At 38.2% G+C, this 66,009-nt stretch overlaps 1 protein-coding gene across 1 annotated transcript; it reads right to left on the bottom strand.

Annotated features, from left to right (window-relative positions):
* Window positions 1–45,035: 45,035 nt before the first annotated feature.
* On the bottom strand, window positions 45,036–46,830 carry LOC102416935 (uncharacterized protein C3orf18-like). Its single transcript, XM_023751021.1, has 2 exons — window positions 46,814–46,830; window positions 45,036–45,450 (listed from the first exon to the last, which is right to left on the bottom strand). The coding sequence occupies exons 1-2, from the start codon at window positions 46,828–46,830 to the stop codon at window positions 45,126–45,128; spliced, it is 342 nt and encodes a 113-aa protein (XP_023606789.1). The 3' UTR covers window positions 45,036–45,125.
* Between the last annotated feature and the right edge of the window lie 19,179 nt (window positions 46,831–66,009).

Below are 66,009 nucleotides of genomic sequence, written 5' to 3'. Positions count from 1 at the left end.
CACCTCCCCGAGTGCACAAATTTTTGTGCACCGGCCTCTAGTTTAATGAATAAGTACATAAACATGTTTAATGGTAACAAAAGTAAAAGGGGAGGAAATGATAATGGTATATCAGTTATTCAACCTTTTCATATGATTGTGAGTCATAAATGAGATCACCAATAAAATGTGCTGATCTCAGAGTCTGGCACATAGAAAGTGCTTGATTTCCACACAATACAATTTACAGATGATGTATTATAGAGCTGTGCACTTGGAAATATGTAATTTTATTAACCAATGTCACCCCGATAAACTCAATAATTTTTTAAGTAAAAACAATGAAGTTCCTACTTTGCTCTTGAACTATACTAAATAACTACCTAAATTGCTTAGAGACAAAATAATTTCACAACTTTTAAGTGACATAATTCCTATATATTTCCAATAAAATTATTACTAATTGCTTGAACTGAATGCTGTCAATGTATTTCCCTCCCCGGTTCCTATGTGGATGGCAAAAGTAAACTCCTTTTCTTTCACATTCAAACACACACACTCTTTTAGATGCATCATCAGTAAAGTTTTGGGGGTAGATAATGGCCTCAAAATTTGTACCTTCCGTCTAAGTAGCAAAATGTGTGTCATTTTCAGTAGCAAACGTCCAATTATAAGCCTTGTTTTAAATACAGTTCTAAACTTCTCTCAACTTCTTCAGCTGGAAGACCAAACCTAAAAGTCCTTGTGTCTGGACATGAAGTTCCTCCCTTTAGCTTATTGGAGTAGAGGTTGTATTAATTAAATCAGGCAATGCATTTTGTTTGTTTATTTCTAAATAAAACTCTGAAGATTTCTGTTGCTGAAAGAAACTCTGTTTTGGAATTATTATTCTCAGTGCTTAAATCTCATGCCAAAACTTATGAAGATTGCTGTTGCTGAAAGAAACTCTATTTTGAAATTATTATTCTCAGTGCTTAGAAAGATATATTCATTTTCTCAGCTACCATTGGTTAAGCATTATCTAAATATGATCAAATATTTTCAATCAGTTAGAGCATTCAAAAATAAAATATTAAACACGGTAGATAAAATTGAAATATGTTCCATGGTTTCTATGAAATTACATTCTTATAGGTAATTTGTATGTTTTTATTTCCTTTAATATGGCTGTCAAGTTTAGTGCATTCAACTAGACCATGTCATTCATGGCTAGGTGAGTTCAATTTCCTCTGTTACATAATCACTTAAAATCCCCATCGAGCCTGCCTGCCATTGATCACAAAAACTGAGCAAGAACTTACGGATGGTTTAGTGTGAATTCATTAGTCTATTTTTTTTAAATGACATAAAGCACTACTGAGTAAAGCACAATAAAATCATTTTATGTGTTAATACAGTGAAATGTTATTATATTATCACTTTTACAGCTAAATATGAAAATAAAATTAAATGTTAAAAATAAGATAAAAATAACTTGTATGCATGCATATAAGCCTAACCAATGGACACAGACACCAGGGGGGTGAGGGCATGAGTGGGGGGGAGGGGTTGGGGGGGCAATGGGGGGATAAGGACACATATGTAATACTTAATCAATAAAGAAAAAATAAAAAAAATAAGATAAAAATAAAGGTATAATAAATAAAGTAATCCTTCCTTTTTTTGTCCTGGGACAGTGATGGTGAATCATTTCCCATCTGTGAGAAAGTGCTAGTGATCTGTAATACCCATGTTCTCCTTTTCTTCTTGGGCACAGAGAAGTCAATTCTGGATAATGAATTATGAGCTAAAATGATGACTATTTTCAGGCTTGTCCCATTAAATCTCCACTGAATAGAGAGGATAATAAGGACCTAGAGGAGAGGAAACCTACAAAATGGAAGGCCTGGATCCCTGAATAACTACATGGATCACAATTCCTCCTTCCCACCCCCCAAGCCCACCCCTCATACCAACCTACATTGAACTGTGAGTGACAAATAAGCTTTTGTTGCCTAATGCCACTGATAGTTTGGAGTTGTTTGTTATAAAAGTTAGCTTACCCTGACCAATCCAATACTCAATTTTCTATAGGAAATAATATCACTGAGTTCTCAATCAGAATCCGTGGGTGTTAGAGGTTCTAGATCCATGGATTCTGGATAAAATAAATAGTGGTGGGACCTACTAGTACAAAATGTTTACTATAGAAAGATCAATTATACCACAGAGGGACCAATTTCATGAAATTGCATAAGAAGTGTTGACTTTATGTTTCTATAGAATGGAAGGTCTAGTTTCAGGTGTTCTAAATAGAAAAACAAACTCTGCCCAAAAGGAATGCTGATTTCCATCACTATGTTGATGTTTTGTAGCACATGCTCTTCACAGACTGCAATACTCAGGAAATGTTCTCTGGGGAAAAGCTGATCTTACAGGGAGCTAGTAATTGGTAAAAATTGCTCAAACCTGAAATACTGGGGTAACAAAGGCAGAGAACAGCGGCACCACACGGTGTCCATCAGCAACCTGAAGCAGATGCTAGCAAAACATTTCTGAGAACTTAAGACTCTACTACTTTCAGACTAAATTTTAAGGAAAAGCAAAAGCAAAGATATATATATATATGCAAATATTCTTCCTCAGATTAGACCTCATAGAAAAACAGTAGAGGGATTCCAAAATGTGGGTGGAGTAAGTGGAAGCTTCATTGACACACTTCCAGGGCCAAACTGGAGTTACAACTAAAATACAGAAAAAACATCCTGAAAAACAGTAATAGAGTACACATAGCTAAGAATATGAACTGGGACAAATTCTTCTCTCAGCCACATGAGTTATAGGCTTTCAACACTTCCTTGGAGAAGAGAAGACAGAATCCATATGTTTTACTGGCAACGTTGTATGTGCACAATGATGCATAAAATATTCTCATTAATAAGTGAAGCTTCAGTCATTTTCAGTAAACAGCTTTGGGTTTTTGGTTTGCTTAGGGGTTTTATTGTTTTTTATTTTATTTTTCCACTTCCATTTACCTCCTCTATGACATCTTCCAAGCAAATCACATGGGTATGTCTAATTTCAACTGGGAAATGTACTATGTCCCTAAAAGACAGGGAGCTAGTTATACTGGTGATCTGACATAGTAACATCACATTATTTTAGCAACTGTTTTGAAGTATAAATTCTAACTCAGTCATATTTTCTCAGAAAGAGTGTAAACAGCACACTGCAAGTCTGAAATCCTCTTATTTAGTCTGTTTTGTTGTTCACACCTACAGAGCTACAGGGTGATTGTATTGGATTGATGTACTTTTTATTGCTCTTTCACTGGATTTAAATAACTTCTTTATTCAGTTAACCATTTACACTTATGCAATCTCCAGTAGAATAGCAATATTTGTGGTTTGAGTTATTTAAACAATGTGTGAGAGAAATGTAAACAACAAGCAAGCCATCAAAAATCGTCAGAAGAAAATCTAAGTCTGTACTAATGGAATAACTTCATTCTTAATTATGCAGAGCTCAAATTGTCTAGTTAAGGGTATAGAGTACATTCCTCCCAACCCTTGGTAACCACAAACCTCTCCCCACACTTGTTTCCTGCCTGGGGTTCCTTGCCTCTTCTATTCTCCTTTGATGAAGTTCTGTAACTGATAAAACTCACCTATTATTAAAAAGTGCCACTGCAGAAAATTATAGAACATGTTATTCATATAAATGTGTGCAAATCAAAAATATAGAAGGTAATTGTATTTTCACAGTATTTTAAGGCTGGAAACTGGAAATAAGGTTAGACAAATAGTATTTCATATGTGATCATGATGTAAAAGATTTATGTAGCATGCTCAGTGATTCCCTATACAATCCCCAAGGATGTAATGCTATCATAATGTTGTAAATAAGTAAGTCACTCAAAATTAAACAGCCAGCAAGAAGTAAAGTCTGCATTTAAACTTAGCCCAACCTTAAACTTTCCCATATTTTTCTCTAATGTTTTTTTTACAGGTAGTATAATAAATCTGTGCTTTCTTACTAACATATTCTATGTTAAATGATTTGGGATAAGCATTTTTTAAAATTTTACTAATGAAACATACATATTAACTTTATGAGTTAGTAATATATAATCACTATGGAAAATTTAGAAGACACAGAATATTATACAATGTAAAAAATAATTCAGCAGAAAATCACTGTGAAAATTTGGTGTACAGCATTTAATGAATATTCTAAAAAATAAAATAGGGATATTTTTTCTATATTCTAAAATATAATTTTAATAACTACATAATTTTCCATTTTAGGAATGTGTCATAGTAATTTTAACAGCCTCCCCCTTATTTTATTTTATTTTATTTTATTTTATTTTATTTTATTTTATTTTTTGCACATAAAGATTGTTTCTAAAGGTTGGCTATTTAAAATGCTATAGTGAGCCTTGGGCTGGCTCAGTTGGTTTGAGTGTCATCCCATACACCAAAAGGTTGCAGGTTCGATTCCCAGTCAAGGCACATACCTAGGTTGTAGGTAACCCATCATGTTTCTCTCTCAAATTGATGTTTCTCTCTCTCTCTCTCTCTCTCTCTCTCTCTCTCTCTCTCTCTCTCTCTCCCTCCTTCCCGCACCCTCTCTGAAATCAATAAACCTATCTTCTGGTGATATTTTATTTTATTTATTTATTTTTTTATCTGTTATCCATTTTTTTATTTATTTTTATGTTTTTAATTGTTTTATTGCTTAAAGTATTACAAAGAGTATTACATATGTCTCCTTTTTTTCCCGCCCTTGACAATCCCCTGGCCTCCCCTACCCCCCAGTGTCTTATGTCCACTGGTTATGCTTATATGCATGCATACAAGTCCTTCAGTTGACCTCTTACCACCCCTCTCCAGCCCCCCAACCCTCCCCGGCCTTCCCACTGTAGTTTGACAGTCTGTTCGAGTTTGCTCTGCCTCTGTATCTATTTTTGTTCATCAGTTTATAATGGTCTTTATTATCCATAAATGAGTGAGATCATGTGGTATTTTTCCTTCATTAACTGGCTTATTTCACTTAGCATAATGCTCTCCAGTTCCATCCATGCTGTTGCAAATGGTAAGAATTCCTTCTTTTTTACAGCAGCATAGTATTCCATCGTGTAGATGTACCACAGTTTTCTAATCCATTCATCTACTGATGGGCACTTAGGCTGTTTCCAGATCTTAGCTATGGTGAATTGTGCTGCTATGAACATAGGGGTGCATATATCCTTTCTGATTGGTGTTTCTGGTTTCTTGGGATATATTCCTAGAAGTGGGATCATGGGGTCAAATGGGAGTTCCATTTTTAGTTTTTTGAGGAAACTCCATACTGTCTTCCATAGTGGCTGCACCAGTCTGCATTCCCAATCTGGTGATATTTTAAAATGTTTTTAATAAATTAAAAAAATAAAACTGCTATAGTGATATCTTGGTATATACTTTTATGCCCATCTCTATTTTTTTAATATAAACTTTCAAAAAAGAACATATGTAATCTTAGACTTTGCATACATAATCCCAAAAGGTGTAACAGAAAAGTTTACTAAATAGTGCCTGTTTATCAATAGTTTTTTTTAATATAAGGAATAATTTATACACCCCAGAACAGAAAATATTATCTTGTTTTGATTTGCAACTCTTTGATTATTAGTAAGTTAAAAATTTTTTTAGCCTATTGGTATTTCCTTGCATACGAGTTGTTTTCCCTATCCTGTGCCCATTTTTCTACTAAGGAGGAACTCTCCCCAGAAGCTTCTATAATAGCATTCTATTCGGACCTGTTATTTTCTCTCAGCGCACCAGTTTTGCCTTTTGATTAAGATTTAGAAAATCGCACCTTGTTGAAGTAGCTCTTCTAGTCTCCCAGTATTATAGAATTCTAGTATAAAATATTTGGATTCAGACATCCTGGGTTTGATTCCAAGCTCAAATACTAGGCAGGATATGGGACCTTGAGTAAGTCACTTTATTCCCCAAGGCTTAATTTCTTTTCTTTTCTTTTTTCTTTCTTTCTTTTTTTTTTTGTAAAACGTGCGTAATAATTTTGCCTATGACATTGGTATACATAGGACCTGATATAGTAAGTACTTGGTAAACTTTATTATTGTTTGTATTGGTGTTAGTCTTATTATTATTAAATGATTGCACCGAGCATTAAGAAAGCAAAATGATCTGTTAACTAATCTTCATCAGGGATCTTCTTTCACTTTTATGAATCTTTTGTGCTTTGTTACTCTGCCTTTTTTTAGATATACATTTTATTGATTTTACAGAGAGGAAGGGAGAGGGATAGAGAGTTAGAAATATCAATCAGCTGCCTCCTGCACACCCCACCCCTGGGGATTGAGCCTGCAGCCAAGGTTCATGCCCTTGACCAGAATCAAACCCTGGACCCTTCAGTCCACAGGCCATCTCTCTATCCACTTAGACAAACCAGTAGGGCTTTCCTCTGCTTTTTATAGGTAGCGCCTAACCTCAAAGGAGGGAGTCTAATGAAATAAATAAATAATGGAGTAGGTATTTTTAAAAGAGTAAGGCCTCATATCATGTCTCAGCTAACCGAGTAGGGCAACCATTCTTGTGCTGTATTTTTGACTGGTGTACAGCTGAAACATCTCACTCCCCAGCAAAAGTTTCTGATTTCTAAAGGAAACTCAGAGACACATGGAGAAATATCAATTTGACAAACTTAGGGATCCAAAACAAACACACGAACAAAAAATAATCAAACAAACCCAAGATGCCCAGAACTAAAATTTCCAGACGAAAATGCACTTAATTTATTTTACTTGATAAGAATGTTGTTCCATAGGACACATTTGTAATACCTTAGCCAATAAAGAAATTAAAGATAAAAAAGAATGTTGTTTCATACAAAACATATATTATCCTAAATTATCTATCTGTAGATCTATCTATTGATTGATTGATTGATTCTTTCCCTCACTAACTCTAGATAGATATAGATTAAAACATATATTTAAGTATATCTCCCTGTTTTCAATTATTAAGCAGGTTGATATCAATTTATAACAATTTTAGGGACCTACTTGTAACAATTTTCATTTGAAAGAAATAAATCCTTCCCTAGCTGTTTTGGCTCAGTGATAGAGCATTGGCCTGTGGATTGAAGGATCCCCAGTTGGATTCCAGTCAAAGGCACATGCTCGGGTTATGGGTTTGATTCCCAGTGTGGGGTGTGCAGGAGGCAGCTGATCAATGATTCTCTCTCATCATTGATGTTTCTATCTCTCTCCCTCTCCCTCTCCCTTCCTCTCTGAAATATATATATTGAGTGGCCAGATTATGTAGGCAAATTAGCTATAATTTCATGCTGAAGTTGCTAGAGGGCCAGACCATTATAGGGAAGCAGGTTATTTACCATGACAGTAGAAGTGATTTTTTTCTGAAGATATGGGTAAACAACGTGATTTAACAGCCTTTGAACTTGGGATGATTGTTGGCGCGCGGAGCCATGGAGTATCAGCAAAACAGCAGAAGGCCTGTTTGAACACCTTTGCTGTCTGCAGTTACCAAGATAAAATGTCTCCAATTCGCACAGGAACACAAGGATTGGACTGTCGAGCATTGGAAAAAAGTCATGTGGTCCGATGAATCACATTTCCAGTTGCATCATGCAGTTGGCAGAGTGAGAATTTGGCAGAAACAGCATGAAAGCATGCACTCCACATGCATGAGTACAACCCTTCAAGCTGGTGGAGGCAGTGTTATAGTTTGGGGCATGTTTTCCTGGCATGATTTGGGCCCTTTAATTCATGTGGAACAACGGCTGAATAGCACAACATACCTAAGTATTGTTGCTGATCAAGTTCATCCTATCATGTTGATGGCATATCCCAATGGAGATGGCTTCTTCCAACAAGACAACGTGCCATGCCACGGTGCTCATATTGTGCAGGAGTGGTTTCAAGAACATAAGGGAAACTTTACCTTGCTTAGGTGGCCTCCACAATCACCAAATCTCAATCCAATTGAGCATTTGTGGGACGAAGTTAAAAGAGCCATGAGGCAGCTGATTCCACAATCATCAAATCTCACAGAAATGGACAGTGCTATTCATCAGGCATGGTGTAGATTCCTCACATCACCTTTCAGCATCTCTTGGAGTCAATGCCAAGAAGAATCACCACAGTATTGAAGGCAAAAGGTGGCCCAACGAAGTACTGATGGGGTGGTCATAATAATCTGGCCACTCAGTGTGAGTGTGTGTGTGTGTGTGTGTGTGTGTATTTTTTTTAAAAAATTGAGAAAGAAATACTGACTATGATCACAACACCCATTGTAATGGACCACAGGTAGATTTTATGTGCTAACCAAAACGGACTAGAAAGAGTCACTGTGTAGTTCTAGTAGAACAAGCCAAATGTTTGAAGGGTAATGAAGTCATGATGACAGTCACTATCATTCATCTTCCATGGATTTTAAATCTTTGCTGAGAAAGCATGTACCAGTAAGAGGAAATTATTGGCTATTTAGTTAATTGAAGTCAAATTCAATGGATTCTGCTATTAACCAAAATTGAAATGATTTCTTAAGTTGTTTCCCCAAGATGAACAAAGTATAAATCAAATATATGTTTGTGAAGCTTAGGTAGCTCAAATTAATATTCCTAATAACCATTTTATCCTAGTTTTTAAAATTCTACCTAAGTCTGTGGGACAAAATGGTAGCCAATAGGAGATTTTTATCCTTCAGGGTTTTACAATATAATGAAAGTATTTTTTAAAAAGTGAAAGCTCAAATGAACAAAATATTTAAAAACCAACTGTTATCAGTGCTTGAAAGGAAACCAACAAAGGGCTGAACAGAGAATCTACAGGCAGCCTTCCTAGATAAGATGCTAGATGGAGCTGAGGGAAGGCCAGTGAGACCTGGACAGTGACCCAGCAGGGGACAGGAGCCTCACATAGGGCCAGAGAGGCAAACAAACCACATCTTACATGGCCTTAGGGTAGAAAGGAGTTGGATTAATGTGAACCATAGTGGAAAGTTCTTGAAGGGCTTTAATCAGGGGAATGCATCATGCAAGGATATTTCAAAGAACACATGGTGTTATCAGTAGGAAGCCTTCCCTGAGGGAAAAGAGATTTCCTGAATAGAAAAGTATGAAGTATAGCACTTTCTTAGCTAACTTCTGAACTATGAAAAATCTGAACTGGATATTAAATACATCTATGAGTTATATACATTAAACCAAATTATACTCAGTGTTGTTGTTTTTTGTGGGGTTTTTTTATGGGCAAATGATAGGTGTCCAAAATGCAGATGAAGAAGTGAAGAGATTGCAGAGAATGGATAGCCAAGGGCAAAACTAAGGAAATTTGTGATGCTGTACAGCTGGAGAGCCCTAAAGTTAAAACAAGGGCAAAACTAAGGAAATTTGTGATGCTGTACAGCTGGAGAGCCCTAAAGTTAAAACAAGAATCCTATCTAATAAAGAGGGGATAAGCTAATTGACTGCCCTGCCCTCAAAGATGCCAGTGCCCACAGCCAATAAGGAGGGAATAAGCTAATTGACTGCCCCACCCTCAAAGATGGTGGCACCCACAGCCATAAGATGGCAGCGCCCAGTCCCCTCAGCCCTGCTGGGGTGGCAGGCCGGCCTTGCTGAGCACCTGCCTCCAGAGTCCTTCAGTCCCCTCAGCCCCCCAGCTGCCCAGGGCCGGCCCAAGGTGCAGGCAAGCCTCGGATGGCATCTCCCCAGCCACCCAGGGCCACCCGAGGCTCAGGTAACCAGGGCCGACCGAGGCTTGTGCTGCCAGCAGTGGCAGCAGCAGAGGTGTGATGGGGTGTCGCCTTCCCCTGATCACTGGGTCGGCTCCCGCCTCTGAGGGCTCCCAGACTGTGAGAGGGGGCAGGCCGGGCTGAGGGACCCCCCCTCCAGTGCATGAATTTTCATGCACCGGGCCTCTAGTATAAAGAATAAAGATAAAATGAAATGAAAATGATAGTTGGAGTTACCTGAAAGCTACAGGAATGTTGAAAGTGCATTTTGATTGGCCTCACTTCAAAAATGAAAGGCTAAGAATCTGGAATAGGTAAGGTTATAAGAATACATTGGTGACAAATAAACCACAGAGGAGAAATTCCTCTTCAAAACAAAAAAAAATGATGATGCCACCTAAACGTTTTTTATTACTACTTTGCCTCTAAATGAGTCTGGGGGAAGAAATATGCAGGTTTTTCTTGTAGTGAAGCATGGTGATTTGATTCCCTGAAGTATAAATCCACTTGTTTTCACAGAGAACCACTCTCAGGTGATCACTACAGTGCACAAGCTTACTCAGGGTCCTTCAGGGTTCGTCTGTGCTTCAGCATAAGAGGCAGAAAATGACTTCTTTATTCTTGAATTAAGAGAAAATAAAATAGAAACAGATAATGAAGAAAATGATAGCTCACTTGGTTATAACTATTTTTTAAGGAACTAGAAAATGAGACTGAGTAGTGGCACTTTGGGATTTGTTTCCAGTTCATTTTTAATGCTTAAATTTTTATTATAGAAAATTTCAAACATATAGAAAGTAAACAGAATGATATAACAAGCTCTATATACATTACCCAATCAATTGTCAATATTCTGTCATTCTTTTGTCATCTAGACCTTCACTCACTTTTTAAACCATCTTGAAACTATTGCTTTTTGTAATTTGAGGGTTTAAACTTTTTTATGTTTGTGCAACATTAATTCTTAATAAGGGGATACTATTATCTAGGCAGTGTTATCTAACATTAGTTTATTTACGGCTAATATTAACTTGAAGATTTGATAGCAATAGAGGTAAAACAGAAAAAGCCTTTCTTCTCTTGCTTGTGTTTTATTCTGATTAAACTTGAAAATTGAATGGTTTGAATCTTTAAGAAGGGTCCTGGAATGGGAAGGTTTGAGGATTGGGCTGCTTCTGCTGTTATTGTGACTTTAACTGCTCTGTGACTTAGTTTTCTCATTTGTAACTTGAGACGACTGAATGCCATACTCCCTGAAGCAGGTCCTTCTTCCCAAGTGGCTTATACTTCTATGTACTTCACTACCCAGTGCCTGTCCTACCCTTCAAGGCAAGGCACAGTTCATAATTCCCATCTTGCTGTTAGACCCAATTTAATTCAATGCACCCAAAACTTTATGAGGGCTGATTATTTGCCAGACACTGTTCTAGGATACAGAAGTGAACAAAACTGACCCAAATCCCTGCCTTATTAAGTGAGGTATCACACATTCGAATGGTGAATCCCTGCCTTATTAAGTGAGGTATCACACATTCAAATGAGGTGTCACACAATAAAAATGATAATTCAAATATGTAATAGTAAGCATTATGTTAGGTGATAAGTGCTAAAGAAAAAAAATCAAAGCAAGAAAGAGGAATATTCACTGTGTGTGTGATGTGTGGATGATGAGGGATAAAAGTTAGGTGGGATGGTCAGAAAGGGCCTCCGTTTAGAAGGTAAATTTGGAACCAAGATCTGAAAAGAATAAGGAAGCTGGTGATGTCCATATCTCGGAGAAGAGCATTGTGGGCAGAGGGAACCTTAATTACAAAGATCTCATGATGGATTCTGACTGCTGTTTAAGGATGGTGAGGAGGCAGGTGTGGCCAGAACCCAGTGAACAAAGAAGGGGTAAACTGTTGGGAATGGCCAGCACATTGTGAAGGGCCTCGTAAATCTTGTATGACACTGGATTTTACTCTGAGTGAAATGGGAAATCTTTGAGGTTAAAAGAGCTGGTAGGATCTGATTTATGTTTTAACAAGGTCAGCACTCTGGCTAAGAAGAGAGCAGAAATGAGGAGACCAATTAGGCTACTGCCATTATCCAGATTAGACATTAGGGAACTTGCTGGTAGTGTGAGTAGTGAGAAAAGGGTTAGATTCTGGATCTGTTTTGAAGGTATGAATGATAGGATTTGCTGACAGGTTTGCTGGTCTCCTGAGGGCATGAGGGCTCAGGGTGTAATAGCGCTTAACTACCACCTCTAATACACGTGCAATCCATAAATGTCCAGTAGACCCCTCACTCAGCCCCTCTCCACCTGCCTCACTGTCTGCCTGCTTCACCATTTCTCTGTCTCACATTCTCAATGTGTAGTTGTCTAGGGTATGAAGCATCATCAAGGGAAGTGTCCACGCATAATTTTCAGAGAGTGACAAAGAAACTCCCTTCATCCTTGTCCTTCAATGTTACACTATTGTGGGACCCTTCAGGTTTTCTCTGAAACTGCATAGCATTTCAAAGTTGACATAGAGCATAAGGAAGATCTTGCCCGACGTTTTGTTTTATAGGTATGGACCCTTAGATAAAATAAGTTAGATGACTCACCTACAGGACAGGAAAGAGGAGAAATAAATAGCATGGAGTTCTCAAATACAAGGAGTAAACATATGGCAATTATGTGAGTAAATGACATAGTTTTAAATCCCAAAAAAGAAAACAAATAACAGAGTACAAAAAAAAATGCTGTATACGTACCCAGAGAGGACAAGTGAGTGGGATCAAAGGCAGTATTTTTGACATGATAGCAAAATAGTCAACTCATTATGCAAAGCTTTTGTTAACAGTTTTTGGATTCAACAGTTTTTAAGTTAATAGTTTTTAAATACTGATCTTCAATTTCTTCTCATTAATACCTCAGGATTTTTTAAATTTGTGGAAATTAAAGTAGAACACTTACACAACTTTGTACTGTTAGTCTGAACAACCAGTGAAAATGGTTTCTAAAATAAAAGTATTCAATCTCTATTTTGTTTGCAAAATCAAACCTGTATTCCTCATTTACTTTTCAATAAACTAACTTGCAACAGAACAAAATTCAAAGCATTGCTCTTATTTAGATTTTTATATCATTTGAAAATATTTTAATTAGTGTCAATTTGTGTTCATTTTTCAAAGTTAAATAATAGCTTCAAAATTATGTTGTAAAAAAAGTTCTACAGTGATAGCTTTATTATTTCTTTGGTTAATTTCAATTTTTGTGAACATTTTACATTAATGAACATATACATATAAATGTAAGCAAAGGCTTAAATATATTTTCCCTCATAAATCTATAACAATAAAAGCATAATATGCAAATCGACTGAACTGAACAGCAGAACGACTGTCCAAACAACCTTTCGGACGACCACACTATGACACACACTGGTGCCAGGCCAGGCAAGGCAGGTGCTATTGAGATTGGTCGGGGGGCCCCCACCATTGCCCCACAATCGCCCCCAAAGGGAGGCCCAGGTCAGCCAAGTGATCACACCCCACACCTGTCACCCGCAGAAGGAGGCGACCGGTGGTGGGGGTGGGGCCAGCTGCCAGTAGCTGAGGGAAGGAAAGCCCCAAAAGGCCCTGATCACTGGCCAGGCCTAGGGACACTACCCGAGGGGTTTGGATTGCAAGAGGGTACAGGCCGAGCTGAGTGACACCCCCTGTGCTTGAGTTTTGTGCACCGGGCCTCTAGTTTATATATAAGTATGAAGAAAAGACCTGTTTATCTTAACTCAGGCACCATTCATGCCTAACTAGAACCTTTAGAATGATGCAAGAAAATAGTTCTAAGCTATTGCATTAATGGTAAGGGAAAATACAGAAAAAAAATACCCAACTTAGTTTACACTTAATCTTAACCTTTCTGGGTTTTAGTTTTTTAATCTGAAAAACTGAGTTATTATACTTGCCTTAGCTATCTTATTGAATGGTTATAATGATCAAATAAGATAATGCCTTTGAAAGTCCCTGATACATTATGACAATGCTGGTAGTATGAGCTTTCAGAAAACATGATCAATTTCTCTTTTCCCTGATGGGAAACGAGTGTTTCCATGTTCTTTAAATAAAATCTGTGTCTCTATGCTTGACATTTTAAAGAAGTAGGCCACATCCTGTGTGCTAGAAGAGAAATATGGTGAGTTTTTCTCAAATTCCTAAAATTAAATTTGATTTCACTACAGTGGCTATTTTGCTGTCTATTAATGAGCACAGGTGTTCATTGAAACAGCACTGCACTCCAAAACCCTGGGCCCGGGACTCAGCACTGGTAAGCCTGGGTGCCTGAAGAAGAAAGTTCCTTAACCTGAGGGCAGAAATTGGCAACTGGTAGACTTACCATTGAAATTCAATTACATGTTATTGAATTACAATGGAGAAAATCCATAGGAGGCAAAGCTCCAAAACTCCTCTACAGTGGAACTTCCTTCCCCAAACACGAAAAACCAATTTTAAAAACTTACTGTTTCCAAAATAGTGCTGTAAATGAATAGACTATCAAGGGACAGCTATAATTATGTTCTTTCACATCATGTGAACACACACACTATACCAGAGTGACAAGTTTAACCACCTCCAAGTCAAATCAACATCCTCCAGAAATAAATCCAACATGGCTTCATGTCATGAATCATTCTGAAAAATATGCATTTTCCTGCTGTTGGCCATTTTAGAACACATTTTCGATTTTATTTCAACATCACATTTTTGTTTTGTTATTAAAATCTTTGTTCAAGTGTGGGTCTAAGTTTCTGTAGTCCCTGTAATTGATCACCTGGGTGATTTTATCTTAAACAGCAGTGTCAGGATGACCAATTAACCCACACATATTAGTGAATATCCCTGATTTTTCTGACAAGGTGATTTGGGGGATATAAAAGCATAAGAGTGTTTGCAAACTAGTTGGGAAAAGAAAATAAAAATGTAAAAAATGTAATACAGCTAGAGTCATATGAGAGTATGGCCAAAATTCAAGAACTGGCATAAGAGAAGGAATCTCATTTGCAGAAATAGAACCTCCAAGGAAGGGACCTATGAAAATGTATTTTGAAAGCTCCCAAGAAGATTTTGAGAGATAATCAGATTTGGAAGCTGCTAGTATTTCACTTTCTCTTCTTACATCTCTCCTTAGAGTAATCTGCTTAGTACTCTTGCTACCTGAAAGAAGCCTGCCTTGTCTTTCCCCCTTGAAATCTGTTCTTAAATATTTCAAAGCAAAATTCTTCACTGACTAATGTCCAGTTCCCTTCAGCCATCTGTTCTGGTCCCTGCTATGCTAATAGTTAAGATATTCTTCCTGATGTTAGCATCTTTGCTTTAGTATAGTCCTAAAGCATATTTCTTCTATTATAAAAACATTATTTCTTATTTTAACTTTCTAATGCTTCTTTCTTATGTAGACTATGTTCAGATATAAGTATATTGTGCTGTAGATAACAATGAAAAGGATTATTTTCTCTCCTTTATCATAATTTTTAAAGGGGAGTTGTTCCTCAATTCAATCTCATTTTTCCTTTAAATAGCCGTGATGCTTTAAAAAGTGTCTTTTTTTTCTTTGTCTTTTATTGAGTAGGTGGGGAGAAATTTCTGCCCATTTATATGGCAATAATTCAAGCATTTGTGCAAATTTTCTTTCATGGAATGCTCTTCACATTTAACCTCTGCTCTATTCGTACTTCTGCATCTTACAATCACAGGAAATGAGTAAGATAAACTAAATTGTCTCAGCAATCAGAAGTCATTCTCCAAACCATCTATCTGAATATCATTTGGAAGGCAGTCTACACAAATGACAGCTCCTCTGCTTGCTCACGGTGACATGTAAATTATGCATGCAATTTCCTTACAACTTGTCAGTCACCTTGCTTTTGTTCCAGAGGAATTCAAGCAGTTATGGCACCTTAAGATGAGAAATAAGTAATGCAAGGCCATGGGATAGTTTTGTTTTGTCTTTCTGTTCAGGTTTCCCTAATGGTCCTTTGCTGAGACAGTCCTGACAAATATGGCAATTGTCACCTGCTGGTTTGCTGGAGAAACCCTGCCTTGGGGGTTCCTTGAAAACCTCACACATCTCTTAAGAAACCTAAAAAGTATCCATTTGAAAGTGATATAAGAACCACCCAGTACATAGAAAGAAATAAAAAGGTCAAGATTGGGAGCTTGGGGTTTTCTTTCTATTTGCTGGGATTTTTGACAGTTACTTTTGGAAATTTTAAGAGGTGCAATAGTAATCGGCGTAATTGGCCAAAAAAAGGAAACTGATTAGGGCAAAATTGAAACACATGGTACTCATAGTTACTTGAATAGCATTTGGAATGACATATTGTCCTGTCATTGTTTATTTTTTAAAGGAAACGAAAGTGGCATATAAATTTGGGTTCGCACACACAGTGATATGCTGGAGATGGCCCCACTGCCTGGAGAGAGCCATGGGTGCATTTCTCCCCAACTTCAGATCAGTGACTGTCAGTTGATAGGTTGAAATTGGCTATCGAGGCATATTTACTCGACAAAAATTGGCAGATGCAGCAAATCAGTTTGTTTATTTGTTTGTTTTCTCATAGAGCCAGTTGTTAAACTAAAAGGGCATGTTTTCCTAAATTGCCATGACTATGGCTGGACTCTTCACATTTATCTAAAATATTAATGCAGAATCATTCAAAGAATGTTCAATTTGTATATAGCTTTTATTCCCAATTTCTTTCCCAGAGGGTGGCAGCATGGTGCAATAAAAAGTACCTGGGGCTTTGTATTGAGAGGTGGTGTTAATCGCGTTCTGTCCTTTTGCCTCTTTGATCTTGGCAAAGTCAGTTAAACTCACTGAGCCAAAAATGCTTTCTCTCTGAAGTGGTGATAGTAATACTACCATGGGGGTTAAACGGGATGATGTAGATAAAGCAGGTAGCCATGTCTTACAAAGAATCAAGTTGAGTCAAGGGGAGCCCACAATTGGAGCAACCTTTCCCAGAATCATGGACTAAGCAGTAGTTCTCAACCTTCCTAATGCCTCGACCCTTTAATACAGTTCCTCATGTTGTGGTGACCCCCAAGCATAAAATTATTTTCATTGCTACTTCATAACTGTAATTTTGCTACTGTTATGAATCGTCATGTAAATATCTGATATGCAGGATGTATTTTCATTGTTCGCGACCCACAGGTTAAAAACCGCTGGACTAATGGAATTCAATATTTGAAGGGTCCTCCAGAAATGTTTTACTTCCTAATCTCATAAAACCAAAATCTACAACCTGAATGAGATCTTCAGAAAAGTTCAATATCTTCATTTCATAGAGAAGGTTATTGACATTACATGAGTTATTGAAGGCCAGGTTTCCTTAATCCTTAATAGAGTTCAACTGAACTCTATACTCTCCTATGGTAAGGTAGCATCACCTGACTTCTAGGTTAATAATGTAACTATTTCTTCTCTTTCCTCTCTTCGGTCCTCTCTTCTTTGTTTTCCTTTTCCTTCTCTGTTTTTCTCAATTCAGTTTCATTTGATTTTGGTTTTATTAAGTTGCTCTGGTGCCTTGGGGAAAGTAGATTACTTGACTGAAATCAGAACTTCTTCAAAACCACATTTTACTACATGTGAAACCTTTTATGCTGAAAGACACTAATGCAAATGTTAGGTGAACTAAATATATGTGAGCAGATGAGGTAACATGTAGAAGATGACCCATGGGAAAAAGGATTTATTTTATAGCTGACTACTTAGGAAGAGCAAGAACAAAAGTCCTATTTTCTGAAAGCCTATTATGTGCCAGATTATGTGTTAGTAAATTAATGATTGGTTTACTTCTAGATATTATATTTTCTATTTCACAGATGAGGAAATTAAGGCTGAGGGACCTTGAGCTAACTTGCCCAATGTTACACAATCCATTCGTGGTGGAGTTATGGTTCAAAACCAAGGTGCCCATCCTCTTTTTTCTCAATACTAGGCTAGTAAATCAGAATATATATCTCCCACTGTATTCATTTTCCTTCATGATTTGAAGGACATTGTAAGTAATAAGCTCTGTTTAGTTCAGTTTATTTAAACAGACATGTTTTTGGCCATGGTTTAAAATTTCTAGAAATTGTTTTTAGTTTCTACTTCCAAGGAATGTTTTCATTTTAAGAGGTTGTACAAACCATCTGAGTCATTACGACAATAAGGATCCTTACTTCAGGTAACACATACAGATTTACACAGTGCATTCTACTGAATCTTGGTTTTATGAGGTGAGAATCATCCAAAGGACTCTGGATGGAATGGAGAAAGGCCACTGAGGGCTTTAAAGGGCAGGAGAAGGAAAGTGGAAGATATGACAGCAAATTGCACTCCACAATTTTGTCCTGGCTCAGCCCAAGCAAAGCAGGAGACCCCCTATGCACCCCATTTATGTCTATCTGATGGGGTCCACAAGATGAAGTAAAGGCTTATGGAAAAGCATGAGCCTCTGGAGAAGATAAAAGATCACAATTCAGCCTGGTTGTCAGAAGTCTGAAGTAGGATAACACATCCTGAGATCACAGATGCAGTCCCATGCAGGACAGCTGTCAGCACAGGAACGTATTGATGTCCACTCAGTACAGAAAGCACTTCTGCTTGTATGTTGGTCTCTTCAGTTGTATGAAGCAAGTTATCATGTGGATTGTGAATGCATGACGAGTTACCTTCAGGGAAGTGAGAAATTACCTAGGGGGTACCTTTCATGTGCATGATTTAATCCTGAGACTTGTTAATGAAAATAATAGGGGGAGGGAAATATGTTATTTGTTACTTCATTACTGATAGGTATTTAAGTGTAAGCTGTTGTTTTGATTGGGCCTATTGGAACATGATGGCGTGTTTTACATCAGGCTAATAGACTCAGAATATACAATGTCATGAGCTGAAAAGCAGTAAAGGGAGATATTATAATAATGAAGCTACTATTTATTGTGTGTTTATTTAGAGCAGTGTCTGGTGCATGATAAATATTTGGTGATCATGATGAGGAGGAGGAGGGGGAGGAGGATTATGACGGAGATGATAGCTGTGGTGGTGATAATGATGATGATAATTATGTCATGATAACGGTGGTGTTGATGATGATAATGTGATAAGGGTGGTGGTACTGATGGTATGCCAGGCACTGTGTTCAGCACTCTATATTCATCATTTCATTTAATACCTGAGAACTCCATGCAACAGATATTACCACTGTTTTACAAATGAATAATTTGTCTAGTACCACACAGCTAGGACGTGGTGAAGTCAGGATTACTAAGGCCTGTCTTTGACACCAAGCTATATTTAAAGGCCATTCTCTTTATTTTTTAAAAAAGTTTTAAAATAGATTTTTAGAGAAAGAGAAAGGGAGAGGGAAAGAGAAAAACATTGATCGGCTGCCTCCCACATACACCCCTGTTGGGGAGGTAACTCAAAACTCAGATATGTGCCCTGACCAGGAATGGAACCTTGTAGCCTTTCAGTACATGGAATGATGTTCAACCAGCTGAGCCACACCGGCCAGGGCTAAGGGCCATTCTTAAAGCATCCATTTGGCTGGTTAGTCAAGAAAAATCCAAAGCAGGAATTTTCTTTTTACTTTTCTTTTCTTAGAATGGGATAATCAAACTTTATTGCCTATGATATTATGCATGCATGACCGTACATGTAACTATCTTCAAGTAGAATTAGGATACTTTTGACAGTGACTAAAAATGTATTTATTTAGCATAAACAGTCAAAACCAGATGAGTTGTGTCTTTTTTTATAGAAAGTGTAATGCAGCCTATAAGCCAGAGATCCAGGCTCTGCAAATATTAACCATAGTTCCCAACTCAAAAGTAATCTATCCTCAGACCCAACTGCAATATGTCGATCATTTAATCCACGCTCCCACAAATCATCAAACATAGGATTTTTTTACCTATTAGGAGAAACAATTTATATAATTAAAAAAAGAAGAGAATTTTCTCAAGGTTTTAATTGTCTGTAGTTTGTAGATATAATAACTGTAATTCTCATGCAGAATTTTCCCACAATCAGATAACATCTATTTATTTGATTTGATTTTATATAAGCACAATATCCTATCTACCCTTAGCATACACTTAACTGGCAAGTACATTGAATACTTAAAAGAAATTTTAAGAATACATGTCTCAGAATTTAAGAACTGATCCATGGAAATATTGGGAATATTTAGAAAAAGACAGCAATTTATACAGAGAGCAGGTATAATTGATTTTTAAGAATGGATATTTAGTTTATTGCTAAAATGCAAGCTGTTGACTTTTTTAAAATTGTGTAATTTTTACTTTCTGCCTGCCAGGCAGCTATCTCAAAGGTGTCAAGAGACCATACATTACAGACCTAATAATTAAGCAATATATGGAGTTCATGACTAGTTGAATAGCAATTGGGGCAGCTTTCTTATCTGACTAAATCATCTGTAGCTCTGTAAGCTTGAATGAGGCTACCTAAATGGTAGCTTTTAATGGTGTACAGTTAGTGGTGCTTTTTCACCCCTAAGTATCTCTGATGAGATGGAAAACTGATCGGATACACAGAGTATTTGCTTCTCACTTGTTAATAATAACAACAACAATAATAATAAATAAAATTCAATATTTAGTGAGTTTCAGGAATTATAGTAAGTATTTAACACAGATTCTCAAGATGCAACTATGAGATGGGTCAGGAAACTGAGGCACAGAGAAAATAAATGACTTGCCCTTGCTCATACACCTTGAAAGTGGCAGAGAAAGCCTTTAAATCCAAAGCCAGCGTTCAGCTCCTCAAACTGAGCCTTTAGCCAGTTTGCAATAATAGAAAGCAAAACCGTAACAAAATTTGTATGCGTGCATATGAGCATAACCACTGGCCACACATGGGGGGCAAGGGGGAGGGCATGTGTTGGGGGTTGGGGGCTGCCGGGAGAGATCAATGGGGGAAAAGGGAGACTTATGTAATACATTAAACAATAAAGAATTTTTAAAAAGAATAAAAAAATATAGATCTCTTTCTCCATTATCTTAAAAAAAATATATAATGAGATATTCAACTACTAAATATTGTGATCTGGATAATTAGGAAATAGGATATGATGTCTAATTCATGTAGCACAGACTGACTAGAGTCCTAATCTAGAAACTTCCATTTATTAGTTTTATGACTTTTGGTGAATTATTTAATGTATCTAGACTTCAGTTTCCTCAATGGTTAAGTGATAGTGATAGTACTTTATAGAGTTATTGTGAGAATTTAAAAAGCATGCTAATGTGAGAGTTGTATATTAGTAGTATTATTCCTGGGGCTGCTGTTGTAATATCAATATGCCTTAAGTATAAGCTCTACTAGAAAAGGGGCAGATTCATGTGCATGATGTTAGCAGGGAGTTCTTGAAGGATGATTAAATTGGAAATGAAGAAAGGATGGGGAGGGAGTTTATTTTAGGAAACGGTTTCAAAGCCCTAGATGTAAGAAAGACCCTAATAGGACAAAAGGTTTCACATAAGACAAAATAGAAATCAGATGACCTGGACTATTATTTATAACTAGAGGCCTGGTGCATGAAATTTATGCATGGGTGGGGTCCCTTGGGGTGGCCTGTGGAGATCGGGCCCTAGCTCGCACCCCCAGCCTCACAGCCCTGCAGCCCCGCCTGGCACCTTGCCTTAACCTGGCACCACCCACTCGCCCTGCCCCCCCCACCACTGGTCACCGTCTGTGGGGAGACTGGGCCCCGCTCACACCCACCTTGGCCTGGCGCTGCCCGCTCACCTGCTCCACCATCCTGCCGTGGTCCCAGGGGCCGGCAGTGCCTCCACTGCCGCCCACTGCCAGTGCCACATTGCCAACACCCGCCATTTTCTGTGCCGCCCCCTGGTGGTCAGCACATGTCATAGTGAGCAGTCGAGCTCCTGGTTGGTCGAACTCCCACCTGAGGGGACAATTTGCATATTAGGCTTTTATTATATAGGATTTTATACTTCATGGTACAACATGAGCACATTTTTGGTATTTGATTCTGATAAATGTTTGCAACCTGTATGTAAAAATCTATTATTGTAATGTAAGAAAGCAAAAGTCTTTCATTTGGCTCAATAATGATCCTAGGTATATTAATTCTCTGTGCAACTATCCTTATATGTCTAATCCCCTGGGATATTTTTTAAAAATAGAGATTCCTGACCTTCTTCTCTAGATTTGGAGTGGAACCCAGAAATCTATGTATTTACTATCATTTGCAGGTTATTCTTATTATTAGGAAAGTTGTAGAAACACTGCTATAAATCACCCTTTGCATTGCTGCCAAAATAATCTTTGTAAAACAAATAATTGACCAGCCAAAGAACCTTAAATAGCTTGCCACTGCATCTCAGGTAAAACACAAATACTTGGGCAGAGCATTCAAGATCATTCACAGTCTGTTCTGATCTACCTTTCCAACCACCCGCTCCCTATAAGCACCCTGTGGTCCCGTTACAACAAACTGAACACAGGAATCTGTTTGTTCATGCTTTTTTGTGTCTCTTATACTGAAATCTCTTTGCCTTTGCTTTCTTACCCAGAAAACCCATTCTAAAAGGCTCATTTCAAATGTCACCAATTCTATTGTAACCATCCTGCATCCCACTAAGGAGAAATTTCCCCCTTTGCTGACCTTCCATAACAATTTACATCAACATTTATTGTATGTCAGTGGTACATATTTTCAACTTCTGAAAGGGTCCAGGTTTTGTTTTATTTATCTTGTACATAGCTTAGATAATGCTTAACATAAAGGAAGTGTTCAATCCCATTGGTTGAATAAATGAATGCATGAGTAAAGATTCATTCTACTTTCTGTCAGTACTTTAGTTTGTTCCTTGAGTCACAGAAGACATTAGTTGCTATAACATTTTTGTTAATTTATGTTTTTTTAGCTTTAAGAAGTCTCTTTAAATCAAGATGCTTTGATTTTAGTAATCAAATAAATGCAGTCTAGATTCCATGTTCATGCCTCTTTGTTGGAATAACATGGAGCTTCAAAGTCCTCATACTCTAGAGTTTGGGTTAAAATCCAAGTGTTATTTGACCCAAAATAAGATAGGTCTTCCCCACTCTCTCTCATTGCCAACACTTTGCACTTTCAAGGAAAGTGATACCATGGCCAAAAAGAAGAAAGCCCAACGGGTGAAGTGGAGGGAAAAAGAATTGGGTAAATGCAAAATGAAGACACCCAAAGTTAGAAGGAAAAAGATGACAGGTGAAAAGGAGCTAATTTGGTTATAAAAGACTGAAATCCTTCATGTTTTTATCCTACACAATTTTAGGTCTTTCTAAATTTGCCTAACCCAACTTACTTTTCTAAGGGAAGTTGTTTTTGTTTGTTTGTTTTTTTGTTCTTGCCCAGTGTTTTGGTGCCAGTTTTTGTAGTATACATTGAAGCTAAATTTGCAGCCAGTTAGCCTATAATTTATTTGAAAAGCCTAAATAGGACCTTTTCTATGCAAGGTAAGGCTTTTAAAATACAAAACAAGCAAGAGGAGTGCATAGCTGTTACTCATTCCATGCTTGCCTCTGAGTGGTGGTTATGGCGTGGACTGTGTGTATTTCCGCTGGAGTGCCCAGTCCCAGCAGTAAATGTGATGCTCTCCTGGCATCTCTCTGGGGAGAATGAGAGGCTGTTTGTGTAAGAGTTCGAAATGTTATCTCCCGAGCTAGGTAATGCTATGTCAGCTCTGCCCTCCCCACTTTCCTGTTTTGTTGAGGCACCAGTCTCCCTACTCACGAAATGAAGAATCCATGCATGGAGCCCCTAAGGCTGAGAGATTCTTCGTTTGAGTCTTGTTCTTACCAAACTTATTGATCCTCCTTCTAAGTAGGTATTGTTTAGCTTTATAAAGTAATATATATATTACTTTTATGGAGAACAGTTTATGGAGATTATCTCACTTTTCTTTGCAGTGTTTGATGAGCAGAATGCATACTATTCCTATTTGATGATAGAGATAGGGAAATGCTCGCCATTGGATATCAAAAACTTAGAAGCAGGGAACGAGGTGGTAACAGATTTATTCTTCGGATGTAGTGTGGAGACTATAAATTAAACTTTAACCCTGTACAAGGTCAGCACTAGTTTTTCCAGTTGCCTCTGTAGCTGGTGCCCTGAGTGGCATATGTACCTGGGCATTACTCTCTGCCAGGTTCGCTTAATTGGTGGGAGAGAGATGGCACATTTATGACATTTACGTTCTTTTTTCAGACAGAGACACTGAAGCAGAGAATGGAAAAGTTATTTGCCTAAGAGCCAAAAATTACTCATTATTGAGTCTAGTTCCACAATAAAAAACTATCGATTTCTATCCATGTTATGTGCTTTGGTTTTCTGTCAGATATTTTTCCTTCCATATTACCTTTTTTTAAAAAAAATACATTTTATTGATTTTTTACAGAGAGGAAGGGAGAGGGATAGAGAGTTAGAAACATCAACGAGAGAGAAACATCGATCAGCTGCCTCCTGCACACCCCCCACTGGGGATGTGCCCGCAACCAAGGTACATGCCCTTGACCAGAATCGAACCTGGGACCCTTCAGTGTGCAGGCCGACGCTCCATCCACTGAGCCAAACCGGTCAGGGCTCCATATTACCTTTTTAAAAATATTTTATGATGATCCTTAACTTTGAGATAAGTTGAATGAGATGTCAAAGAAAAGGCCAGTTTGAAAAGTGTGTACATAGTGAAATGACTGGCTCTTTGACCCTCAAAAGAAACAAGATACAGTCATGCTTACAAGTTTAAAAGAATTGCTCCGTTGGATGATCCTGAAAGTATACAGACTTGTTATTAACACTGAAAAGTTTAATTACATTTCTGTAAACTATACTAGCTTCTCTTAATTGCTAAACTGGGACGATGAAAGCAAAAGCAAAAATGCCTAATCTCTGGCAGCTAGGTTTTCCTCGGTGCTTTGTAATGTAAATGTGCCTGTGTGTATATTAAAATTCACACACTCCATCCATCTCACTGGCTTTAAGGAGGGGTCACCTGACTTCACCTAGAGCCGCCCCCCTCCCTTAGTTGAGGAAATCCTAAAGTGAGAGACGGGCGCCTATGGAACAGGTCTGAAGCTTGGAGATGTAAATGACCCCGACTGAATGGGAATGGGGCGAGGTTGCTGGAGGGGGTTGGTGAAAGAAACAGGGGAGTGAGTGTGAGAGAGCAGAGGGGGAGAAAAAAAGGGAGAGGAGAGAGAGAGAGAGAGAGAGAGAGAGAGAGAGAGAGAGAGAAGTGCTGCATGCTTCATCTTTGAGAGGAGGGGAAAACAAAAGACCTCAGCAGCAGTTTTTTGTGGCTGTGTCTGGCTCAAAGAGGAAAATCCTAGGCATCCATGCTGCCAAAATCAAAGCTCAGCGGTGACTCCTTCTACCAAGAAAACTATCTGATCTGAAAATGGGTTGGACCGGTACAAGTACAGGTGGTTTGAGACGACACTGACAGAGGACCATGGCAAGGTGGGAGAGGACGAGCGGCTTCCCGGCTTCCTCTGAACACAGCTCTAGGTTAGTAAGCGGAAACGGACCGGGGTCTGGCTTCAGTTTCTCTGTGTCTCTGTGTGTGTTTTCTATTCATTCCCTCTGAACCCTCTGCTCCCCGACCCCTGGATAGGTAGTGCCGTATTCCACCAGATGGGAACCTAAACTTGATTCCACTCTCACTTCCTTTACCAGATGCCTCTCGGTGGCTCGCGGAGCTTTTGTTCCAGACAGCCAGTGGAGAGCCGTCATGATGTCTCCTTCTGAGTCAGAATGTGGGTTTCAGCCCTGGGATTGTCAGGTGGCTGTGGGGAGGACAGGGAGCGTTTTTGCTCAGAGGGCTGCAAATGCATGATTAGGTTATTAGGGAACGCAAACAGCAAATATCTGCTGACTTGGCGGTTCTTTGTAATGTCAGAATAATTCAGAGATCTCGGACTGCGTTTGCTTTATCTGAATTTCCCACATAATTGAGTTCAAATGTAATAAGTTTGCAATGGCACCCTCCCAACAAAGGCACACCCCAGGTCTTCCTCCGGCTGAGTGTGTTTTAACCTCCCATTGGAGACAAAGCTTAGGAAATGATGTTCCTTGCGACCTGGTTTGAAGAGGAAAGAACACAACATGTCATACTTAAAATAGCCACAAAACTATTTTTAATAAGTGGGTACAGATGTATGGAGAACCAACACATAATTCCTCTTGTTTCTCGCCGTGCAGATAGTGCCTTTTGTTCCAGCATGTGTATTTTCCGGTGTTTTTACAAAGAAAGCACCGCCTGTGCCTTCTGTGGTCGCGGACTTGTCTGCCAATTTGCCATTGTGCCCTGGTCCAGAATCTGCTCTGTTCTGGAGAAAACTGCCCAGAGGTATCAGTCCAGAAGCTGACAGAGGGTGGGGAGTGGGGAGAAGGGTTTTTTTTCTTCCTGTTCCCCCCTCCTCCCCCCGGACTATTCGCTCAGAAGTGTCTTAATTCACATTTTAAAAGGCAATGGGGGAAGGCATTGAGTTTAGAATAGGATGCAGATCGGTGCCATTCAGTTGCCAAAGACTCTATCAAGAAGGTGCTGGGAGCAGAGGGAATCGGGTTTATAATGGGCTCTTTAAAAAAATGTCCTGTGAGGGTGCCTGGTGAGGTCCCTTTTGACCAAATTAAGATGCGCTCTGGCCGTCCCCGGGTGGCTGTGAGCTGACATGTTCTTGTGAACCTAGTGAAAAATGGCTCCATATCTCTCTGCCCGTCCTGAGGAGATGGGCTCTCCGGGTTGCCGAGCCTTTCCCCAACGTGATTTGATCCGATGGCTGTTTTCTGATAGGGACGGACTGGCTCGTGGTTCCTTTCAGTTTGCCTGCCTTTTAAAATTTCAGCTTGAATAGGGAGTGAGTGGTGACGGTTTTACCTCAACTGCAAACTCCCCAGCAAGGCTGGTAGAAGCTATTTTTCGGGCAATTACAGGTTTCCATTTTTAAAAGGGTAGATTGCATTTCTTTGGACATAACAGGAAGCACTTTTTTGTTGTTGGTAAGTGGGCTAGTAAACAATTTCTCTAAGACAAGATGCACGCCTGTGTGACACTTTACATTTGGACTCTCCTCATGGGAAGTGACAGGTGAAAACATAGGGTCCTTGCCTGCCATTCATCTCTGAAAAGATAAAGCTGCCTGCTCTGCCTGACCGTTTGGTTTGGTTTTTCTGCTTTTGAATTCTGATCCATTGCGCAAGGAGAAAGCTCATGTCCCAGAGTTAGCAGGCAGGGAGGGGCCGTCCTCCTGTCCTGCCCTCCACATGTGCTTATGAAGGCATCCTGCGCCGGGCGGGGAGTGGAGCTGCTCCAGCAGCCACACTGCTCCTTTATTTAGGCTTCAGTCTGAGCGCCAGGCAGCACAGGCAGGATGCGCTTGTGCAGAGCCCTGTGTGTGTGAGGGACTGGCTGGGAGCCTGTGTCGTATGGGGGTGTGTGAAATCGGTTGTTCTGTCTTTTAGAGCATCCCAAGCTGATGTCTGAGCATAGACTGGGTTCGAGAGGGAGGGGTCAGACTCTTCATATTTCAGGGAAGAAGTCCAGCGCTGTCTGCTAGAGAACACATGAGCACACGAAACAGTGCAGTCGTGCAGAAAGAATAAGTATTCAAACTGTAGGATAGTTTTCCAAACCTCAAGGCTTTCTGAAGATGGCATGGTGTCATCTCTCCATCGGGACCGTAAGACTTCCAATACAGTGACTTAGGCAGCATTATGGAAACCGCTTCGTAAGTGCTCAAATAGTATCCCACTTGCTCCACTAAAGAGTGTCCCTCGAAGGATTTGCATCTTGGACACTTTCACATAGGTGAGGAGTTACAGCACAGATTTTCCTGGAGTCTGTTTGGAATAATACTGATAAAGCTAAGAGCCTGCAGAGGCACCAGGATTGGCTCCTGAAGTAGAGCAAGGGAAATGGAACTTGAACACTGCATGTAGATCTGATTATTGCTTTTACACATGTAGACAATTTGACTATAGTACCTGGTGTGCTTTGGGGATATTGATTCATTTATGCTTCCACAATGAGCAAAACAATATACTATAATGAAACATGGATCTCAACAGCCATGAGAGGATTAGTAAGGTTGCTCTTAAATAATTGTTAATGACTATAGGTTAGGAGGAGGTTTTACCAGAGGAATTGCAGATGTCTACAGTGAGGGAACCATGTTTGTAAAACTAAGGGCTTAGCTCACTAGCTGTTTTGGAAGCTGGGTGGTGCTGATATGTAAACCAGATAAGATTTACATACAAAAGAATCCTGAACCTTAGGAACTTCCCACCAATAAAATTTTAAAAGTAGCAAAATAACTATTATATAGAAGCAGTTCACAAAGCAGGAACCATAGGGGAGAACTGAGAAAATCTAGGGAATTTTTGCAATGAAGTGAATGTGCTGCCCTGGTACCCTCAGGGTACCAATGAGTTCTTAGTGAGAATTAAAAAAGGAAAAATCCACATGTTGAGACAGATTTCAGTATGACTATATTCTTAAAGCTTCAAAACTGGAAAATAGAAAATTTTCTCAGAGTAAAATTCATAAGGAACCTGTAGCATAGAAAAGTTGAGATAAAACAATTAAGTTTCAGTAAAAGATACTTATCCTAACTAAATTATTATGGAAACATTTTTGAACACAAAGCTTCTAACTTTCTGAGAATATCATAAGTAGCAATGGTCTGCTGTCTAACATCCATTTTCTCTATCACATTTAGAACTTTACTACCCTAAATCCCATTTTCAATTTTTTAAAAGCCAACATGGCATTAAATAAATAGAGGCATGATACAAGCCTTTGAGTTTAATACACTTTAATTTTATGTTCAATTTTAGTTATATTTTAGTTATATTTCTCCTCTAAGTTTGTCATATCTTCAGCTTATTATTATTTTTAAAGATTAGGTACTTGGGTTCTGGCTAGGAAAGAATTCAGAGCCGAGACCCAAACTATAAGAGAACATTTATTTGGTAAATCAAAGAGGTAGAAGTAATTTCTAGAAGAAATGGTCCAGCCAACAAGTTACAGAGGTAAAGGAAGGGCCCTTGGAGCTTGGGAGTGTGGAAACTAATGGTTACATGCCTGGGGCAGGGAGGGGGAAGGGAAAGGGAAAGGCGCCCTGTGCTCCTGTGAGGGAGAGCGCCTTCAGCTTTTGCTCAAAGTTACAAAACAGCTGGTGGCCATCTCACTTCTATGACCTCAGTTGCTTACCCTGAAGATAGCAGATTTTTAATATAATTTGAAGACTTGAAAAAGAGCATTGCTATTCAACTAAGTTAGGTGACACCTTAAAAAAGGTTAGGACCCCAGCTGAGATTCCAGTGCCCACTGCTCAACTTGCTTACCTTCCTTTTATCCTTGGAACTAAGGCTGGAAGAATAATACATTTAATAAAAAGAGATCACATTTGCTAAAAGACTGTCTCTAAGATAGACCAGTCCTGCAAACAGTCCAGGTACCTTTAATATCCCGTCAGCCTGAACTTTCTGTGAATTTTTCTACCCAGCAACAGATCACATATGACTCTGAAAACCACTCAAAGTTTGGTTGGAATCAGGGGTCTTGCCAGGCATTGCCCACAAAGGCACAAACCTGGCCGGAGAGGAAAGGGAGAGGAGATGAGAGCCTTCTCCGGCCCACAGCAGAGCATTGAGCCCGCTGGGTTCTCTTATTCAAAGGACCACAAGCACCCAAATGCCTCACTGAGGAATTGCTCACCAAGTGTTGAGGGGTTCTCAATCTTCAGTTCATACAACTTTTTAAGAAGAGTCTTTCTTTCGGTTCTTGGAAAGTTTCATGGTTCCTTCCATTCTCACGAACTTATGCTTTTTCTACTGCCAGAACACTCCCGCCCTCTGTGCTTGCTTTTACATTAGATCAGCTTTCTCTACCAAATTTGCTCAGGGCTCATTATGCCTTTTCTTTATTGCATTAACCAGCTTTTTAAATTGTTAGTTTCATATTGGTGTCATTATTTGGTTAGTGTTTTCGTCTGCCAGGAGACAGGACCATCTAAAGCTAGGGTCCAAGTTCATTTTGCTCACAGTAGAATCTCTCAGCCCTCAGAATGTGCTAAAGCACCTATCAGGTGTGCACTAAACATTTGTTAAATGAGTGAACAAATGAATCACTGAATACTAAGGCATCAGTACCAGTGAAAAGAAAGACTGTATCTGGCTTTAGCTCAATAAAGAACAACTTTCTTCGTTGGGTTAGCTAATTTGGATCCCTGAGAGTTAAACTGCACCAGAGTGTTCCGAGGGCCTCCCTTTTGTTAGGGTTTTCCATCTGAGAAAGAACCCTTGAGTGTCTACTCTTCAAAAAGAACTTTACTACCCAGAAGAAAGTGTCCATAAGGCCTGTCTTGGGGAAAACTGTCATTTGTCTTTCCCTCTCTGTCTCTCTCTCTAAAGCATCTCTTTTTCTAAGTCTACCCTCTCCTACCCTTGTAGTCCTTAGTTCTTTGCATCCAGGACTTTCCAGGTCTCATCTGACAGTGTCTATACTTTTCGAACTAGATGCTCATTAGCTTGTGAGCTCTGAAAGCTTTCCTAAGATGTGGAACCCGTCTAGCAGTGTTTGCATTTTAAACAAAGCTGCCACAACATGATTAGAACTCTGCTTATCAATATGAGGGATTGTAAAGCAAAGTAGAGCATGAAGCTTGCCTTTAAGGAACTTACTTTTCAGTGGTGGAGCTTAAATTTACAAGGAACGATTGGCAATTGCTCTCAGAGTCTGTAATCAAGCACCGTATTTGGCTGTGCAGATTTTCATAAAACTAGGACATAAAGGAAAGGATTTGTAGAAGTGGGACTTCAAATGGACCATGACTGTAAGAAATATCTCTCTAAATTATCATAGAAGAGGAACAAGAAAAATTTAGCATTTTAGGGAAAACATGGATAAACATGTTCAAAGGGATTTAGCACAGGTGTACTCTTATAAGTCTTTATATAGGATACTGCCCATGTTTACTTTTTCAAGTGTAAAAGGTAAAAATACCTTTTATTCAAGGATCATGGAGCTTTTATTTATTCAAGCCATAACCTTGAGATCCTGAGAGCTAGAACTTAAACACTGGCATTTACTTCCCATTATGCTTTGAAGCACTCTGTCTATCTCAGCATTTAAAACTAATCTCCAAGAAGTTTTCTGTCAGAGGTGCTTTAAAGATTCTTTTAGCAATATTGACCACTTTAATTGAGGTTTATTGAAAGTGCTCACTATAGCTCTCTTGTGGTTCATGTTCTATAAATACATCATCATTGTATTGATACATGGTAGAGTTTTCATTTCATTGCAGTCAGCCTAACACTTTGTAGAAAGCTTACATTTACTCCAGAGCATGAGGAGGAGAAAACATTCTTCTCTCGTCTCCCAAGAAACTTAAACCACCGAACTGAGTAAAAATTATTTTTAAGTATGTCCTTGGCAGTATAAGCCTGTTTTATCTCTGTGTCCAGTTTGAAGTTTCCCTGTGGAAAATCCTGAAAAGAATGACCACAGCTAAGAAGTCAGATAATATCAAGCTATATACATATAAAAATAATGAGAGAAATGAAATGAAGTGATTTCGTAAGTAGGAAAAAATGACCTATAACTAGCCTTCTCATGAGTTATTAATGTAATGGTTTCTATTTTAGTGGTTGAGTTTTAGGATAAATCCAAGATTGGTTGAAATCTATAATAAATTGCTAGGTTTATTTTTTGGACTTTCCTTGTTTAGATGGAGATATTGATCTTTTTAGGGTAACTTAGGGTATATATCCTTTTAAAGGGTGGGGTACTTCTAATGATCCCTTGCCAGCTAATGCTATAACAATGCTTTGTGAGTAAGACTGCACACATGGTCCTTTAGATGCCCTCACTGCTACAAAAGGAATAAAACGAGAATATAAATTATTCATTTGCGTTATAGAGAGCCTCTTCTATACACCTGTATGCATTGCTTTTTAAATGTGTGCTAGGATAAACAGACACTTAAAAAATAAAATATTTTACTCCTTTTTATTTCAAAAGGGAACACATAAAAGGAAGCTGGGATTGGTTAGTAGTACAATATATGAAATCCTCTACTGTGTGGATTTCTCAGGTTACGCTAACTCATTCCCACTGTGCATGCAAGTCTTTGTGTGGTACTGCATATGGTAACTTATATTTCCTAATATTGCATTGCTGCTCAGGGAATCACAAGTCTTTCTTTTACTTTTGGTGCAATAGAGTTTAAGAAAAGCCATAGTTAATTCCAGTTAGCTAAGTCAGGGGAAAAAGAAATTGGTATTAACTATTACTCTATCTATTAATAGTTCATGTCCCCTACACCTGGAAGTACACATTTAACTATGCCTGGTGACTGGCAAGACTTTCATGAAGTTATCAAATGTTCATTTCCCATCCTTCTTTCTCTCCGGCCTATGGACTTCTCTATATCTGGGTGCCTGAATTAAGGTCTACCACAAAAGCCTAGATTTTTCTCATACTTGTCTCAACCACCATTAGAGCCAAATGTCGCAAATCATTCTATGTTATTTCATGCCTATGAATAGCTGAGTGTTTTTTTAAATACTGTTTGAAATGTTCTTACCCAAGCAGTGCTAGTTATAGACACAGGTATTCTGTGAAATGTTCCCTGATCGCTCTTCTCCTGATCCTGGGAAAAGGTGACTGCTCCTCATAAGTATTCATGCACACTCACACACATGCCCACATGCTTTCCACATGCAGTTCTGTTTCTCCCACTAGAATATACTCTCCCAAAACAGAGTTGGATTTTTTAAAAATATATTTTATTGATTTTTTACAGAGAGGAAGGGAGAGGGATAGAGAGTTAGAAACATCAATGAGAGAGAAACATCAATCAGCTGCCTCCTGCACACTCCCCACTGGGGATGTGCCTGCAACCAAGGTACATGCCCTTGGCTGACGCTCTATCCACTGAGCCAAACCGGTTAGGGCCAGAGTTGGATTTTTTATTGTCTTCCATGTCTATCATCTAATAGAGGACAGAACACATAATTAATATATACTTTAGTTATGACTTGAAGAAGCTAATCCTTTTCTTGGCCACATTGAAGAAGCTAATCCTTTTCTTGGCCACATTGTGGAAAGAGGAGTGTAATGTGCATTAAGAAATTGAATGGTTCCGAGTCTCCATTTGTTTTAATCAGTTGTCTTTATGGCCTTTACTAAAGTTGAAAATAAATGTTAATCATACTAAAAATCACCTCATATTTTTTCTAAGAAACTATGGAGTATAATAGTCAAATGTGAGCAATGAGAGGTGGAATTAAAGGAAATTGGAATAAATGATTTGAGACATGAAAAATTAACTCTGCATAGGGTCCATGAATCGTGTAATATTTTTGTCCAAAATGATGTCGAGACCTGTTCATCAACTCTCCCTTATATCCATCCACTATTGCAATGAAGAGGCAAAGGAGAGATGCTTACCTTTGCGGCACTTAGTGTGGTTCATAGGCCAATTGTATCAGCATTGCCTGAGAGCTTATTAGAAGGCAGAATCTTAGGCCTCACCCCACCCTACAAAATCAAAATCTCAATGTTTTTATAAGACTCTGCCTGGTTTAATTCTGCATTAATATTAGAGAAGCACTGCGGGGTAACTGTTAGAGTGTCATCCCCATTCGCCAAGATTGCTAGTTCTCTCCCCAGTCAGGTCACCTACGAGAATCAACCAGTGGCTCTGGCCTGTGTGGCTCAGTTAGTTGGAGTGAGGTCCCTTGCATCAAAAGATTGCAGGTTTAATTCCCGGTCAGGGCACACACCTAGGTTGCAAGTTTGATAGCTGGCCGGGGCACATACAAGAGGCAACCAGTGGATGTCTTTCTCTCTCCATTCTCCTCTCTCTAAAAGTCAATACTATGTCCTAGAGTTAGGATTAGGGGGAAAAATAGAATCACAAATAAGTGGGACGACAAATCAATCTCTCTCTCCCACTCCCCCCACCTTCCTCCCTCTCTAAAATCAACAAAAAAAATTCTAAAAAATATTAGAGAAGCACTATTGTAGAGAAACTTTTTATGAAGTTGTAGCCAATTTTGGAGACTACAATTTGGCTAGTAACTCAGGAACAAATTGTGAATCCGGAAGGTTGTTTCTTTTTTCCACCTATGGAATGGAAGCAATTCTCCCTCCAGGTTGCTCATCTCTACATGTCCAGGGAAAGAGAGGGAAATGAGCCTTACTAGAAGCTAATATCCTTCTTTTCCTTTGTCTTGAACCATCTCCTATAATGTACATTGGAGAGCAATGAAGTATGCAGCAGGAGAAACTAGAATTGAGTCTGGCTTCTGGCACATACTAGCCATATAAATTTGGACAGATTCCTTAGGTTTCTTAACCTCATTTTCCTCTTCTGTAAAATGGAAAAGTTGGCAAAGCTGTTTTGACATTAGAGATGAGGATTAGAAATGATCTCCTGCAGTACAGTTGGCACATATTATGCATTCAATAAATAAATAGAAGCTATGGCTAACATTGCCTTACCTCAGTTTCCTGGTGGAATCTTGGGGAAAGCAGAGGTATAATCTCTTCAAATGCCATCCTGTAGGCGTTTGCCTCAGGTGCTTTGGGGAGTGGACACTAAGGATAATTGGTTTTACTTCCTGCTACCTGATTTCTAGAGGACACGCTGTTGAACATTGTGTGCTTTGCTCTCACACATACCTACATATTGAATAAAATACCCCTGGAGATACAAAGCAAAAGAAAAACTTAAGTTCTTGATATGATATTCCTTCTTCCAATAAAAGAAATGTAGGCCACTTCCCAATAAGATTGTCAAGGAAGGTTAATGTCAGAGTTTGCTAGGGAAAGCAGGCATCTCATTGCTAACATACAGAAGGAATTTAGCATGGGACCAGAAGAATTATAATCCAATAACAGCCCTCTGACTTTAAGAACTGCTATTATAGGACTGACTGGTGTGGCTCAGATGGTTGGATTGTTGTATACTGAAAGGTTGAGGGTTTGATTCCGGATCAGGGTACATACCTAGGTTGTGAGTTCAATCCCTGATCAGGATGCATATGGGATGCAATTGATCCATGTTTCTCTCTCACATCCATGCTTCTCTCTCTCCTTTCTCTTCCTCTCTAAAAGCAATAGACATATCCTCAGGTGAAGATTAAAAAGAGAGAGAGAGAAAGAGAGAGAGAGAGAGAGAGAGAAAGAGAGAAACTGCTATTATATGATAATTCTTTTTAATCTGGGTGGATATTTTAGTATTGGAACTTAATATACCATTATTACACTCTACTGACAATTTTGTCTTAAAATATTATATAATGAAAAAATAAAGGTTACAAAAGACAGATGTTCATAGAGGAATTGTATAGGTAAATCTCTTATTTTCTTAAAGACTTAACTTGAGAAAATTAAATTAAAATGTTCATCTTGGAAAATAGGAAAAGTATTTAATAAAAATTGTACACATAAATGTCAACATTAAGATACTCAGTCTGGCTGGTGTGGCTCAGTGAATGAGCGTGGACCCATGAACCAGGAGTTCAAGTTCGATTCCAGGTCAGGGAACATACCTGGTTTGCGAGCTTAATTCTAGTGGGTGCGGGGCGGTGGGGGGAGGGTGCAGGAGGCAGCTGATCAATGATTCTCTCTCATCATTGATGTTTCCATCTCCCTCTCCCTCTCCCTTCCTCTCTGAAATAAAATTTTTAAAAAAGATACTCAACCACTGTCAATCTGAATATTATTTTGTCATAGCAATATAAAAGGAAATAACAAGTGTTTGTTAAATTAACAAATTGGAGTCATAATTTATATTAATATTATTCTTTTTTACAACTAATTAATCACAATTTGATATTTAAATTCTTCCATGAAATGAACATTGCCACATTAAATTTGCCATTTTACCAGTCATAACTGCAGAGAAAAATAAGAACTCTTAATTAACTTTTAAAAATTCTCCATTTGGTTACACAAACTTTAAAAATCTAATACAAAGCATGTACTAATAATGCCCTGAAAAAATGTATCTACTTATGACTTCACTAAAATTTTGCTGGCTTTCTTGGTTTTAAATAAATTTCATACAATCGTTTTAGTGCTATAAGTCTTAACCTAGAAATGAAGTTGTAATTAAAAAACAAAACAAGCCATTTATTTTTATATTTCTATGTAGATCATTTTAAGTAGGCCAAATTTTAAATTAATAAAATATTGAAATATTTATAGTTTATTGTTTTTATCATTTCTGACTCTGGTAGACTTGTGGTGAAATTATATTGAAAACTATATTGTGTTATTTTCTTGAAGCTAATTTTTTAAATGTTTTATCCTGACATTGAATTGCACTTCTATTCTATGGGTTGATGGGTGCCTTAAGCAAAGATTCGATATCTACTATATGAAAGACTTTGATTAAATGCTGAAGACACAGATATATTTGTGCTTATAAGAAGCTCATAATTTAGTGTGGGAGACAGATATGCAAACAAGTGATCTCAGTGTGACTGTTCACTACCATAGTAATATGAACATAGAGGAAGGAATAAATCATTCTACCGGGAATAATGTAAACTTCACAGAGGTGTGGAAAATCTGGTTAAGATCTTGAACAATGACAATCAGTTGTAGAAAGAAGAAAGACTACTTTAAGCAGAAGAAACTGTATTGACTGAGATGCATAAAGAGTCTTATTTGCTTAAAAAATGGTGGTACAATTAGCACAGATGTGGGGCAACACAGAGAAAGGAGAGAATGCAGCCTTTTATAACAGAGGGGCTTCTTATGGCCACCTCCATGGTCATGGAACTATTTATTCTTTTCACCCAGATACACATGAAGTGATGTGTGTATCTAGTTTATAATAGGGAGAGAACTTAGGTATATATCATTGTTCTCAAGTATGTCTGAGAATATGCAAACAATTTAGTATGGCAAAGAGTCAAAGAGACAGCTAGAAAAATAGAATAATTTTAAGTGCACTAAGTCTTGTGCATATGAGACTTTTTTAGTGGAAACCATGCATCACATTTCTATCCTATCCCAGTTATTCATACCGCAAATAGTATTTATTGTATGCCTGCCATGTGCCAGACACTGTTCCAATTGCTTGTGATGCAGCAATGAACAAAACAGGAAAATACCCTGTTCTTTATGAGGGAGACCAACAATACTAAAGATAAATAGTAAGATAAATAATATGTTAGATAGCAATACCTACAAAGAGAAAAAAATGTAGGAAAGGAAGGAGAACATGTTCCAAGTTAGCGCAAAAGGGAAAAGAGTTTTGGAGGGGAGGCCAGGGAAGGCAAACTAAAAATATGACTTTGAGTCAAGTCTTGATGGATGTGAGAGAACTATCCATGGGGGTACAGAAATATAGCCAACTCTTGTTTGGAATATGTAGGTGTGAGATACTTATTAGTCACTAGAGGATCAGTCAGATAGACAATTACATATATAGTTCTGGAATTCAGGCGTGAGGTCCATGGGAAAATACACATTTGCGGGGGTCAACTGCTCATATGTGGTATTTAAAGCCACAGGTGTAATGGGATCATCTAAGGATGGAGTATAGAGGGGAAAAAACACTTTCTTGACTAAGTACTGGGGCACATTTTTAATAGTTGAGGAGATAAGGGCAACAAAAACAAAACCTGAGAAATTACAGCCAGAAAGAGAGGAAGAAAACAAGGCAGATGCCGAAACCAGTTTGGCTCAGTGGATAGAGCGTCGGCCTGCGGACTGAAGCGTCCCGGGTTCGATTCTGGTCAAGGGCATGTACTTGGGTTGTGGGCACATCCCCAGTGGGAGATGTGCAGGAGGCGGCTAATCGATGTTTCTCTCTCATCGATGTTTCTGACTCTCTATCTCTCTCCCTTCCTCTCTGTAGGAAGTCAGTAAAATATATTTAAAAAAAAAAGAAAAGAAAACAAGGCAGAATGGTGTCCTCTAAGCCAAGTAAAGTGTTTCAAGAGAATGATCAACTGTGTCAGCTGCTGCTGCTGCCATGTTATGTAAGATGAGGATTCACTAGTGTCCATTGGCTTTGGTGACATGGAGAATTCGGAGGAGAGAAATGAAGACAGAATGCAGATAATTATTTTGTTTGTTTTGGTTTTTACTGTGGAAAAAAAAAATGTGAGAAACAGGACAGTAGCTGGAGGGAAAAAAAAGCCATGAAGTGGATTTTTTAAAAGATAAAAAAGGTAGCATGTGTGCAATAAAGATAATGATGCATGGGAGAAGAGGAAATTGACATTTACGTAGAGAGAGGGGAGAATTTTAACTTATTTAAATAGGTGTTAGGAGGGGATGAGACCTAGAACACAGTGGAACGGTGGGTTTTTCTAGGTGCATGTGCTATCCATTCATGTTTGTAGGAACAAGGTCGCACATGGGAGAAAGAGATATTTAGGTGGGGAGATCTGGTGGTGGGAACTTCTGATTGCTTTCTTCTGATTACAGCAACTTCTCATCAAGAAGGAAGCAAGATTATGGTGGAGGAGGTATCAGATTTTGAGAAGAAATGAGAAGTCGGCAAGTCTAGGAGAGTGGCACAGGAGTGGTCTAAAGAAATATAGAATGACTGATGGGTAGTGTCAAGGGCCCACTTAAAATTTGTGGTCATTTTTCTCTAGCCACATTGAGCAAGACAAGTAAGACATTCAAAAGACAGAGAGTTGGATTGAATTATTGTTGTGTGTATGAACAGAGGAGCAAGGAAGTCAAAGTGAATGCATTAAAGTGACTACAATGGTAAGACAATTTAAGTTGGGTAGAGAATTAGGTGCCAGGAGTGAAGTGAGAGACCGTGGAATCTGGGTGGGACCACCAGGTTAAAGATTTCCACTGGATCAAAGGGTGGTTATTGTAGATGAGAGGAATCCCATAGTTGTCTCTTGAGAAGTATCTGATGCCAGATTCTTCCACAATACTCTCAGGTGCCATAATGTTCCATTAAAATTGTCTTATTTTAAAGATTACCCTCATTTTGTGCAAACATGACTGCCAAATGCTTGTATTACTGCCCATTGTCATTATTTGGTCTATTCTCTTAACAACTGGCAAAACGCATGGGCTGATGTTGCAGCTGCTCCTCTGTTCCCAATTGCCTCAGGAGAGAAAAGAAGTCCCTAAAAAAACTTTACAAGTTAATGGAAGAATAAACAGTTGTTGACAGTGTGTAATTATGAATCCATATCATTGATATTACCAGACTGATGCTTGAATTTACTTCTGCATTGATAGAAGCACTCCAGTCTTTATAATAATGACAGTGGGGAATAATATCTGGATCCCAGAACTGGATTTCTGTTTGGCTGCAAGAGCCAGTCTTTTCCTGTGGGGTAGTTGGGCTCGCTTCTCACACCCTCCTTTCGCTAGCACGCACATCCGTCTGACAAATCTCATTGGGAAACCTGTTTCTCTTCTGCCTGAAGCTGAGTGTAAGTGACCCCAAGCAGCTGGGCCGTATTCTTCCTAAAGAGCCTTGAGGCACTCTCTGGTGGATAACATTTGTTTCTAAGACTCTTAAGATTAGAAGAGTCCTAATATGGTGTTTTGGGTAATAAGCAAAATGAAAAAGAAACACAATATTATGAAAAATGTCATTCATCATTTTTTTTATGACAGAGACTCATCTTTCTCCAATCAGATCAATTGGATTTTGAGCTAAAAAATAAATACCAGATGTTCAGTCAGATATATTGTAGAATTGTGATTGTAAAATGGACCAAGCCAGAATCCTGTGATAACCACAGTACAAAGTTTGCCTATAATACAAAGCAGCACACTTGATGCAATTCTTCGATGTTTGCTAAGGTCAGACTTGTTTGCTGAGCTGGGTGATACACATTTGGGTGACCAAAGAAAGGTAGTTACACTTCAAAATTTTACTTCAAACTATAGACCTTTGTAATATGCTACTTATATTCATGGCAGAACTAGGTATTAACATGTTTCACCAAACATATCATCGACTGATGCCTGACATTTTATCAAATCAGATATGAATCAGATCTTCAGAGGTGTTTGTGCACTGTGTAGATGTATAGGCCTTTTCTCACGAAGATACACAATAGGCCCCAAATTACGATTTTTTGTTATCACATATTCTGGATGCTTTCTTATCTTTAGTGAAATGAATATTAAAACCTATAGCTTATAAACTCTTTGAAACATGCTTAAAAGTAAAAGCAAGCAGACATTTTCATACAATTCAACCTTCCCATTACAAATATAACAAACATTAGACTATCCCTTTATATAAAGGAATATTTGAAACATTCCGGTACATGTTTTTACAAAAACAATTGGGACCAGGTGATTTTCAGAAGCTGCCATGTCTAGGTTACCACCAAGGCCAGAACTACAATCCAGAACTCCTAATTTCTTGTTTAGTATGCTTCTCCCACACAATTACAGGAAGTTGTTATTATTATTTTTAAATCCTTACCTGAGGATATATTTATTGATTTGAGAGAGGGAGGGGAAGAGAGAGAGAAACATCAATGTGAGAGAGAAACTGATTAGTTGCCTCTCATACAAGCCCTGACTGGGGATCAGGCCTGAAACCTAGGTATGTGCCCCAACTTGGGAATAAAACCCACAACCTTTTTAGTGTACTTGATGATGCTCCAACCAGCTGAGCTACTCGGCAGGGGCAGAAAGTTATTCTTAAGCTCAGAATCATTTAGTATCACCCCCACTATGATAAATTCTTATCCTTTTATAAAAGTGCATTATTAAACAGCCAGTCTTCAAATGCTCTGCTAACTTAAGTAATAAGGTGTCAAACATAGTACAAATGATATTACCTTGGCCTGCAAAGGTTGAATTTCAGTACATGTAAAAGCAAATCCTGATCCTTATAATACATCTTTCATAATAGAGACCATTTGTCAAGGTGCATAAAGGCATGTTAGAGCAATGAGGGGCATTAAAGCAAATAACTTGGTAACTCCAATAGAAATGAACGCCCTCACTTAATGCAAGCTGATCTGAGATGTCAGGATATTTGCCTTCATTCTTTCGTTTGTTTAAATTTGTTTAAAAAAGAAGATGCATGTAGTGAAGGAAGCTGACATGGGCCATGGTTAGTTTGAAAACTATTTTAATCTGTTTTAGTGAATCACTTAGAATTCATATTTAAACATGAAATCTAATTTTCCAATTAATTTCACAAGAGATGCTTTTTATATTGATTGCCCAAGTGGTCCCACTGTTTGTGTCAGGAATATCTAACAAGGGCAATGCTAACAAGCAGTTCCCTTAAAATCAGTGTTTGCTGCTAAACTTGACACAGTGTTGAGCAGCTAAGGATTCAGAGTAGTTCTACAGGCACTACTCAAATGATTTTAACTTAATATGAAAATGTTTAGCAAGTCCATGACCTTCACAGTGGACATTGGAAGTATAATTGTTTCCTTTGACTTAATTATCACTATTTTGTTAACTTTCAGTTTTCTTTTATTTTTATATTTACCTCTATTCACCATTTTCATCTTTTCCTAATACCCAAATTTCCATCAGTTTTCTTCGGCTGAGGAACTTTTTTTACTATTTCTTGTGGTATGGATCTGCACACTACAGTGATGGTTTCACTTAATTTTTGTTTATCTGAAACATCTTTATTTCATCTTCAGTCTTAAAGGATATTTTTATTAGATATAAAATTCTCATTGGACCGTTTTGTTTTTCCTTTCATTTTTAGCCTCCATTTTTTCTAAGGACAACTTAGCTGTCATCTGTAACCACATTCTATTATGTATTAACTAGAGGCCCAGTGCATGAATTCGTGTACCTGTGGGGTCCCCCGGCCTAGCCTGTGGGATTGGGCCGAAACCAGCTCTCTGACATCCCCCGAAAGGTCCCGGATTGCGAGAGGGCACGGGCTAGGCCGAGATCCCACTGGAACATAATCAGGGCCAGGGAGGGACATGGGAGGTTGGCCAGCCAGGGAAGGACCGTTGGAAGGTCTCCAGGGTGTGTCTGGCCTGTCCTCAGCCCTGATCGGCTGGACCCCAGCAGCAAACTAACCTACCAGTTGGAGAGTCTGCCCCCTGGTGGTCAGTGCACGTCATAGCGACTGGTCTACTGTCTGCCCCCTGGTGGTCAGTGCATGTCACAGCGAGCAGTTGAGCGGCCTTAGCATATCATTAGCCTATTACATTTTGATTAGTTGAATGGACAACCAGACGACCAGACACTTAGCATATAAGATGTGTCATTTTATCTGTTTTCAAATTGTTTCTCTTATTTTAGGGGTTTCAACTATTTGAGTATGATTTGAATTTTAAAAATTCTTGACGTTTTCTCAACTGCTTAAATCTGTAAATTTATGATTCTTATAAATTTGAGAAACTTTGTCCATTATTTTAATATTTACAATATTTTTGCTCCCACTCCTTTTCCCCCACCTATAGCTAAGGATACATATGTTACACTTTTTAATGTTGTACCACAAATTACAGGGTTCTGTTTCTTTCATTTAATATTTTTATTCTTGTAGCCTCAAACTGGGTCATTTCTACCAGTTTTACTGATACTGATTCTTTGGTCTGTTTTCTCTAATCTGCTCGTAAGCCCAGCTAGTGAATTTTTTCTTTCAGATATTAAATTTTTAATTTTTAAAAATTTTTAGTTTTTATTCCTCTGCTGAGATTTCCTATCTGTACCTTGTTATTATTTTACTTTATGTTCTCATACATAATTATAATGGGCACTTTAAAATAATTATCAGCTAATTCCATCACATGGGCCATCTTGTGGTGATGTTCATTGATTCCTTTTATTCTTGACTTTGGGTGACATTTCCTTGTTTCTTCATATCTCTAATTGTATACTGAACATTACTCTGTTTTCTGCTATGTTCTTCTGAAAAGTGTTTATTTTTGTTTTAGTGGGTTCTTAATCATGATGAAGTCCCAAACTGTATTATATGTTCAAAACCAGACTTGTTCTCACTCTTGTGTTATGTAAATAGCTGCTGAAATGTTTATTCTTTTTAGCTTTAAACAGGCTGCTTGGACTCTGCCTATATACATGTAGTTCATGAATAAGCCAGATATTTGAGCAGAATTTGAAGCTTTCTTCTGTGACTGTTTCCTTTCCAGATGAGAAAGAGGAAAGAAGACCTTGACAACTAACAACTGGCCTAGAAGTAACAGGTCAACTTTCTGTGGCTAGGAGATAGCCAGACACTCACAATAGGCTGTAGAATTCTATTGCTTAAGATAAAAAGAAAATCTCAGAATACAAATATCAGCTAGGGCTAGTCTGTGGCCATGATGAATCAAGACAAAAATAAGATCACTCTATAATCATATCCAAAAGCAGACAAAAACAAGAACATTATCCAATCCATAAAAATGTGTCCAATCCATAAAAGTGACTAACCCCCCCCCCATGGCTAATATGACTATTGCTTCATTAGCAATCTTAAGAAACATCAAGATGGCCAAACCTAGAATTACATTTACTTCTTCCTAATACCATCAAATCTAGAGCAAAACCCAGCTTCTTGAACAGTCCCCAAAAGAACATAGTACAAGCCCAAATTCTAGAATAGGTGAGATGATAAGCCATTGTTCCTCATGGTGTGTGTTCTCATTTCTCATTCAATAAATCCAATTTTGGTCACCAGGTGTTTTCCTTGATCTTTGGTTAAAACAGCGGTTCTCAACCTGTGGGTCGCGACCCCTTTGGGGGTCGAAAGACCCTTTCACAGGGGTTGCCTAAGATCATCGGAAAAACATATATATAATTACATATTGTTTTTGTGATTAATCACTATGCTTTAATTATGTTCAATTTGTAACAAAGAAAATACATCCTGCATATCAGATATTTACACTACGATTCATAACAGTAGCCAAATTACAGTTATGAAGTAGCAACGAAAATAATTTTATGGTTGGGGGTCACCACAACATGAGGAACTGTATTAAAGGGTCTCGGCATTAGGAAGGTTGAGAACCACTGGGTTAAAGGGTAATGGCACAGAATGTCCTCTTTAATTTCTCAGGAACTAGTACTCCCTAAATTGACCTCTGATTTTTCAAGTCACTTAAGCTATCTAACTTCTAGTCACTCTACACTCTCATGTGTGTTCTTCCGTGAGGCAAAAGCAATAAGAATCCTAGGAAACTCATTAGTACCATTCTTTTTTTCCAGTTTCTGCCTACTTGTGGTTGGTTCCTAGTGCCTTCAGAAGATCTTTTACTGTCATTTTCCCAGTATTTATAATGTTATCTCCAAGAGGTTGTTCTTACATGAATTTACCTTTATTAAAGAATACATTATTATTTTTTTGTTACTAGAAAATATTACTATGTGTCTTATAATCTGTTCCTACATAGGCAAACTCATTATGATAACACAATTTAGTAGTACCCATTATACGTCATTGTAGTGAGTAGGCATAGAGTTATAGTTGCTAAATGAGTAATTTGGAAACTTAAAAGTGCCAAATATATCATTTACTGTGAGACTTGCTGGACTTTCACCATCCTTCTGTTGGGTAGGAATCAAAAGACTTATTCAAACAGTACAATTCTAAGAGTTTCCAGGTCTAATTTTAGAATTATTTAAAATTATCATTATAGTAAGTATATCGATCTGACCCACAAATATGTTGCTAGAAAATATCATTGACAAAACTTGTAACCAGTGCTTTTGGGAAAATAATTTGTCACTAGAACTAAATGATACCTTGAAATTGAATTTGATGTGAGCATTAATTTTCTCAAACCTTTTACAAAGCTTTGTACTTAACTGTTATATATCAGGAAACAAGTCACTGTTTTATTCCTAATAGGAACCAAGGCCTCTAGAAGGACATTCTTTCCTGTATCATTTAAAGTCCAGTGTGTTCTCCTGTGGGATATATTTGTCTGGGTTCTGTCTGGAAAGACAAAGCTAACATTATTTACTTTTAGAGTTTCTCCTGGTGTAACTTGTGGGTAATATACATCATTATTCATGTAGATCAAGACATGAGATTTAGAGATACTTTTATGTTTCTTTGGCCATTGCACATATTGATGTGTTGTGTTTTTTTTAACCACAAAACATTTTATTTACAAAATATGTATACTGAAGACTATACATCAGGCCCTGTCACCATGGGAAGCTCCCAAGCCAAGTCAGGGAGGGCTAAAGGGGCCCACAGGGCAAAGCTCTGCCCACCCCAAGAGGAAAAACCCCTAGTGCCTGGGAGCAGGCTCAGCCCACAAAGGACTACACACGAAGGGGGATGGGTAGGAGGAGTGGAGACCCAGTGCCCAGCAGAGGGCTGGGTGGGCAGGTGGGAGGGGAAGCAGCAGGCGGCAGGACCCCATGGTTCTGAAGGTGAGGGTGTCAGGTCTTGACATCCAGCAAGGGCATCCGCTTGTGCTGGTAGCCACTCTGCCAGCCGTGCACCATCTTCGGGTCTCCCACGTCCGAGAGTAGCTCCTGCTCAGCCTCATGCAGCTCCTCAGCGGGGTCATAGCTGTACATGGGGAGCAGGTGATGGTGAAGCCTGTCCCCCCGCTTTTTCTTCTGGACGTACATTACCACAGCCACCACCACCCGGATCAGGGTGATGAGGAAGAAAGGGCCCAACACATAGCCCACCATAGAGTCGCTGTTGGCCTGGGGGGCACTGGGCACTGTGGTGTTACTCTTGACAGCAGCTGGAGGACTGTGTAGTCAGCATGGGCAGTGCCTCCGGAGGGCGCCTCCACTGGGCTCCCTCCCGCCGCTGCAGCCCAGACAGGAACGCCCTCGCTTGGCTCCCGGGCCCATATTGATGTGTTTTAAAGTGTAAACAATTCTTTTGGCCGGACAGTGTGGCTCAGTGGTTGTGTGTCAGTCTATGAACCATGAGGTCACTGTTCAATTCCCGGTCAGGACATATGCCCTAGTGAGGCTTGTTCCCCAGTGGAGGGCATGCAGAAGGCAGCCAATCAATGATTCTCTTTCATCATTGATGTTTCTATCTCGTTTTCCCTTTCCTTCCTATCTCTGAAATCAGTAAAAACATATATATATTTTTAAAGTAAATGATTATATACATTATATCTGCCTTATGTCAGCATAGACATTTTTATAACAGTTTTTGGAAGTGTGAATATTCCCTTTTTTGGAATAGAGAATATTGTAAAGGCTAATAATATTACACCTGCCCTGTAGCCCTCTTGCCCCACACCCAGTACTCTCATGGTCCCCTTAGCCTACTCTATCCTTATTTCAGAAGACATATTGCTTTCTCCCACACTGCATATTTATATTGTATTTACTTATATTCATTGTTTATATTATGCTTATGTGTATTGTCTAACTCCTCCTGCTAGCATGCAGAGTCCACAAAGGTAGGGATATTTGCCTGTTTTGTTCACTAAAGTCATCTCTTGAATCTAGAGTCATATTTGACATGTAAAAGTTCCTCTCCATATATTAAATGAACAGATAAAAAGAAATAGTTTATATAAGCCAAATATTTCTGTACTTTTAATATAGTCCTTCTACATTCTAATTTAGAGGATGTAGTAGAAGATCTCCCTGCCTCCTTCTTGTCCCTTCCACTTAATCTATCTGCCAGAGTCATCTACATAAAGTACAACCAGATCTTTTTAAATCGTTCTTCCAAAATTGTTAACACCTCCCCAGTATCTTCAAAATGAAATCCAAACTCCCTAACTTGGCATTTGAGGCCTTCTGCAATCTCTCCTTATTCTGCCAACAACTTCATCAATCAACACTCCCCTTGTGCTTCAGTTTTTCTTGATGTGATCTTTGGGCGTGTTTTTTCGTCGCTTCATTTAAATGTCGTCTTTGTGCTATGGCCTATCCTGATGACCTCATTTAAAATGGGACCACATTCCCCATCCTCCTTACTCAGTGTTACTTTTCTCCATTGCACTTATCACCTTCCAATATACTGTATAATTTACCTATTTTCTATATTTATTTCCTGTTTTCTCCCCAGAACATAAGCTCTGTGAGAACAAAGCTTTATGCTTAAGTTCTCTGTGATATCACCAGTGTTTAGAATAGTGCCCTACCTCCGTATGATGGCCATCTTTTCCCCTCCACTTAGATTTCCCTATCTGTTTGCCATGGCCTTGCTTAAATGCCAGCTCTTCTGAAAAGATTTCCTGCTGTCCTAAACTCAGGTGAAGATAATCTCTCCTCTGAACATAGATAGCATTTAATCAAAACCTACTTTCATATTGCTTGTATTTTGGTTATTTATGTATATGTCTTATTTTTTCCTACAAGTGTGTCTTAACAGGTTTCATCACTAACATCTTCACAATCTCAGTGAGAGGGTGCAGTCCAGGCTGAGGGACCCCACCAGTGCACGATTAGGCCGGGGAGGGGCCGCGGGAGGGCTCCAGAGGTGCCCGGCCCATCTCGCTCAGTACTGATCAGCTGGACCCCAGCAGCAAGCTAACCTACTGGTCGGAGCATCTGCCCCCTGGTGGTCAGTGTATGTCATAGTGAGTGGTTGAGCATCCTTAGCATATCATTAGCATATTAAGCTTTGATTAGTTGTTGGGTTGTTCTGGCATTCAGTCTATATGCATATTACCCTTTTATTATATAGGATGATTTGAATAAGGCAAAACCTCTATGAAAAGGGATTTTGATTTTAAGCTTATTTTGGGGGGAAATTAATTATGGTTTAAACTCAATGGACTGAAAATATCCAATAAGGAAAAAAATGTATATTGACATATTTTATTTCATATTCAGAGCCTAGACTAAGTTCTGTCATTGGCTTTTTTCACGTCACAGAAATTTCCATTTTCTAGGCGTCTGTGCCTTACAAATTGTTTATTTACCAACTAATGCCCTGTCAAGTTGTCTGAAATAGAATTAAGATTTGTAATATAATTTCTAATAGAATTAACAAAAATATAATTAAAGACACAAAGAACATGAGATTAATATCAAACAATATATGTAGATTTATTATCATTTGAGTGCTTTATTTTTCTGTAATGTATCTTGACATTAATTAATTATTTTATATTCAGTAGGATTGGGAGCAATGCTAGGGCAGTGCTACAAAAGGTCATAGGACTGAAAGCAAATTTGAGGAAGTTCTTACATCTCTTTATTCTCAAATTCCAAACAAAAGCCTCTATCACTGGATTATATTTGATTCCAAAGCTTTCTTTTATCATCATTTGCTTTACATATGCTGTCAATGAACTAAAAAATCTGGGTTTTAAGGAGGAGTAATTTATAATACTTGTTTTTAAGGAAGTATTTCCTCCTCACCCTCCTACTCTCTTCTCCTCTTTCTCCTTCTCCTCCTCCTCCCCCATTTCCTCCTTGACATCCTTTCCCTCCTCCCCGTTTTTCTTTTCTTCTCCTCCTTCTCCTCCTCCTGCTCCTCTATTCAAGGGAAGAGTATTTTCAAAGTAACTAAAACTGGGCCTCACTCGCTGGAAAACTAATAGCTGGTGTATTCTATTTCTTGAGGCTAGTTGAAAGCTAATGTTAAGGAACTTATAACTCTGATGGAATTATGCTCAAAGTCTCAAATGAATGTGTCTCGGAGAAATGATTGATATTGAACCCGGATAGCATCATGAAATTTTAAAGTGCGCCAGTTGAGTAGCCATATGGTGAGATGCAGTAAAATGCACTTTTCAAACTTTTCATGTAAAACCTTAAAATCTTGGCTTAGAACAAGAGTTTACTGCCTTCCCACCTGTTCCCATGTCGCTGAAAGCCTTTGGCAGGAAACCAGGCCCTGTGCTAACTTCCAGTGACACATACTCATTCTTGCTTCCTTCAGCTCTGTGCCCAGCCCAGCTCAGCCACCACAGATGCAGCTATGCTTAGAGCAAACCAAACCTACCAGTGAGATCAGGGTGGGTCTGATGGAGAGACTGCCAGGTGGAGCAGTTCCTAGGAGTGTGGACTCCTTGATTCCCAAACCTACTGAGGACCAGTATTAGAAATTTTAAAAGCAGAAAACTAGATATCCCTGAAGTACCCTTTATTAGAGAATGCTTTTTCCTCTGGTTTAGTCCTCTATCCCTACTATTGCCAACCTCTTGTTAATGGACTCAGTTCCTAAGGTTGCTGACACCTCCTCTGATTCCCATAACGACTGGCACACAGCGGTTTTCAGTAAATATTTATTGGGTGTATGAATAAAAATGAATAAATGATTCAAATGATTGATTTCCTATATGACCCTTTGTACTACAGAACTAAACTGGTAGTAAAATGATACTGTTTTCCAGTTTAGCTTAGGCCTCAGGGAATCACTGTATAAAATCTAATTATTTGATTTTCTTAGAGAGAGAGAAATCAATAGTACCAGGTCAGGATTAAAAGATAGTTTTTTGCATTGTTACCACCTTGGCAATGGTACCAGCCATTTACAAGCCACAAGAATTCCTTTGAAAATGAGGAAAACCGCCCAGTTTAAGCACAGTGAACATTATCATCAACCTGACGCTGACATGCCTGACTGTGAGGCTTCAGTGCTCCTGGTACATTTCCTCTAATCTGTCATTAGATTCCCTTTTTGACATTTGGAAGGTCTTAGGAATTGATTACTGGTCCTCAAACTATCATGATCACCAGTGGCAAAATAAAACACAAAAATGTTATATGATTCTTCTTGTATCTTTTATTGTTATCAGAAAACATCAGGTCGCTCCATGCCACATTATAATTTATCCAATTGTGTCTTCTTTTTTGTTCTGTAGTGAAAATGGAGAGAATTGGGAGTGGGGAATTTGGAGAAAAGAGGCAGAGAATTAATGTGCCTTATATAAAATCAGAAAGACATCAGACTAAATCAAAAGGAAATATCTGTATAGAACATTAAAACCTGTACTTTAGAACAATGTGCGTTAAAAACAAATTGAGGTGCTAGTTGTAGAGAAGAAAATCCAAATGCAAATGAGGAAAAGACAGCTATAAAATGTAGGTTGGTTGGCTGCTGTTCTGCCCAAGAAGCACTAGCTGGCATTAGTGTGAAATTTAAATTCACTTCTGTGCTGGTGATTGCCTCTTTGGAGCTCATTAAGCATTCTTTGGCACCAAATTTCAGACTGAGTAAAACCATGGAGCGTGATCTAGGCAGAAATTAACCTCAGGGTCTATAAGCTCCTGTAACTGAGCCTATAAGAAGTTGGTAATTTGTCCTGGAAGAAGATTCTCAAAAAGGGCAGAGTTTGGGGGAGGGAACTTAGAGTTTGACTCTCACAGCTGGATATGAAGCCAGTAGCGTTATGGGGCTTTGACTATATTAGCATTACCCTCTTTGGGGTGGTTCACTAATCTTTTGAGCTTCATCATTTCAGTTTCTGCTTGAGAGCTGGCTCTTCAAAAACTTTAAGTGACAATGACAGTCTACAAAATTGCTCTCTGAGAACAATTAAACAAAGTCAGAAGGCATGTAATATTTTTAGCAGTGGGTAAAAGGGATCATTTAACGATGACAGAGTGAAGCTCATAGTTTTTAAAATTGCTCCGACAGATCTGATTGATGTGACAGAGTTGAGATGATGGTTGGTTTCTACAGGCTAGCTCAGCCCAGATGGTATGCGGAGGAAACTGCTGATATAATGGATACGAACTTAGGAGCTACAAGGAATTACTCTTGACAAGAAAGTATCTTCTTGTTATTCAACAGGTGACTGCAGAAGAGATACATTGAAAATCATGTTAATGACAGCATTATGCACTAATAAAGTACAACAGGGAGAAAAAAAGCAATATTTAAAAAAAGACAGAAGAGTAAAACACCAAACATACAAATTTCTGGATATCACAGTTATATTGGTAATAACTTATTGAAATGAGGGCGTTAGGAAGTGGTCATCTATATATATGAAAGCCTAATATGCAAAGTGTCCCCTTGGGAGTTCAACCAAGAGACTGAGTTTGATTGCTTTCTATGACATGCACTGACCACCAGGGGGCGGCATGGAATGAAGGAAGGCCCTGGCTGGCGGCTGGCGGCTGGCAGCTGGGGAAGGGAGGCCCCAGCCAGTGGCTGGCAACCGCTAGGGGCCCTACCCATGTATGAATTTCATGCACTGGGCCTCTAGTTAATAATGAAATGAATATAGACAGGAAGAGATAGTAGCAATTAAGTGGACAACATGTTCTTATTACCAATGTTCTGATTGATTATGATTAACTACCAATTCTGAGGCTGATTCATTAACTCTTAAGGATACAGGCCTTAGGAGCAGAATACTGAATGAGACACAGATTTCCAAATCCTCTAGAAAAAAAGTTTCTTTATATCAAGCTCAGCTATATGTTAATTAATCAGAAACACACACCTTCACTGCTGTGATGTGTGGAGAATGTGTTACATGGAAGCTGTGCCACAGAAGAGGGAGAGTGGAAAATTGGGGAAAGAAGGCTTTTCTCATCTGCAAGGTCCCGAGAGCTAACCCTTTCTCATGTTTCATCACTGGATCTTTTCATAGTACTATAGAGAATACCTAGGCTTTGCAACCAAACAGGTAGAGGTGCAAGTCTGAGCTTCAGGACTCAGCAGCCACAGGAATTTTGGAGCTATCATTTACTCTATTCTCCTTTTACTATATGTAAAATGGGGCTGAAATAATAAACTAATAGGGTTGTTATGCAACATGCATGAGAAGAAAAAGAACATTGTTAAAACCCTGAGGTTTGAGAGTCCGGGAATCAAACCCACAGCCTTTTGATGTACGGGACAATGCTCCAACCAACTGAGCCACCCAGCTAGGATAAGAGTCTGGGTTTTAATCTTGGCTCAACTGCTTACAAGTTGGTTGACTTTGTGCTTTGTTTCCTCCTGGGTATCATGAGGACAATAAGTATCCAGCTTCTGAGTCGTAGTGGTGATTAATTATGTTAATGTACTAGCACCAGAGTGGTCCTGATATATGGTAAGCTAAATTAGCTATAATTATCAGTATGAAAGTGCCTGGGAAAATACTTAACACATTGTAAGTTCACAATAAAAGGAGGCTACTTTATTATTGGTATTTTTACTATTAGTTCCTATCCAGAAGGACTGCTTATATCACTATTTTTTTTAGAGTTTTTTAAAAAAATATATTTTATTGATTTTTTACAGAGAGGAAGGGAGAGGGATAGAGAGTTAGAAACATCGATGAGAGAGAAACATCGATCAACTGCCTCCTGCACACTCCCCACTGGGGATGTGCCCGCAACCAAGGGCCCACCGGGGATGTGCCCGCAACTCTAGCCCTTGACCGGAATCGAACCTGGGACCCTTGAGTCCGCAGGCCGATGCTCTATCCACTCAGCCAAACCGGTTAGGGCTAGAGTTTTAAATCCAGTTCATTTCTAAGTTTTAAACAATGTAGGAAAGGGCATTCTCTCCTTGAAGATCCAAAAATTACTTAAAATAACACATCCGACTCATTAAGTACAAATGCATAATGGAAGAGATTTTTTTCATAGAATTAGACGTATGCAAAATTACTACCAGCCATAATTTTATATAAATCACAATGTAAAAAAAATGCCAAATTAATGAGAACATTCTTTATGATAGGTGGGATCAGTAGGTAATGAAGGAACTAATGTTAGGTTGTAATATTGAAACATCTTAATTCATATTCTGTAAGATGAATCAGCCAGATTAACCGGATAATTTCAAATGACACTAAATATGGAATGCCTGTGAAATGCCAATAAAAACAGGAATTAGCCTCTGAGGTAAGAATAAAAAGAGGAGATGAGACAATACATTTCAAATGGGATTTAATTTAAAGATATTAAACAAGGATGTGACTGCTATTCAAATAAGAGAAAATGTAGTAGTGACTAACAATATTTTCCCTTCAAAAATTGGCATGGGAGAAAATATGACTCATTTGTAAAGCAATTTCCTAACAAAAAAGGATATTACTATGTTTTAAGACCTCTTTGAAAACACATTTCAATTATTATATGTTTAGTCATGTTAAAATATGTACGTAAAATTTTGTGATTTAAAGGGGGAAAAAAGAGCATTGAGTTTTGGCATTTCTACATTCCTGTATACAAAATGAAATAATTTTGTAATATTCCAAATTTTGAATTGACAACAAAATAACATGTACACAAGAAAAACAGATAGGTAAGAAATATTGTGTAATCAGAGGAAGGTGAGGGTTTCAGAGTTTCTGAGATTTTTTTCAATAGAAAAAAAAAAAGCAAATGAATAGCAAGAAAATACTTCCCAGAAATGATTCATTGGGATGGAACTATTCAATGTGGACATTAAAAGAGGAAGGCAGACTTCTTCTTATTGTCTTTTCGAGGCTGCTAAGTCCTTTGAAAGCCGAAATCAAATTGTTCACCTATACTTAAAGGGTTTTTAGCATATGGCCACACCCAAATACATTGCCAGAAAATATTTATTCATTTGTTTGTCCATTTGTTCATTCACCCCATGTGTATTAGTGCTTACTATGTAACAGTATTATGTTATGATCAAGAGACAGAAAAATAATACATGGAACTGTATTCAAAGAAGTTACTGTCTAGTATGGGAGATAGGCATGAAAAAAATAAACTAAGAATTATCCTATATAATAAAAGGTTAATATTCAAATCAACCTGCCCCCTGGTGGTCAGTGCGCTCCCACAGTCGGACATCCCCTGAGGGCTCCCAGACTGCAGGAGGGTGCAGGCCGGGCTGAGCCCCCCTCCCCCCCACCAGTGCAGAATTTCGTGCACTGGGCCTCTAGTATCTCATAACTAAAGTAGTAGCAAAGCAAGAAATGAAAGTAGTAGAAATGAAGGCACAGAAGAGGGAATAGTTAGCACTTTCTGGGAGTATCAGGGAAGACATCAAAAGAAGATATTTTTCCACTATGGAATGTGGAAAGTTCTTTTTCAGAAGCTCTGTATTTATATTGTAGAAATCATGACATCAATTAGCCAAACCATTTAGCATTTATGTAGTGATTTACAGATTACAAATCACATCAGATGCTTTACAACTCATAAAGTACATTTTTTAAATTTTTTTTAAAGAAGAACTAATTTATGTAATTTATTTTATTTTATTTTATTTTAATATTATTGATTTTTTACAGAGAGGAAGGGAGAGGGATAGAGAGCCAGAAACATCGATGAGAGAGAAACATCGATCAGCTGCCTCCTGCACACTACCCACTGGGTATGCGCCCGCAACCGTGGTACATGCCCCTGGCCGGAACCGAACCCGGGAGCCCCGAGTCCGCAGGCCGACGCTCTATCCACTGAGCCACACCTGCTAGGGCAAGTACATTTTTTTTAAGTAGTAGGGCCCGTACATGGTGTTGGGTATATCGGACAGATACATACAAAAAAATGAAATTAGATCACCATCTTACACCATACACAAAAACAAACTCAAAATAGATTAAAGACAAAAGTCAGACCAGATACCATAAAAACACTTGAAGAAAACATAGGCAGAAAAATCCCAGATATTTCTCATAGCAATATTTTTTCTGATATATCTCCTCTGGCAAGAGAAACAAAAGAAAAAAATGAACAAATGTCACTACATTGTACTAAAAAGCCTTTGCACAGCAAAGGAAACCATCAACAAAATGAAAAGACAACCCACTGAATGGGATAACATATTTGTCAAGGTTAATATCCCAAATTTATAAAGACCTGATAAAACTCAACACCAAAGAATCAAACAATGGAATTAAAAAATGGGCAAAGGACTTGAATAGACACTTCTCCAAAGAGGACATACAGATGGCCAATGGATATATGAAAAGATCCTCAACATCATTAATCACCAAAGAAATGAAAATTAAAACCACAATGAGATATCACCTCACACCTGTCAGAATGGCTATCATCAATAAATGAACAAACAAGTGTTGCTGAGGATGTGGAGAATCTATCCTAATGTTTGTTAAGTTGATTTTTAAAATTTCAGTGGAGTAAAGGGAACCTTCGTGCACGGTTGGGATGCAGATTGGTGCTGCCACTGTGGAACATGTATGGTGTGTCCTCAAAAAATGAAAAATGGAACTGCCTTATGACCCAGTGATTCCATTTCTGGGAACATATCAGAAGAAACCTGAAACACTAACTGCAAAGAATACATGCACCCCTATGTTCATAGCAGCCTTATTTACGATAGACAAGATTTGAAGCAATCAGCGTGTTCATCAGTAGATGAGTGGATAAAGGAGCTGTGGTACATTTACACAATGGAATATTACTCTGCTGTGTTAAAAAAAAAAAAGGAAATCTTACCCTTCACAACAGCATGGTTGAACCTGGAAAGCATTATGCTAAGTGAAACAAACTAGTAAGAGAAAGAAAAGTATCATATCTTCTCACTAATATGTGGAATCGAATGAATAAAATGAACTAATAAGCAAAATAGAAACAGACTCCTAGGTAGAGAGCAGGCTGACACCTGTCAGGAGGCAGAGGGACTGGTTGGGGTGGGTTGGGGGATTGAGCAAAAACAAAAAATAAACTGATGTACATGGACTGTTGCAGAAGACCAGAGAAAAACCAAGCAAGGCTTTCAGGAGTTACACTGTTTATTACACCAACGGAGCAGAATAACTTCCCAAGTCTGAGCAAAGTAACATGCAGGGAGCTTATCTTTTATATCTTTCTGGTGTCTTTGTCCCTCAAATATGGATTATGCTTTGGGTCCTTTTCTCGGGCTTTGCAAAAAGGCCCCAGGTGTTGGGGGTCTCCAGGCCATATCTAATGGTCTGGCCTGGCGCCAGCACTAATAACCCCTGCCGCTCCAGAGCTGTGCACTGTTCACAGTTTATGGCCTCTGTGAAATGTGAGCATTTAGGTAATAGGTGGTTCTGCAAGACCAGTTTCTGGGAACGAGGCAGTGACTTAATTATAGGTTATCAAGAATGTACACTGGGCTTGCTGGCACAGATTCAGATTGCTAGCCCCCCAAATATCAGGGTTACATTGGAATTAGCCTTTGTAGCCTTCTCAGGACAACAGTGTGGATTGCTGGGAGGAGGGGTAGAGAGTAGAGAAGGGTATAAGAAGGATAAATGATGATGGGCAGAGACTTGACTTGGGGTGGTGAACACAATAACTGCACAGATGATGTAGAATTGTGTGCCTGAAACCTGTATAATTTTTTAAATCAGTGTCACCCCAATAAACTCAATTAAAACTAAAATAAAACAAAATAGTAGGTCCCTTTCTGCATGTTGATTGTAGCTTATCAACTTTATTTTTCTTTACTAGTCCTGGACCTATAGCTTAGACCAGTGATTTTTCAGCCTTTTTAAATAAAAAAAAATCTCGTAGTGCACATAATCTAAATTTCTGCAGCACAACAAAAAATGTTATATTTTTTTGCCGATCTGAAAAAAAAAGATATAACCTTGATTCATTCACACTGGATAGATATTGTTGTGTTGGCTGTTGCCACTTTTTAATTTGACAGTCTAAGGGAAAAAGGTCAGTGCCCCTGACTAAATAGGTATTGCATGTTTTAAAAATTCTTGCGGCACACCAGTTGAAAATCGCTGGCTTATATGTATATCTCTACAGTCTTCTAATAAAAGGATTGTTCTAGGTACTATTACTGCATAAAACATCATCCTGAAACACAGTGATTTTAAATAATAATAATCATGTTACTATTTCTTATGATTTCTGTGGGTCAAGATTTTGCGAAGGGCTTGGCTGGAGAGTTCAGATGTGGGGAGCTTATGCAGCTGCAGCCCCAAGGTGACCGGAGCTAGAATAGCAGTGGACTGGTTGGGCATGTAGTCTCAGGGTTGCCCCAGGTGGTCTCATTACATGGGCTACCCTGGGCACCCTCATAGCGTGGAAGCTTCAGGACACCCACATTACTTACATGCTGGCCCGGGATCCTTTACCCGCAAGAAGGAAGCTGAATGGCTTTTTCTGTCCCTACTTTGGAAATCACACTGCATCACTTACAAACAAGCTACAGACTTAAAAGGAAGGGCAATATACTTAACCTCTTGATGGATGAGAGGCAAGATTCTAGTCTGAAATGAGAGATACTTTTGTGGCCATCTTTAGAAAATACAGTCTTTAACTACTTTCTCACTCAAACTTTGAGTAAGCAAATGGTATTGGAATCTTACTGGAGTCTTATCAGAAAATTATTCAGGATGAAGGTAAATTACAGAATCTTTTCTAATGTTTGTTAAATTGATTTTTAAAATTTCAGTACTGGATGATTTCTAATGACACTAAGATCAGAACATGATAGGACAAATAAGAGATCCGGATTTAATAGGCAATGAGGATTTTCTCACACAGCAGGCCATTGAACCATGGAAAAGGTTACATGGGAAATTGAAAAATCAATTTCTTTGTAGGTCTTAAAAATCGATGGTCAAGGGATTCTGTGAGTCTCTCTTGTGTCAGTATGGTTCCAGCTGGAGGAGAGAGATGGATTGGGCAACCTTTTAGACCTCTTTCAGTGACTTTCTGTATTCACTAACTAATAAGGCAGAGAAATTGTCTCGGTAACCTTGGAAAAGTCTTTTGGTCAATGCAAGGGCTTGTTTTATTTTATTTATTTATTAGTCTTTCATTTATTTATTTTGAATTCTGTGTCTCATAAAAAGCATTCAGATTTCTATGTATGTTTTTCTCACCAAGGCATTTGCCACAGATTTTTTTCCAGGTAGTAGTTACTATCCTTGGATCAGTAATTAGGAAAAAAACCACTTTGTGATAAGGTAAAATCTGTGGGTCCTTGTTTGTCATGGCTGTCAAGATAAGGAACAAATTACAGGTAACAATTTGTGTGTATAAGCGTGTTGGTGTCAAGATGAATATATCACATAGAGAGCTTGTGTGGTGCCAAGTATTTTGCTTTTCCTGCATTATTTGATTTAATTCTAAACAACTCCAGTGTACAATTAGTATTTCTACTTTAGAGATGATGAAAGTGAGGTACATAGAGTTAAGCAACTTTTCTGATGTTAAGAAGTAAAGCTAAGATTTGAACCTATTTATGTTAACAGGAGACTTACTAATTAAAAAGGTTCTATATTGTTTATTATTGAAAAGCAATGGAATGAGTGCTCACTATCTTATTTTTTTTTATTTAGACTGTATTTTCAGTCTGGACTTTATAAATCAGGGTCCCTCAATGTCATTAAATGATAGCCCATGTGCTCTTTTATCTGGCCTGCAAGGCTTTTTATAATCTGGCTTCATTTTATTAGTAGTTCTTTTATTACTTTAACTTGTTCTTTTCTGTTCCTCTAAAACACACCATTTCTTTAGCCAAAATCGGAAATTCCCATGCCTTTGGGTAAAACTGTTTCTTTTATGTGAAATTGGCATCCCCCACACCCATCAAATTCTTTCTATTGTTTCAGCCCATTCAAATGCTGCCTCTTCCATTCAGCTTCTCAGATTACCCAATAAGAGGAAATTTCACCTGGATTTTAATAACTCTTACTTTCTCTATGACTTGTGTGAAATCTGTCAAGCTATACTTCTTTCTGTTATATGGATTATGATTTCATATACAATTACATTGATGAAAAAAGCATTCACTTGCTTTAAAAAATTAATACTTGAAAAGCAAGATCAATGCTCTCTCTGGTCCCTTTGAGGTCTAGATATTGACTAATCAGCTAAGCTGAATATCTCTTCATACGTTGTCCAAATTTGTTTTCTATTTCATGGATTCTTTATATTTGTGATATCTAAATTTCTTCTTGTTTTTATCTGTAAGCGGTCTTATGGACATGTGGTAGATCTTTTAATGGTTTATTTACTTTTCTTTTTTGTACTTGTATGTAGTTTCTCATTTCTTATTTACCCACTTTTGCTGTAGCAGCATATTATTTCTCTCTCCTTTCTTATTGTTTTTCTTTCTTTTTTTCCCCTCCAAAAAATACATGATTTTTCATCTAAGGTCCATTGAATTTTAAGTTATATGAAACATTCTTCAGTAACACATTTCGCTCATCCATTTCATTCTCAATATTTAAGTTATTGGTCAGATAAGTATTAAAGTTCTAATTATTAGGTTTTACGCCGCCGCAAGGAAAAACCGTGAGTCCAAACAGAGACCAGATTAAACAGGCTTTATTGGGAGCACACGGGCGGGTTCACCAGCTCGGAGAGGGGAGCTGGAGAAGCCGTGCCAGACTGGAGCAGGGGCAAGTTTTTATGCTGGCAGAAACTGGTGGCAGTGGGGGTTTTTCGGGGTCTGGTGAAACCTGCGGTCTGTCCTGCGGTTTTGGCCATTTCCAGGAGCCGTTTGTCCAGCAGGGACTTTCCACCGGGGTGGGGCAGTTTCTGGACGTCAGTGTGGTGAGGTCAGTTTCTCACCGGCCCAAGAGAGGGAGGGGGTCTTTTCGCCCCCAGGGCAGGGTGCCAGCGAATACCGGACACTAATGTATATCCTGATGAAGTTAAAGACAACTTTCTACTTGAACCATTCTTTTTCCATCATGAAGATCCCTTTAGATATCACTGTGTATGAAGCTTGAGCAATTTATTTTTAAAATCATCACACCATCCTTAATGGTACCAATATCATAAAATGAGCCTTTGAAATTTGATATTAGTCAGCAGTTTTATTGAGACAGAAAGACTCATTAAGTGGACAGATATTCTTGATAATGGGAAAATGGGCATACATGCTATATAATGTGACTTATTTAACAAGTCAGATGTGCTTACCTAAAAAGATATAAACTGCCCTGCTTAGAAGTATATCTAAAGAATTATGGTTGTGTATGTTTTACCAGGAAAAAAACTTAAAATATTCCATCAAATATTAGAAAAGCAAGTTTTAAGGATATGCAATTTTTAACTTAATTAAACAAATTCTTAAAGCATGATTCACTTTGCTCCAATACTACATTCTCAGTATTTTAAAAAATCATATGCTTTTCCATGTAACACATTTCAGGTAAACAGGGGAAATTGCTTCAGGTCTCTGTTTCTTAAATAATAGTTATACATATCATTTAAATTATTTTAAATATGAGTCATGCATATGTTATATGACTTATAGAAATCTGAAATATATTTAGAATAACATTAAATCATTATGGTGCCAAAATTTTTTTCTTTGGTACATTTAGGGAATAATGTCTTTATTTTTATTTTTTTGAGGTGTAAAGCTCTGTGGTATATTTGTAATGAAATTCATTGCAGTTAAGTGGGAAAAGCAATGGGCTTTGGGTCAGACTAAGCAGGCCTTTAATACATTTTCCATTAACTCTAAGGTAGCAGTTTTCAGATGCTTTGGTCTCAGGACTCATTTACACTATTAAAAATTATTAAGGACCCTCAAAAGGCTTTTAAAAATGTAACTTATATCTATGAATATTTGTTATGCTTGAATTAAAACGGAATTATTTTAGAAACATGAATTTATTTAAATAACAACAATAAACCCATTACTTCCTAACATAAATATAACATGTTTCATAACTATATTTTCCAAAACAAATAGTAGAAAGAATATATAGTTTTGCATTTGTGCAAATCTCTTTATTGTCTGACTTACTAGAAGACACCTGGATTCTCTTATTTGGATTTTATCTGTTATAATACAGTGTTGGAGTAGATGAAGAAAATATGTCCCAACACAGATATGCAGTTGGATAAAAGGTATTTTAATACCTTTTCAGATAATTGTCAATATTCTTCAATGATGCTACACTAACACTTGCTAAGCAGTAGTTTCTTAAAGATTAGTTGCAGTGCAGAATTAGAAACCATATCAATGAACTTATCATACTTAGATTTAATTCCATTGCTGCAACTTGCACTTTGAAGGATCTTCTATACATATATGAGTTTGTAACGTCATGCACTACTCACTTCACTGAATTATTCAGATATTTCAAATATCGATTCTCTACATTATAAAAATCACATCATGAACTTCACCACCAATCTAATCAGAAAAGACTCCATGTATTGGGAAGCTGTCAAATTGACAGTGGTTGATAGAAGCTTCCCAAAATTCTAATTTTAGCTCAAAAGCTCAAATTTTGTCATTGGCAACAATCACTGTCAGTTGTTTCCTTTGAAGTGACAGGCTGACTTTGTTTATGTTCGAGAAAATGTCTGCCAAATGCCAAGTCTGAGTCATTCTTTCAAGTAAAAATAGTAATCTATAAAAAAGTGGCCACTTCAGCTTGCAACTCAAGCAGTTGCACAGACACTCTTCTTTGAAACAATCATCATACTTTGGTAGGAGACAGAGGGAGTTATGTGCATTTCCCATTATGTCACCCTGAATATTAAAAAGACACTTAGACAAGTATTGTGGTGTAATGAAATATTTACTGTTTAATCAAGGACATGCTTAAATGACTGCATTTTTTCCTAGTGCCTGGTGGTGAAGAATAGAGTGACTGTTAGTACAGTTTGGTGCCACTGCCTTGATTTGTGATAAGTTAGAAGCACTTACACCCATCATTGCTTTTGTACCAGAATGCAAAGTCAACAGATTGGAAAAGGGAAATAATGTATTACTGGTAGTACTTTTATGAAAATTATTTTGACCTCATAGGCTCCCTGAAAGGTTCTTGAAGATCCCAGAGGTCTGTGGACCATATGTTGAGAACTGCTGTACCGGGGGTTGTAACCTCTCTGAGATAATTTCCTCACTAGTAAAAATGAGGATAATGCATATATTGCAGATTGTTTTGACATTTAAATCTGATGATGCAATGTTTTCAAATATGTAAGCTTCTGTCGACTTCCCCCTAATATTAATCTCTGTTAAGGTATAACCCCTCTAAAATGATGTTACTCTTACTTTTGGAATAAGTATCTAAGTATCTAACCAATTGCAAAATATATCTCTACATTTCTTTTACAGAAAAAATAATATTCTTAGATACTCATTGGAAACCTAACTGCTATATTTTCTCACTTTCAAAGCACTCTAGGGAATGTATTCAGAATATAAATTTAACTGTATATGTGATACTATTTAGGTATTAGCACATTTGATACACCTTTGGTATATGGGATTGTATATCAGTGTATAATCCTACTTCTCTTTGTACTTCTCTTTCTATTTTAAAAAGAGCCTTCCTTCTCCCTGCCTCCTCACACATATTTGGTCCACCTTTTCCTGCAATTTGTTGGCTATGTACATTAGAAACAAATGTTCTAATATTAAGATAAGTGAAATAGTGTTTTAAAAAAGGCTATTCCCCTCCCTTATTTCCCATAAATAAATTTAAAATTATGAAGAAAGCAGAGTGCATTTAAATATATCTGCATTTACTTAGCAGTTCACATAAAGGCAATCATCAGTGACCACATGTTTTACAAAGATTTGTTCTGTGAGAGTGTGAGTCATCCAAAATTGTATCCTCTCTGTTGAATAATTCTGAAGCATTATTTGTAAGATGGAACTAAGAAAACCAATGCATTCTAATAAGTTGCGTAATGATTGAATGGTTTTACAAAGTGTATCAAGAAATGTATGGCTTGGAATATTTAAAAAAAGACAACTTGGACCAACACAGTAGAAAACAAGCAGGTAATTTAGAGTGTGTTGAATATTTTGCATAAAGAAATTAAAATTATAGCGTATTTAAGGTTTTTCTCCTATATCATGGTTCAGTTAGTTGTTATTGCTATTAAACAATACTTGAAAAGAGCATAAAACTTCAGGGGAGCTCTGCAGACATTCACTTTTATTAAAGTCTTTCATCAAGATTGCTCATAGGTGGTGCCATCAAATAATGTAGAGGCTTGACTTTCTCTAACAAGGAAATACCTTATTTTGATCTATATTATAATGTAATTTTTATCACATTTAAAATACCAGTAAGAAAATCAGAGAACTGCCATGCACAAATCAAAGGATAGGAATTTGTTTGCCAATCATTTTGAAACAGGCAGTGCAAGTTTGGTATGTTTTATGCATTACAGATTTATATAGCTATTATGACAGGCCATTGAAAACATTACCACCTATTTATGAAGATAGGGCAGCTAAAAACAGAGATGTTAAGTTATGTTATCCGTTAGCTTTTGCTGTGTAACAATGATGAAACCTCTGTGGCCTACAACAGAGAACATCTGTGAAGGGTTCAGCTGACCGAGGCTGGGCTTGGTTCATTGTTCTGCTGGTACTGCCGGAAGCACTCACCTGATTGCAAGGTGACCCTGGGCATTGTTCTTCACAGGGTTTGGTTGACATGCCTTAGCCGCCAGGACTCTGCCCTACACGTTTCTCATCCTTTGCTTAGAACCAACAGTCTAACCTGGGCATGTCCTCGTGACAATGGCAAAAGTGCAAGAAGGAAAGTGGGAACACACCTTTGACACTAGGTTTGCAACTGTCCCTTTCTGATTCAGGCTGTCGTCCAAAGCAAGTTACATAGGATGGCCACGTGCACTTCACCCTTACAGGAAGGACTCGGGATTCTCTGGACAAGGGCAATGAATAGAGAGAGAATGAATAATTGAAGCCACACAGGAAATTAATATGCCACATTATTTTGCCTCGTTCCTACAAATAATGGCTAGCTGAGGTAGGTGAAAAACATAGGCCTCTTCAGGAAACTGCTTTATTCCTGGTTCCTCAGATTTTAGTGTTCTTTCTAACTTGGCCCAATCAGAGGCTTTTGGGATAGTATTTGAATGTCTGACTTTACTTTCTAGTTTCTACCTATTGTAAGGACAAAGGAAAATAGATTCAGATGATGGCACCAACTTCCATTTGCCTCTTGCAGCCACAGTGATCACATGTTGCTTTATTTGTTGCTGTATTGAGAGATCGTAGTCTGTCAGACATATTTTGTCTTTATCTTAATGCTTCTGATCACTGTCCAAATTCTCAGTCATAAGTAATAGATGATATCATCTATTGTTCTTAGAAGATATGAGGAAAATAGGCCCAATCCATTTATGTCATTAAGTTTACAATTGATCGTGCATTGTACATTTACTGAGACAGTATATGAATTTAGAATACAAATACTGGTGTTTGTTGTGACTTTTTTGCTTATCAGTCAATTACCATTTTAGGATCTATGACTCCAACAGTTGAAACATTATATTAAATAAAAATATGTCATTTCCTCATGTTTTAAGGATGTTCCTCAATACTTACACTTCAGTAGTAAAGAGATAACTTTTCTTATTTAATGGTAAGAAGTTCATCTTATAGTTACAGATACTCAGAGTCTGCTACTCAAAACATGACAAGTGATAACTGTCTTGATGGTGGTTTGACATTATAATATAAATATTTTATCTTCCAGTCTCCTACTAACAAGCATATTATAATATTTTAAGGGCAAAATTCTTACTGTAATGCAAAAATTATACATATATTATTTTCTAACTAGAGGCCCAGTGCACGAAATCCAGCCTGCACCCTCTCGCAGTCTAGGAACCCTCAGGGGATGTCTGACTGCGAGGAGGTGGGAGAGGCTCCCACCACCAACACTGCGCACACCAGCTGTGAGCCCGGCTTCTGGCTGAGCGGTGCTCCCCCTGTGGGAGCACACTGACCACCAGGGGGCAGCTCTTGCATTGAGTGTCTGCCCCCTGGTGGTCAGCGCGCATCATAGCGACTGGTCATTCTGCTGTTCGGTCAATTTGCATATTAGCCTTTTATTATATAGGACGCTAATGTTTTATTTTCCTGGAAAAATGATTGATTTTACTGGATTTGTTTAAGGGGAAGGTGACATGAAACTCAGAAAGACAAAAAATTATGAGAATGATTCTGTTACTGTATTTTTACTGTTAATGGGTGTTTAAAAGGCTGAAATAAAGCAACTGTGGCTGTGTGTGTGCTGTGGGCTTGTGCTATATAACTGGCCAAAGTTACTGAAGGTTTTGGTAGATAGATTACAAGGTTTCCTCATCAGCCTCATATACACTGTATCTGTTCTTCCATCACAATTCATTCTATTGTTTTTAGAATTTATAAAAAACACTTGAATATTATCATACCATTACTTTACATAGCCCCTTTAGGCTCATTCTCTCCCCCCACTCAGTTACCTTGAAGATAAATCTAATCCCCTAGAAAGATACAGCCCCACATCTACTCTCTAAGCTCATCCAGTATCAATCCCCAACCTGAAACCTCGGCTCCAGCAGCCTAATATATGGCAGTCTGACTTCTAAGTCCTTAATAAAATATGTTTTTATTTCTTACCTGAAAATGTATTTGTAGAAAATAAAGAAAACAGATAAATCATAAATCCCCAAATTACAAATAAAAGATATCACCCATAGTTCTCCCATTCAGCTATAACCACTGTTAATTATTTGTATTATTTCTTTTGTGATATTTTTGTCTTTTCCCTTTTCATTATATTTTCCCCAATTTTTATTATAAGAATATTTAAACATCTTAAAAAGTTGCAAGAATTTTACATTGAACATCTATATACCTGGATTCTACCATTAACATTTTACTTTATTTGCTCCATTTCATACTAAAACCTATTTTTCCTGTATCATCCATCAATCCCTTTATTCTTGATGCATTTCAAAATAAATTGCAGACATTAGGACACATAATTGCTGAGGATTATGAGTCAGTTAGGAGTTTTAGGTGAAATGAGGAGACCCAACAGAGAAGGGACACATTTAACCAACATCTCTTGCTTTCCTAGATAGCATTCCTAGAAACTAATGTTTCCTTAAATACAGTTAAGGTGTCAGGCTACATGTTTTAAGTTTTAGTTTAAAAGCTAGGTGATGGAATGTAGGCCATTCTTTGAGTCAGTCTGTATCCCAATGATCCTTTCACAATGACCCACTTACCCTGAGGTAATCTTATCTAATAAAAGAGAAACATACAAATTGGCCCTACCCCCACTACAACCGTCAGCCAATCAGGAGTGAGTATGCAAATGAACCCAACCAAGATGGCCACAGCCACAGAGCTGGAGTGAACAGGAGGCTTGGGTTGCCCCTGGTGATGGAGGAAGCCAAGCTTCCCGCCTGCCCTGGCCGGCCCTGGTCTCCACTCAAGGCTACAAAGTTTCAATTATAGAAGATAAATAAATCCCAGATACCTGCTTCCAGCCACTGTGGCCTCCGCTCAAGGAGGGTCTGGGAGCCTGGGTTGCCGGCGGCCATAACCAGCCTGCAGCCATCAGCCCCTCACCCAGGCTGGATAGGCACCCCAGTGGGGACCCCCACCCTGAAGGGGGTGTGGCCAGCCTGCAAACAGCCCTCAGCCCCTCACCCAAGCTGACCAGGCACCCCATTGGGGACCCCCCACCCTGAAGGGGGTGTGGCCAGCCTGCAAACA

This window comes from Myotis lucifugus, unplaced genomic scaffold (assembly GCF_000147115.1).
Source record: "Myotis lucifugus unplaced genomic scaffold, Myoluc2.0 scaffold_18, whole genome shotgun sequence".
NCBI classification, from domain to species: domain Eukaryota; kingdom Metazoa; phylum Chordata; class Mammalia; order Chiroptera; family Vespertilionidae; genus Myotis; species Myotis lucifugus.
Note: the sequence above shows the minus strand (reverse complement) of the source record. Positions and strands in the feature narration are given on the sequence as shown.